This window comes from Topomyia yanbarensis, chromosome 1 (genome assembly GCF_030247195.1).
Source record: "Topomyia yanbarensis strain Yona2022 chromosome 1, ASM3024719v1, whole genome shotgun sequence".
NCBI classification, from domain to species: domain Eukaryota; kingdom Metazoa; phylum Arthropoda; class Insecta; order Diptera; family Culicidae; genus Topomyia; species Topomyia yanbarensis.
The window spans coordinates 189,721,441-189,793,529 of NC_080670.1; the positions used below are offsets into that span (position 1 = coordinate 189,721,441).

The window sequence follows — 72,089 nt, forward strand, 5'->3', positions numbered from 1 at the left end:
CTTATCTGATTCTAACGAAGCTTTTGCTATTTCTGCAAAAAGGTCATCAAACCGAAATTTTAGTGTTCTCTTGGTTTGTCATAGACGAATTTTATCACAATGAGACAATGATATTATGTATACCCCAATAGATCGTTGATGATCAGAGTCCGAAAAATCAAATCTGAAAAAGATAGTTTTACTAAGAACTGTGGGTGTGTCACTTATAAGTGAATGAATCCAATTAGCAGAACGTAGAACGCTTGAAAATCTTCTCTTATGAAATAAAATGACACTGGAGGTTGCAATGATGTGCGCAAGGATTATGTGGAAATACTCATATCAATAAATAATCCTATAGCATAAAATACTCTTATTTATAGTACTACGCTTTCGAACTTTCTTCCCCTCACTACATGATGAAGCAATAAAAAGCACATATTTGCATCATACATACTCACACTTTTTTAATCACGCATATATCTCATTTTTAATAAAGATAAAGATTTTAATAAAGTGGAGAGAAAATAAATTAAAGGGGTGTCGATCTTACCCCTATGGGGTGTCGGTTTTACCCGCAGTGCTTACAAAAAGTCACTTTGTTTTCCAAGTTTTACAACCAATATTTTTTTATGAAATTAATTTTTTGAAGCGCTGAAAAAATTAAGTCTTGTTAAGAATTTTCTGAAGAAGAATTCTGCATAAAAATTATAATTTTATTGGTTTTGTGGCAACTTAGAAAAAGTGTTAAGCTTAAGGTGTCGGTTTTAACCATAATTCCCCAACCCTAAATCTCTCTCTCGGGGAATGACGCGTTTGAGAATAAAAAATAATGAGGAATTGCGAAACATGTTTTACATATAGTAGAACCGATAATAACGCTGATAAGCTGAGATTGCAGTCGATCGGTTCCTATACTGTAAATTTTGTGTAGGGATTTGATGTAATCTTGAATATTTCAGCAAGTTCAATAATCGCATCGAATGTTCTGCACTGATTTTAACACTTGGGCTATTTTATGTTGATCGATCACATAAGGATTGGGCAGTAAATTATATTTTCGGTTATTTGATAACATATCGATATGGTTGTGAAAAATAGGTGTTTTGAACAAGCGAACGAATGAATCATGATATTTAAAATTGGGCTAAGCAATTAAAGTGTTTTCAATGAAAGCTTAAAATGTCAAAAAAGCGACCAAGACTTTGTAAATAATTATTTTTATGACCTTGAATTGGATATTTTCGAGCGATTACATGAGATTACGATGCGCAATGAAGCAACATGGTGAGTTTTTAGACGAAACTCAAAGACGAATATATTTTTAGATATTATTAAGTTTAAAAAATTAAAAGGTTCACAAATATCAGTTTCAACCATAAAAGTTTGACTTGATTATTAACACATGTTTAATGCTGTAATTTGTACAACATTTCAAATCGAATTAGGTGCGAAAGCTCCACAGAAACCATCGCTTCAACATACATTAATTATAGATTTTTTTTATTTGGATCGACTAAATATAGCAATTTAACTATTGTAACCTTTGCTTAAAATATCGACATTTCTGATTTGTTCCATTTATTTCGTGCCATTTCCAATCCAACCAGCAGAGGTTAAAAGTTATTCAGTTGCGCCAACCGCAACCGAACCTGGCATACCTCAATTTATGTATAATAAAAAGCTTCGAACATATTTTCATTACCATCAGCCATCCATTCCGCTCACCCGGCGGAATGGCACGTTCATTTAAAAATAAACCAGTCACTTGCGCGAAAGCCAATGAATAAAATCATAATTCAGTGCACTCAGCTCACGTTCCGTTGTGCATTGCATAGCTACCTACATACATGTGCACTCCTTTCGCGCCCATTAATTAAATTCGCATCGATACCAGCTCAATGCATTTGGATCGGTTTTCTTCTCTCACCGTGCGTTGTCTCCAACTCCGACAGTGGATAACATGACTCACGAGTTCGGTATCACCACCGTTCAATTCTGATAGCAATTTACATTTCCACGAGCCACACAATAGGGTCAGATACTCGAATATGCGTACCCTTGCTTTTTTTAACTCACATAATAAAGCAATGTTTGAAGTAGATGGAATTATTATACCCAATCTGATGAAAATAACACATTAAAATTCATTGTTTCATGACGCTTGACATTGACAAAAACACATCAGCATAATCGACACGAACCCTATGCAGCAAGGTTGACATCGGATGGCAAATACCCCCTTGCAAAAAAATATGAGCAAACTTTGTAAGCCAGTAATTATTACTTGTATTAATAATCAGCTTTTAATGTCAAATCGTTTTCGCCCACAAAGATCAAAATACTGCTCGATACGTGTATAGAGACATTTATGAGAAATTATTTAATGTCATAAGTCGAATCGAAGTTGGCCGGCCTGCTAGTTAGCCGAGTGCAGTGGAAAATCACGTGAACCTCTCTGAAACGGAAAAGCACATGACATTAACGATCGAACATGCCCCGTAAGGCAAATTTGCCGTTTAACATGACACTATATAAGTCAAGCCTGTTTTGGGTAAGTTGGGGTAAGAGTTGAATTTGTCACATTGTATCACTATGCGGTGGACCAACTGTCAAAATACACATGAGGGATTGTATGGACGTAGTCTTACTTGATAAGCAGAGCTGATAACAGTTTCACAGAAGAGAAAAGCTTCAAATTGTATTTAGACAGTGATCTTTCACATGCAGATCATCACGAAACTTTTACAGAAGCATTGGTTTCCCATTTGGAGGCAAGTGTTCAAAATATTATACACTTACAGATAGGCTGACACTTTTGCCTCACATTCTCCTCAAGTATTACAGCAGTAGTGGCGCCAGTCAATCATGCCTGCAGCCAGTTCGATCTCTATTCAAACAAAGTGATTGTAAGTGATCGACATGCATCTCGTGACACCGGACTCCATAGCTACCGGCGCTGGTTATATTGTTGCTGGGTTGACACACTAAGCACACCGATATCTTTTACGTCGACAGGGCCAGGGTCTCACCGGAGACCCTAAATGTCCAACGTTGCGTTGCAATAACATCAACCGAAAATGTTATGGGCTGTTCTATTTTACATCACCGACTAAAACAGATCGATCACAATGATGTTCTATTTTTCGAGCACTTTTTTGGATGAGATTTGGAACAGCTCGACTATTCTGATTTAAATTTTCCACAATTTGAAACAAGAATAGAACACTGTTTTAAATATTTTTCATTGGTATGTGACGATTGGCAGCAGAAGTCAAATAAGTGATAAACAATAACAAAATCGAAAAAAAAACATTGGAACAGGTGGCTAAATCATCGTATTAGGAACACCGTGTTCTAGATGTATTTTGACAGATCCAAATTATCCGACGGCTTGTCACCTTGAAACGAATTTACATCACAGCATTGTGACCCAGTTAAACTCATTCCGGAACCGGTTCGGATTTCTGAATGGAGTCATTATGGATTCCAAATCAAATGCAACAACCGATTCCGACTCAGAATCGGTTGTTGCATTTGATTTGGAATCCATACTGACTCCATTCAGGATTTCGAATCAAATTCCGAATGGTTGGACCGGGGAACAGCCTCAGGGGGAAACTGCATACACGAACCACCCCATTAACGTTCAAAAAAATTGTTTCAAAATCGTTCAACACGGGTCCAACGATGAACGTCTGTTGAACGGTTATTTGGACGTCATCCAACGTTGGTCCAACGAATGTCCTTCATTGAACGATTTTGAAACCAACCGTACTTAGAGGGAACCGATTTTAGTTAGAATCGGCTGTGTCACTGTAGCCGGAATACTAACTAGAACCAGCCAAAACTCTGGTTCATTTTCCGGCTGAATTTTACTGGGACTATGTGCAAATTCGAAGTAGATCTTGTTTCATGGGATGTACACACGATGATTTGCGATGTGCATACTCGATTCATTTGGGTTTGGATTGAATCCAACTTTCAATGTTTATTCATGGCACAGAGAACACACGTCCATCTTCAGCATTCAACTTGTGTAAAATCTCTAACGGTTTCGAAGGTAGTTGGGATATCCAAACCAGGTGCGCTACTGTCGTCATGTTTTTTTTTGTGGCTGAGTCGACAGAATTGACAGCGGTTATTCCTCTACCCAGTCAAGCTAGTCCGGAACCGGTTCGGACTTCCACCATGAATTCCAGCTCAAATGCATGAACCGACCCACTGAGACGTCCAAAAAATTGTTTCAAAATCGTTCAACACGGGTCCAACGGTGGACGTTTGTTGAACGGTTATTTGGACGTTGTTCGAATTGGTCCAACGAACGTCCTTCATTGGACAATTTTGAAACCAACCGTTCTTAGAGGGGATGGAGTCGGAATCGGTTGTTTTCTTTGAGCTAGATTCCATACTGAATCCATTCAGGATTTCAAGCCGGTTCCTGAATGGATTTGATGGATAGTTGGGATAGGTAGGTGTGGCGGCGCTAGTGTTTATCGTATATTAATTCAAATGATTACACACGTTTTTTAAATATTTTTGTTCGATCATGGATGTCTGTTCTCTATGTTTAAACCTTTGGAGCAAAAATATATTTTCACCGATCGAGCTAAAAATTTGCACAGTTGTTCTGGGAGCTAAATGGGACCCAAAAAGTTACTCGGAGCATAATTTTATTTTTTTCATATAATCATGTCCCACTCTACTATCCATAAAACCCATTCCGGAACCTCTTTAGAGTCCTGAATGGATTCAGTATGGATTCTAGCTCAAGGTAAACAAGCGATTCCGACTGAATCGGTTAATGCATTTGAGCTGGAATCCATACCGAATCCATTCAGAATTCCGAACCGGTTCCGGAATGGTTTGACTGCCCACTGAGAAGCCCACAAAATTGTTTCAAAATCGTTCAACACGAGTCCAACGAAGGACGTCTGTTGAACGGTTATTTGGACGTCGTCCAACGTTAATCCAACGAACGTCCTTCATTGGACGATTTTGATACTAATCGTTCTTAGGGGGTGGGTATATAGTTACTACCCTCTAAGAACAATCCGTCCAATGAAGGACGTTCGTTGGACCAATTTGGACAACGTACAAATAACCGTTCAACAAACGTCCTTCGTTGGACCCGTGTTGAACGATTTTGAAACAATATTTTGGGCTTCTCAGTGGGCAGTCAAACCATTCCGGAACCGGTTCGGAATTCTGAATGGATTTGGTATGGATTCCAGCTCAAAAATTGTAAAAATTGTTTCAAAATCGTTCAACCCCGGTCCAACGAAAGACGTCTGTTTAACAGTTATTTAGAAGTCGCCCAACGTTTGTCCAACGAACGTTCTTCATTGCACGATTTTGAAACCAACCGTTCTTAGGGGGTTGGACTACATTCAGGATTCTGAACCGCTTCTGGAGTGGGTTCGACGGGGTAGTTGGAATGGGCAGGACTGGCTGCACTAGTGTTTTAACGAATAATCATTCAAATGTTTACACAAGTTTTATTGATATATTTGTTTGATCATGGATGTGTGTTCTCTATACTATCACTGAGAACTGACATACAAGTAAAGTTTTCAACTTGTGTAAGAAATTAAACTGTTGCTTTGAAATGACAACAGCAAGTAGCAACTTGCCACTGGTTGGCGCTTCGATCGGCCTGCAATCGCTATACGGAACTTGTATGCAAACTTGGATACAACGGTGATTCACGCATGCGAACCTGTATGCGATGATTTTCAACGTATTTTCATTTAAATGTTTACACTGTTTTTTCGGGAAAGTTTGTTCTAGCTTATATGTCTGTTCTCTGTGGTACTATTGTGTAGGTATATGTATTACGAAGGTTATTTCCAATAAGTGCAACCGGAATTCTGACTGGCTCTAGTTAGTATCCGGCTCCCGTGACACAACCGGTTCTATTTTTGCGCACATACGTTTGATATTTCAAGTGATCAGTCGATATTTCTAAAGCACGGGCAGACTTAGATGGGTTTTTTCAATACAAATTTAAACCATTGAGCTCGCTGTTCATTTTCCGTCGAATCAGATTACCACAATTTAGTGGCCTAAAATCAACTCGGATGAAACCAAGATCAATGAAATTGTTCACCGCCAATTGCACATTGTTTAAAGTGTATGAGAAGTAGAGTTGTGGTAATTTTCCATGAAAATTTCTCATCGCAGACCTGCAATCAGGAATCAACAACTCGTACCGAAATTCAGTGGAACGGCGTCGTCGAGGCTTGTCACAGACCAGTATATTTAAGCGGATTTGGTATAGGAATTGGTGTGATAGAACAATGCGATCCCAGTACAGCTTGAAACGAGTATTTGCCTGTGCTTGACAGCAGATAATTGTAGTTCGGCACGATCTCTTCCAAAAGACCATGTTGCAGCGCCAATTGTTGTAGCAAAATCTTAGCAAGGCTGTTGTGATGCTCGGTGTAGGTTGCCTGAGCTAATACGCAACAGCGTTAGGGTGACCATACGTCCTGGTTTCCCAGGACATGTCCTGTTTTTTCAATGACTGTCCTGGCGTCCTGGTAAGTCAAGGAAAACGCTTGATTTGTCCTGGTTTTTGTCCTGTAAGCCTTAAATATTTTTCTTTGCCTGTACTACCGTGATAAGCATCAGGGCCGGCGGAAAGCGTGGGTAGTATGGGTAGTACTACCCACTCGAAATTTTGAACCATTTCAAAAAATTTAGATGCGCAACGCATGTATCTCGCACTACACACATTTGAAAACATCGATGTACTACAATTCCATTTGCATAAACGAACGTGATTTAATGTGAATTTAATGTAAGCGTGTGCATTGCGAAAAGGGGAAAAATCCTTACTAATGGATTTCTCACCCTATGCTTTTTACCCACTCGGGCGTAAAGTGTTTCGCCGCCCCTGATAAGCATAACAGTCCCATATGTATAGAAAATCGATAGTAAATGGGACTCTTATGCGTATCACGGCAGCGTGATCCATTTTCAAGGAAATTTTGGAAGCCGAACAAATCGAAATGGTTCCAGTTGTGGACCAATCTCTGGCCGATGATAACTAGAGTTTCTTCGCGGCTTAAATTGCCTTTCAATCCAGGATCCAAACATTTCCTTTTGGCGCCTCTGAGAATAGAAATAGAAGACGTTTTGGTGACTTTGCTTTTACTTGGGTTCTCTTTCCAGTGGCATTTTTTCGTCTTACTGGAAATCCGCGAACCCATGAAAAGGGAAATGACGAAACATCAATAACTATAGTGGGATAATTTCATTGAGTGCTTTCTCTAGCTGATGATTATGGAACCACTTCAGGGTCAATGTTAGCAGTACCTAGACCACGATTGACATGGCTTCACTGGACGCTGAGCAGCGACTATCCTGCCGAGTCTAGCATCCTACATAACAGGGAGTATGAAAGTCGCGCTCAAACTGATATTATTTACACCAACCAATCCGCTATTTTTCATATAACAATTGATAAACTGGAGGAATTTCTAATCAATGGTAGTTTTTGCAGCTGTTTCGATCATAGTTCTCAGATCGAGAGATAATGATTGTCATTGGAGATTGCCAGCTACTTAACTTAAAATCAAGAATGATGTAGGGAAGTTACTTTCGACCGTTGATGTTTTTACTTTACTTTAATGACCCCTCGCCGGTGCTGCACAGATGATTTCAGAATATTTCGTATCATCCGCTAAATTTATGATAGCCGATGTATCCAACATCATGTTACCTTTGCTGATGGTAATGTAACAAGAACTGCGTGTGTATAAATCCGAAAAAAGAGCTAGGTGATCGAATTCTCATGCAAGACTTTTTGGCTGAGCTATGCCCGTAAGACCCCAGAATCGTTTTACTGCCGAATAGAACGTTTTAGCTGCCGAACACGTGAGGAGAAGGCACAATCGATTAAGAGGTGATGAAGGGTGGTAGTCCCTTTTGGACTGTCCTGGTTTTTCACTCGCTTGATATGGTCACCCTAAACAGCGTGCCATAATGAGGTCGATGGTCTCCCTCGGGCGAATGCCATATATCCGCGACATCTTGGACAAACATACCCCCTGCGATTCCTCGTCGGATGGCTATCCTGTCGGACTCGATTACCAAACAGAGTATACCTCATTTGAGTCACAGGTTCGATGCAGCCTTGTCGACGTACGGCTGCTCGAACTGATGGGGGCGGGTACTAGAATGCCTTGTAAACATTCGAATTTTTAAAAACTCAACCGGCCCATCCCTGAGCCGATGCCTAGTCCCATCAGCAGCCTCTGATCAAAATCGGACGAGTCTAGCTACTGGACCAACCTGTTCGAAGTTTGTGTGGGATTTTTCGACAATTTACATGGATGAAGTGTACTGACATTTTCACCGCTAGGTGGCACTGTATACATCATTTTACCACTGCAAGTGGAAATAAGAAAGATAATTTTATTACCTACAACATTGTCAAAGACTGCAAACCAATCTCAATTTCTCGCGAGGAATTGTTAAACTTCTAATGAAATGCTGTCTGAGTCAGTTTTGAATGGGGCCTAACAGCACATGGTGGTGAAGCACTAGATGATTCCCATGAACTTATTTTTTGCGAAATAATAGTTTGGTTTAAGTGAACAGTATGGTTGGAACTATTTTAGTACATGATATAAGTCATCTTTTGACTCCAAAATTTCAGTTCCATATTTCACCGAATAAAGGGCGCCAACACAAAATTAAAAAAGAGAAATAGAATATGGACATTAGAGTGGCTCGCGGTTGTATGGGAAAACTTCAAAATGATTTAAACTAGCGGGCACAGCACTTTTTGAGTTCATTTTGTGGTCCCAAATGCCTGTGCAAAATTTGGTAGCGGTTGGTTGCTTCCCGGGTTTGCGCGTTCAAAGTTTGTATGGGATTTTATATGGGGAAATCAATTATTTTGCATTTCCGTTAATAAAGATCGCTATTTCACTCAATATGAAAAACCAGCTTTATAAAACTATAGTTCAAACCTTGGTTAACAACTTTGTCGAAGACCGTAACTAGCTATGAGTTTTCAAAAAATAGTCATAACGATTTTAAAACTTATGGTAAAATCCAAATGCAGCAATTTATTATTTTTTCCAACACTGCCGGTGCACCACCGACATCGACATTAAAAACACAAATAACAGACATCCATGATCGAACAAAAATATTTAAAAAACATGTGTAAACATTTGAATTCATATACGATAAACACTAGCGCCGCCACACCAACCTATCCCAACTATCCGTCAAATCCATTCCGGAACCGGTTAGGAATCCTGAATGGATTCAGTATGGAATCTTGCTCAAAGAAAACAATCGATTCCGACCTAATCGGTTGATGCATTTGTACTGGAATTCATGCTGGAGATCCAAACCGGTTCTGGACTAGTTTGACTGGGTAGAGGAATAACTGCTGTCAATTCTGTCGAACTCAGCCACAAAGAAACATGGCGACAGTAGCGCACCTGGTTTGGATATCCCAACTACCTTTGAAACCGTTAGATTTTACACAAGTTGAATGCTGAAGATGGACATCTGTTCTGTGCTGAATCCATTGAGGATTTTGAACCGGTTCCGGAATGGATTTGACGGATAGTTGGGATAGGTTGGTATGGCGGCGCTAGCGTTTATCGTATATTAATTCAAATGTTTACACACGTTTTTTAAATATTTTTGTTCGATTATGGATATCTGTTCTCTGTGGCATACCGTTGGAAAGATCATTTCTTCTTCTCTCCAAAACACTCCAAGAATTTAAAATCGGTTGAAAAAAGGCTGCGATTTTTTTTAGTGTTTTAAGTTCCGAAGAATCGTTTTTTTTCTGTAAATCAAGATTTTGAGGGTATATTAAATTGATCAAGCGTGGTTTTGTGTTGTATTTGACCTGATCTACAACCTTTACTATATCACTTTTACATTCAATTATTCTTATTTTGTAGCACCGTGGAATCCATACTTAATCCATTCATGATTTCGAAACGGTTTCGGAATGGGTTTCACAGGTAGATGAGATAGGTCGGTTTGATGTTGCTGATGTTTTAACGTATATGGTATATTCTTTCAAATGTTTACACAAATTTTATTAATATATTTGTTCGATTATGTATGTCTGTTCCGTGTGCAAATAGTATTTCTATATTCTAGTTCAAAACAGGTAGAAATATTATTGCTTTTAAAGATCTAAGGTCTTTGAGCAGCAGGATGGCAATCGGCCTGCCAAAATTACCAGTTCCGCAAGCACAGATGTTTCAATTTCTGATGAGGTCATAATGGAATGGAAATATGATTTGGCCGGCAAGCCAATGCAACTTGCTATATTTCCCCTGGCAGAAATTTGAATTGATCATCCGAGAAGATTCGATACCTGCACTACACCTGCGCTGTACCCCGAGTTGTACTGTAGCATCGGGTAATCCGTTAGCGCTAATACAACTTCCTCCTTAGAGAAATATATCGGTTGCTTGTGTCCACAAATAAGTGTTTCTTTTTAGATTCAATGCCCATCTGTGTGGCCAAGTCAGCGGTCAGATACTGACGAGACAAAGCTGTTTAGCAGATCGCCTAGATAAATCTTGACAAATACTAATCTGGATAGGATAAATATTAATGTTTGTTCTCAGCGAGAATCTAAATACTTTAAAGCGAGAACCTAAATATTTTAAAATGAATTAGCTTTGTCTTTTCGTTTCGATTGGCTTTGCTTGGCATAAGTAAGTTTCAAATTTAATTATTAGTATCATACAAAAAGATAATCGAGTTAATTGTAGTTGGAACTTGTAATGCAAACTGCCGCAATTAATACATCACATGACTGGACTTCAAATGTGATTTCCCTTTCCCAGATGGGAATTCGCCCTCTAGCGCTTTGGCGATTGTTGCCGCAAGGTCTGAGTTGAACTCAACTATATTACACGTGAATTAAAACACCCTACCTACCTACTTATAGGCAGATCCGAATCAGTCGATCACGCTAAAGTGTGATTCGCTTGGATCTCACCTTTGCGTGTACAGCTCTGCATGTGATATAAATAAGCCATATTTTTCAACACAAATTGGATCTCATGGAAATTGAGGGCATGCGCCCATATGTACGTTTTGAACATAAAATCTCGTCTCTCTTCCCTTCCCGATAGGGCTTCCAACCATACAAAACTGAAGTTCTGCAATTGGTCGCAAGTCTATAACCTATCGTTGCCCTTTTCTTCGCCAAACACTAACTTCAACTTAGACTTCGTTTTTTTTATCGTCAATCTGTCGGCAAACATTGGGTAGTTGTGGACCGCCTTCGGCGTGTCGTATTTGTTTCCATACCGGCGGCTCCACTTACCGCAGTCTTGCCCGTTAAACCCACCGCTGCCGCCGTCGGGTCAAAACAACATTTTTTTTTGCTATGACGCGCTTCGCGGAACGCGTTTTACCCTGTCATCAGCTCCGTTTCAAGCAGTGCCTCGCCGGTCGTCTAGCTTTCAACAACACAGCTCGATCGAGGATCACCGTCGTTGTCGTTGTCGTCGGGTATGGCAGCGCGGAGAAAAGCATACCGCGAATCTCAGACACGCCTTTTATAATCGATTTCCTTATCAACAGTGCGATAAAGTTTAACTCTCAATCAAACCTGTATTGGATTACAAGCTTGTTTAGTGTGTAGCAAAAAAAATGTGATAATCAGATAATCATGCCCTCATTGCTGATTTTTACAATTAGACTGTGGTTGACACTGCGAAAGCAGGTTGTGAGTGTGACCTATGCGTTAGGCTAAGATAATTCAAGTTGGATCATTTACTGCAATTGTCTGAGTAATGTTTTTAGAGAAATTAAACTTCAAACTGCTTGACCTTGAAACTGTGTCTTGGAAAGAATAACTTTGAAGATTTGGATGATTACAGCCTCACAGGAACAAATGATCAAGACAAGATCACCTTTTCAAACCCAATAAGCATAGACCAACAATACCGTATCCGCTCGTCCTAATTTATTACCTTATTATTGTCATGGCTACAGTTCTCGTTATCTGTCAGCAGAGGTACCCTCACCTGTTCAGTATAGTTCTCTTTGGTCGAAGTAGCATACCGGTTTCATGTTGTATGTAGTTTAATGTGAAAAGCTGTGAGATTAATGCACTACTGGTTTAGCTCGATAGGAAGTGAGTACAGTATTTAGTGAGAACGGTGATTTGGCGGTTCAAATTTGACCGGATATGAACATGAGTAGCAGCAATGGCGGCAACAGCAGTGGTGGCAGCAAGAATTACAAGAAGAATTCGGTGACCTTCAGGTAATGATGCAGTATAATTTTCAATTGAAAATGCGACGTAATCAGTAAGCTCATAAATTCGTTGTTGTAGCCACTATTTAGTTTTCACAACTTTTAGGAGATTGACGATTCTTATTCCAGTATGTTTTCTATATTCAGAAAAGCGCACCATTCGGGCCATTATTTTCCAACCGAACGGTGTTCTATCCCACAACCATTGATATTTACTCATTAACACCTATCGCAATCGTACACAGTAATGAAAGATACTTAACCCATTATATCCTAGCGTATGAAATTTCATACGCAGAACTATCCATCGCTTAACGCGTATTTACTGCAGAATTTTGACATCTAACTGCTTTATAATTGCACTAATGGGATCATTACACCTCATATTTCATTGTGGAACAAGACAACTGCCATTTTTTATAAGTTTGTTTACATTTTGAACCGTGTATAGTTGGTGCAAAAGGCGGCTGAAAAGTAAGCAATACATTTAATTGAATTTTATTGTTGGAATTCGTGCTAATAATTCCATTATGTGACAAAACGTTCCTACAGGTGTAAAAGAAGTGTTGTCTATCAGAAAATCCGAAGAAATATGTCAAACAACTTAAAATTTGTTATTTTTATTTAAGCGCACGAAATTTTTTTTACGAGATATTTTCATTCTCAAAACCATTTTAAGCGGTGATTTTGTTTTTCCCATAATCTTTGATACATTTTTTGGTGGAATTGAAGATATCACTGCCTTTGGCTCACTTTTTGAAACCCCTGGGTTATAATGGGTTAAACATGAAACAAAATCTGGGAATGAAGCACCTAACGAAGTTGGGTAATTAAATAAAGAATAAAATTCCGCTTTCTTGTTAACATTTCCTTATACACCGCAACTACGTTATGATTACGATGATGTCATCTGTCCTGTTGTCAGATGGGACAAACGATTGGTTCGAAGTTCAGAAATGTCTGATTGTTAGCCACATAACATTTAAACATGGAAGAAAGAATATTATTGTTGTTGTTTCTCTTTGTCAGGCTTCTTATTTGCTCACACAATGAGCACAAAGAGCGAAAGACGCTGATGGAAAATAGAGCAGAAAATAAACACTGAGATGTGCAGATCACGCGCACAAAGAGAAACTCGAAAACGAAAAAGAGAGATCCAAGAGATGCACAATTTCGCACAGTCAGCCACTTTTTTGTGACTCCCCTCACTGGAAAACAGTTTGATCGGAAGAACGCTTTTAATGTTTTTCGGTTGCATTCCCTGCTTCCGTGCGCGTGGGACCAAGATTAACACTAAAGAGTCTCGTTATTTCTACTCCTTGATGCGTGCAGCCATGGAGTAGAATGCACACATGGGAGCAACATACATCGGAGTGAACAGGTTTATTGTAAAAGAAAAGAACGGTGGTTCGCACGAAAAGTGCAAAGAGCTGAGGTGCATTCCATCCCTACACTTGGTGCGGAGTAGGTCTAGGGGCAGATCGCTTGTGATGCAGTTTTAAAAATCAACGAAATTAAATGCACTTACTTCCCATCAACATTTTAAATGTATTTTGCGTTGCGTGTAAGACGTCTAAGCCCTGCAAGAAACTATCTCTACATCCAACAAAGCATCGAAGTAGATAAGCGTAAGACGTTTTTCGAACAGATTTTTCGACGAAAAAGTGCAAAGTTCGTGCAAAAAGGGTAATGAAATGCATTTTTTCGAATTGGAATGTAGGGTAATGAGCCCATTAGCGCCACGTTTCTATTATCACCCTACCCATTTGAAGCCGTTGGTTAGAGCAGTGTCTGCCATCTTTGTTCAACGATTTGAGTCAAATGGTAGCGCAACAATTGGGGCACTCGATTCGAGTTTTCGTTGCGCTCAAACACGAGAATTTTACTGTTTTCAGCGCATTTGTGTTATTATCTTGGTTCTTAACAACAAAGCAAAGCTGTTGATGTCAATTTTCACGCATTCCATTGATTGTAGGGTGAGAAATTAACGAATTATTGAGGCACCTTGCTTAGTATGGTGAAAATAGGCACTTTACCCTATAACGAATTAGCCCCTAGGAGTAGCTTCAATTTGACGGTCCATACCATTTATGGACAAAAATAATTGTGCAGATTTTTGGAGATTTCATACCTTCATGTACTGATATACTGATGTCTTTGTAGAGGCAGTTTGTAGAAGACTATATGAACCAAAGAATTCCGCTAGAACCGCTAAAAAGTGAATGACCATAATATCCCCCTAAGAACGATTGGTTTCAAAATCGCCCAATGAAGGACGTTCGTTAGACCAATGTTGGACGACGTCCAAAGAAGCAGACATCTATCGTCACGTATATGGCACCCCTACCCCATTTGTATTGAACTGACATAAGTCAACATATCATCGGGCACACACATTATGTGCCCCACTGACAGTTCAAATTGTTCTGCTCGTTTTGCTCGAAGCTCGATTTTTCACCAGTCAGATACCGTACGGCATGACTCAATTTTTAGACATTTGTTAAAAAGTGAAAATATTGGACAGCTAATTGAAGAAATATGTTGTTTTAGACATGTCAGTGAATAACAAAAACTTTACACCATGGTGCACCAACAAATTAAACGAACTCGACTATCACAAAATTGTGTCGAATGAAATCGATTCTGTTTATTGTGGATCGACCCTAACGCTACGTTTTAGATGTTGGTATAGAAATCATGGCGGCGTAGCTGATACCTGTCTATCGTTGAACGATTTTGCAACAATTTTTGGGATTTTCAGTGGGATCTGCCAAATCCCAGTAAAGTTCAGCCGGAAATGAACTGGAATTCTGGCTGGTTCCAGTTCGTATTCCGGCTCCAGTGACACAACCGATTCTAACTAGAATACGAACTGGAACCAGCCAGAATTCCAGTTCATTTCCGGCTGAACTTTACTGGGATGAAGCAGCAAGCTCAATTTCGGAACAATTCAAATAAAAATTTGCAACAGACTGTTGAAAAATCAATCGACCCTGAAAAACCACGATATAAATAGTGGAAAAAGATACAAGAATGCAGAGTAAAATCATTGAATTCGTAAGAAACACTGGTTATGCTACCTATGCCACGCGGCTAACCTCTTTGAAAACTTTCCGCGAACTGCTTCAATTCGCCTGTAGTGTATTTTTTCTCTTGTACACATCCATAACACAATCCTTCACTCACCTGGTAAAAAAATCCAACCTTTCCCTTCATCCGGGTAGTAGAGTCGGGTGGGACTCGGCGGCTTGATGGTTATTTTTCCTTTATTTGTTCAACGGTAGAACTAAAACTGAATGTAAATTGAGGAAAATGCAATGGAAATTGAGTACACAATCGATTAAAAATGTTCTTCTGTAATAATTATAACAATAATGACAATGCATAACAAACATACAAAAAAATCAAACAAAACAGCACCCACTTGATGAAAAAACCGGCAGCATCCAGGCCCAGTTAAAACCATCCGAAAATCTAAACGGAATTCTGGCTGGTTTTCGCAGGGATTCCGGCTCAAATGATTCACTCGATTCCAAGATTCTTATGAATGTCTTGATCAGCAATGTTCGTTCCATCCCACTGAGACGTCCAAAAAATTGTTTCAAAATCGTTCAACACGGGTCCAACGCTGGACGTTCGTTGAACGGTTATTTGGACGTCGTCCAAATTTGTCCAACGAACGTCCTTCATTGGACGATTTTGAAACCAACCGTTCTTAGAGGGCCTCTAAGAACGGTTGGTTTCAAAATCGTCCAATGAAGGACATTCGTTGGACCAATTTGGACAACGTCCAAATAACCGTTCAACAAACGTCCATCGTTGGACCCGTGTTGAACGATTTTGAAACAATTTTTTGGACGTCTCAGTGGGTTAGAGCACTCTAGTTCCCAGTTAAACTCATTCCGGAACCGGTTCGGGTTTCTGAATGGAGTCATTATAGATTCCAAATCAAATGCAAAACCGATTCCGACTCAGAATCGGTTGTTGCATTTGATTTGGAATCCATACTGACTCCATTCAGGATTCCGAATCAAATTCCGAATGGTTTGACCGGGTTAGAGTGCGGCCAAGACGCGTTTGACGTATCCAAACGAGCAGAAATCTGACGTATTTCTATTGTGAATACGTCAAATTTCATGTTCGTTTGGATACGTCATGGCCTCTTGGCCACACTCTAACTAGAGTGCTCTATGTTCCATTCAATAAAAAGTCACCTTTGGTGAGCATTTTGGCTGAATTATTGGTGTATAAATCGGTATGGCTTTAAATAACACTTTTTCTCGATTTCGTTTTTTTTTTCAAAAATTATGCTTGAATTGTTTTCCATTGTATCCCAGTAAAGAAAAAGGCGGCTAGGCGCCCACTGAGAGGTCCAAAAAATGTTTCAAAATCGCACAGAGAACAGACGTCCATCTACAGCATTCAACTTGTGTAAAATCTCTAACGGTTTTCGAAGGTAGTTGGAATATCCAACCCTCTAAGAACGGTTGGTTTCAAAATCGTCCAATGAAGGACGTTCGTGGGACCAATTTAGACAACGTCCAAATAACTGTTCAACGAACGTCCATCGATGGACCCGTGTTGAACGAATTTGAAACAATTTTTTGGACGTCTCAGTGGGAAACCAGGTACGCTACTGTCGTCATGTTTTTCGTGGCTGAGTTCGACAGAATTGACAGCGGTTATTCCTCTACCCACCCACTGAGACGTCCAAAAAATTATTTCAAAATCGTTCAACACGAGTCCAACGATGGACGTTTGTTGAGCGGTTATTTGGACGTTGACCAAATTGGTCCAACGAACGTCCTTTATTGGACTATTTTGAAACCAACCGTTCTTAGAGGGCAGTCAAACTAGTCCGGAACCGGTTCGGACTTCCAGCATGAATTCCAGCTCAAATGCATCAACCGACAGAGTCGGAATCGCTTGTTTTCTTTGAGCAAGATTCCATACGGAATCCATTCAGGATTTCGAACCGGTTCCGGAATGAATTTGACGGATAGTTGGGATAGGTTGGTGTGGCGGCGCTAGTGTTTATTGTATATTATTTCAAATGTTCGCACACGTTTTTTAAATATTTTTGTTCGATCATGGATGTCTGTACTCTGTGAAAATCGTTCAACACGGGTCCAACGATGGATGTTTCGTTGAACGGTTATTTGGACGTTGTCCAAATTGATCCAACGAACGTCCTTCATTGGACAATTTTGAAACCAACCGTTCTTAGAGGGCGGTTTTAAACTAGAAAATCTCTAGTACCCAGTAAACTTCAGCCGAAAATGAACTGGAATTCTGGCTGTTTCCAGTTCGTATTCCGGTTGTGTCACTGGAGCCGGAATACGAACTGGAACCAGCCAGAATTCCGGTTCATTTCCGGCTGAGCTTAACTGGGTAAGAGAACTGCGGGGAGAAAAACATTTTGGCATCTTAAGTGGAACTGTCAAAGTTTTATTTGCAAAAGGTAACTTGTGACAATATTTCTTTGTAGTAAAAATCGGCGCGCAGACCTCGACACCTACCGGTCGGCTCGTTGAGGATGCTAGATCTACAACAGAGGACTACAACTAGTAAATCGCGGCGAAGCGGGGAGCTACCTGACTCCTGGTATCGTGACAAAACTGGGAACTTTTTGGTTCACGAAATGGACATCGGTACCGAGAGAAATTCCGCCACATTCGTAGTTCTTGACTGACGGCGTACATGGACTGGAGAGTGTGCGAGAACTATCCCCATAGCGACCACCAGGCGATTCGCTACCACATCGGCCTATGGAACTCTGCTGCAGCATGGAGAAGGACAACCCGCAAGCTAAAGTGGAAGACGAAAGTCTTTAACAAAAACCTCTTTGTTGAGTCACTACAGCGAACAGCGGAACCAAGTACGTTGATGCGGCTGATCTAACAAGAAGGAGCGTGACGCCTTGTTACGTTACAATGCCGCGCAGTAGACGGCTCAGAGCCAGAAGGCAGGCTATGAGGGCATGATCGAAGAGTGAGAGAGGAGCGCAAGCGCGGTTTGGGAAGCTAGGACCGCTTTAAAAAGGGATATTAAGCTTAGCAAACCAGTTTTCCAGAAGGACCTGTGCTGAGAAGTAGACACCAATCCCTGAGGGACGCACGATCCAATTACCTGGTGACCGACACCGTAGGGCGTAGTAGAAGGAGCAAGCACAGCCGAGTGGCAAGCGACTAACGAAGAGCTCATAGAAGCGTCGATGTGACTAAAATAAAAAAAAAGCCCTCGGTCCGAATGGCATGTTCAGGACGCTACTGCGGAAGTTTTTAGATGATGGCAATTTCCCCGAAATGTGGAAGGTACAGAAGCTGATGTTGCTGGGAGTCAGGGATGTTACCGGTCCATCCAGCCTCGTATAGTTCAATGCCGCAGCGCTGCACAGAAGATTGAGACAGATCCTGAAGAGCTACTTCCAGAGTACAGTACTGCTGTATGGGAAGAACGAAGGGCAGAAGTCAATGCGAGTCACCGCGGGTGTTCCTCAGGGCTCCATTTTCGGTCCAACTCTATGGAACTGGATGTACGATGGGGTCTTAACACTGCGGCTACCAGCGAAAGTGAAAATCGTACGTTTCGCGGACAACGTGTTACTAACGGTGATGAGTAACACTTGGAAAAATGGAGTTGTCGGTGACGGAGACAATAGACGCGATCGAGTTCTGGAAGAATAGCTCACCATAAGACGGACGTGTTGTAGGTCAGCAACTGCAAAGTGGTTCAGCGGATACAGATCACCGTCGAAGGACACGTGATTGCATCGAAGCGTGCACTGAAGTAATTAGGAGACGACCGGTCGGCCTTTCACAACCACGTTGAGTACTTCTGCGAAAAGTCGGTCTGTTATCTAGTGGTTTGTCATCGATACTGCGATATGGGGTACCTTCCTAGCGTGCAGCGCTGAAAACCAACCGGAACCGCGAAAAACTGAACAGGATGTTCCGGTTGGTGGTCGTAGGAGTTGCGATTGCGTACAGTATCTTCCCTTAGAAAACGTTATAGGTCAATATAATAAAAAATTAAATTTACCCAAGCACAGTACCCATATAGGATCCGCCATTTTACATTTACCGCAATTTTACAGAATCAAAATCAGTGATCCCGAAAACCCCCTTGTAAGACGTTTTAGGCCAATATAAAAAATGAAATTTAGCCAAACACAGACGCCATAGTGGATCCGACATTTTGATTTTTACATTCTCGTCAGAATCAGAATTAGCGACCCCGAAAACCTATATAAAGCTAAAAATAATAGCATAAACAATGAAAAAATCGCGTTGCAAAGGGTTAACCAGACATCCATGATCGAACAAATATAATAATAAAACGCGTGTAAGCATTTGAATTAATATGCAATAAAACACTAGCGCCGCCACACCAACTTATCCCAACTATCCGTCAAACATATGCCGGAACTGGTTCGAAATCCTGAATGGATTCTGTATCCCACTGAGACGTCCAAAAAATTGTTTCAAAATCGTTCAACACGGGTCCAACGATGGACGTTTGTTGAACGGTTATTTGGACGTTGTCCAAATTCGTCCAACGAACGTCCTTTATTGGACGATTTTGAAACCAACCGTTCTTAGAGGGTATGGACTCCAAATCAAATGCAACAACCGATTCTGAGTCGGAATCGGTTGTTGCATTTGATTTCCCTCTAAGAACGGTTGGTTTCAAAATCGTCCAATGAAGGACGTTTGTTGGACCAATTTGGACAACGTCCAAATAACCGTTCAACGAACGTCCAGCGTTGGACCCGTGTTGAACGATTTTGAAACAATTTTTTGGACGTCTCAGTGGGTTGTGATCCATAATGACTCCATTCATCCGAACCGGTTCAGGAATGAGTTTAACTGTGGAACAGTTGTTTCAATATCGTCCAATCAAGGACGTTCGTCGGACCAACGTTGGACGACGTCCAAATAACCCTTCAACAGACGTTCATCGTTGGACCCGTGTTGAACGATTTTGAAACAGTTTTTTGGACTTCTCAGTGGGCAGCCACTAAAAACATGACGACAGTAGCGCACCTGGTAGAGATATCCCAACTACCTTCGAAAACGTTAGAGATTTTTACGCAAGTTGAATGTTAAAGATGCAAATCAGGATCAAATGCAAAGATCTTTGCATGGCCTCTACATGCTGTCCTCCTATAGTTTCCCTGCGTCGAGGCTATTCTTAGGATGCTTTACGATACGGCACAAGGTGGGTTTATGACGAAAATAGATTTTTAGACTACGATCTTTGTGACAGCTTAAAAATAAAAATTTTGAACACGGAGTATTACCCCACTAGCACTTCCAAGCGCATTACATTTATACATCTGCCCAACATCGCTGACTTTAGACGATGTACACAATTGCTTACGGCTTAATACCGCCATAAATAATCAATATTTCTAATGACCTCACACGAAACATTGATCAGAAGAGCTAAGCGATCGCTGTATCCTAGCTACAAAAGAGCTTCCTCCGGAGAAAGAATACACACTGCTTACTGGCTCGATTCTCGACAGTATGGTTAAAAATAGGGCGGAACGCGCTCCAGACGTAGGTGCTCCACGTAGTAGAACAAATAGTGCTCAAATTTTCACAGTTATAAACACTTCGAGAAGGTTGGAATGTTTGATAACTGTTTCTACGCAACAGTAGAAACGAGAAAGAAGAGTTTGATTAATGTCAAAAAAACGTGATTATTGGCACGGATTCGTCAACATGTTAACGAGAGAAACGACGATGAGCACTGTTTATTCGAAAAACTGGATATTCGATATCGCCGAAAAAAGCCTACCTGAGCTCTTTGGCAGGATAAAAGACGAACCGCGAACTAATCACTCTTTTGCCGGTGCACTTTTGGTCGTTAAGCTGTTTTCGGTGTTTTCCGTTGCAGTTAACACTAAAGATCTGTAGTCAAACTTCTTTTCCCAGTTGTACGTAAAATGATAATTTTTTTTTTTAAATCAATATTAATAGAGAGTCTCTATTAGAGACACATTTTTCATTCGATTCCTTTTTGCTGGGTTAAGTAACCGTAAGTAACCGAAAGTACCGATAATAACTTTTTGTGGCAATTATGCATCGCAAATATTAAAAAAAATCTGCTTCGTTAATTTACGGTTAATTACGCATTGAGCGGATTAAAATAATCTAATTACAAAAAAATCGATCGATCACTTTGCCAATAAAGTTTCTATCAAATATACCTACTACTATATGTAAAACAACCGAAACAGGGCACACGTACATAATCAAATCCGTATCGATCGATAACGCTCAACCATGACATTCGATAACGATTCCTTATCGGAAAATTCGCACAACTTCTCTCTCGCAAACCACCCACAGTTTAGCAACTCCACCTACCCGAACGAGCACATGTCATAATCTTCGGTTGCCGGCACTAACCGTTCACCATATAAAAGCCAGTTGCTTTTTCTCTTTCCCTCTTAGTATGCCCATAACCTCCCACCCGTAATGACCGCGTCGGAATTTTTAATCGAACCATCGGTGACCAGTGCGGTGATACCAGTTCAAGTACCATCTAGTCCTAGTTGTAGTCCCAGTGTCCCGACATTCACCGACGCCGCGCGCAATAAAAGCACTCCGTCTGAGCCACCGATAATCACGTGGTCTCTTGGCGCCGATTATGATGGTGCTGATGATGATCGTCGCCTGTATACAAATGCTTCGCGGTAATTGATATTTTTTAATTTAAATTTTTCAAGATAGCGAACGCCAACAAATTGATCGATTCACTAGTTGAACACACGACTCACGGCTCGTTAGAAAGGTGATAAACGGTCAATTAGCGCGCGCCGTTGAAATAAATCTTCGAACTATGTTGATAGTTGATACCTGCTGGTGTGGATCTTAGTAGGATGCAGTCTGGTGTAGATAGTAGACTTGTAAAGGTGGTTTGTCTATAATTGAATGTGCACCCTCGTAAACAACAAAGTTGGCATCAGAAAAAATAAATGTACCCCTTCATGAAGCTTAAACTAATCGAAGAAATTATCACGGACGGGTGCGTTTCAATACAGCTGCTAGGAGAAGAGAGGAAAATCTAGTTTCCCAGTGCACGATCGTTTATCTCTAACGTTCATTCGCTAACATGCATTAGGTTTTGAGCTATATTTAAACTTTTTTCGGTGACACGAAAAACTCTCCAGATTTGAAGGGTACTACTTTTCAAAGTTTCAAAAATATCCAACTTTTTAAAATTCACATTTTAAAGCGAAAATCTAAAAACGGAATTAAACAAAAAAGTGTCTCCAAGTGCTTTACGAAAGTTGAGTGTTTTTTTTGCTCAAAGTAGTTATAAAATTTAAATGTGGTTGAAATATGTGAATGGTTTAAGGAGTAACTATGCGTGTCGTTGAAAAATAGCAGTTTGAAAAAAATGGGAGTTTTTAATGAAAGCTATCAAATGTTCAACATCTTGATTAAGTGTATTTCAAAGCACAGAAAAAATATCTATTCCAGTTTTTAAGTGTAAAACCACAGAGAACAGACATCCATGATCGAACAAAAATATTTAAAAAACGTGTGTAAACATTTGAATTAATATACGAAAAACACTAGCGCCGCCACACCAACCTATCCCAACTATCCGTCAAATCTATTCCGGAACCGGTTCGAAATTCTGAAAGGATTCAGTATGGAATCTTGTTCAAAGAAAACAACCGATTCCGGCTCTATCGGTTGATGCATTTGGGCTGGAATTCATGCTGGAAATCCGAGCTGGTTCCGGACTAGTTTGATTGGGTAGAGGAATAACCGCTGTCAATTCTGTCGAACTCAGCCACAAAAAAACACGACGACAGTAGCGCACCTGGTTTGGATATCCCAACTACCTTCGAAACCGTTAGAGATTTTACACAAGTTGAATGCTGAAGATGGACGTCTGTTCTCTGTGCTTGCAGCTTCAGCTAAACTTCTGACGCCCTTATCACCTTTTGGAACTGTTCCACCCGCCGCACATTTGGTCTGAGTTTGTTTAAAATCAGTCGCAATGGTAATTCTCGCAGTAGAGACACGTTTCACTTCTGTAGTTTTCTGATTTCACTGCGCAGCCGCAAGAACGATACTGTGTTATTTGTGCAGTGGATAAGCAACAAAGCAGTAGTAATTAATTGTTTTCGAAAAGGCCATAAAATGGCTTGAAATTCACCATCTTAGTTAATAAACTTGGGTTGGCAGCAGAATTCGATTTTCTTGTCTTGAAAAATCAATATATGAGCGCATCAGAATCATTAGCAGCAAAAATTGCAGCAACTGTGGGGCAGTAAACTAAAAAAATTAACGTCAAATACGGCGAAATTTATTTCAATTCGGGTTCTTATCTCCACAGAGAACAGACGTTCATCTTCAGTATTCAACTTGTGTAAAATCTAACGGTTTCGAAGGTATTTGGGATATCCAAACCGCCCTCTAAGAACGGTTGGTTTCAAAATCGTCCAATGAAGGACATTCGTTGTACCAATTTGACCAACGTCTAAATAACCGTTCAACAAACGTCCATCGCTGGACCCGTGTTGAACGATTTTGAAACATTTTTTGGACGTCTCAGTGGGCAGGTGCGCTACTGCCCACTGAGACGTCCAAAAAATTGTTTCAAAATCGTTCAACACGAGTCCAACGATGGACGTTTGTTGAACGGTTATTTGGACGTTGTCCAGATTGGTCCAACGAACGTCCTTCATTGGACAATTTTGAAACCAACCGTTCTTATAGGGTGTCGTCATGTTTTTTTGTGGCTGAGTTCGACAGAATTGACAGCGGTTATTCCTCTACCCAGTCAAACTAGTCCGGAACCGGTTCGGACTTCCAGCGTGAATTCCAGCTCAAATGCATCAACCGATAGAGTCGGAATCGGTTGTTTTAGCAAGCCCACTGAGACGTCCAAAAAATTGTTTCAAAATCGTTCAACACGGGTCCAATGATGGACGTTCGTTGAACGGTTATTTGGACGTTGTCCAAATTGGTCTAACGAACGTCCTTCATTGGACGATTTTGAAACCAACCGTTCTTAGAGGGAGATTCCATACTGAATCCCAAGACGGATACAGGTGTGCACATTTTTTTCTTCGTGTGAGTGCGGTTGTCATTTTTCTTTGATGAAGCCGAAGAAACAAGAGGAAATGAAGAAGAAAAGCACAAACAGATGACGTAGTGGGCCTTTCTGTTGCCATAAGTTTTGTTTCGGTTCGGTCATAGTTAATTTAATCGGTTTTTTCGATGTAAAAAGTGTCCATAAGTGTTCTAATCGATAGATCCGCAGTGAAGCTCGGCCTTTTCTCACTTTTTATCGTGCGCCAAGAATCAGGATGCTCGCTCGGATGGAGGGCCCCGGCCGCCATGCTTAATTTTGCAAGTATAATACTAATACACTCAAAAGTGTCAAATGTTCCCACCTTTCTCTCCATCTTGACTGAATCCATTCAGGATTTCGAACCGGTTCCGGAATGGATTTGACGGATAGTTGGGATAGGTTGGTGTGGCGGCGCTAGTGTTTATCGTATATTAATGCAAATGTTTACACGCGTTTTTTAAATATTTTTGTTCGATCATGGCTGTCTGTTCTCTGTGAGACAACTCAAGCCGAAGGAAAGTCACCAAAACTTCGATTTGTCTTATCAAAGGCACCAAAAGGAATTCTTCGGGCTCCGGATTGAAAGACGATTTATGCCGGAAAGAAGCTCTGGTAATCATTGTTTCATAGCCTTCGAATACTAGATTGCATTCTGACAAACTGTAAACTGCGAAAATGACTACCCTGAGGAACACCAGAGCTAGCAGCAAAATATGCTGTGCAGTGTCCAATTTTCACTGTAATTTCACATTCGATCAGGTAAAAGTAGGGATGCCAGAGTTTTTGGCAGCTTTCAGACAAAAAGACAAACCTCGCATTCTGCCAGATTTTAAAGTTTTAGAAGCTGCTACGCACACATTTTGGAAATTTGGGTAAAAATGTCCCAAATTTTACAAAAATCCATTGATACAGGTTCTATGAAAACTAAAATGTATACCAAATTTCGATTACTTTGAGGTTGCTGTCAAGTGCCAGATTTTGCCAGACATTTTTAGTTGAACTGCCAGATTTTCTTTGAAAAATAGTGGCAACCCTAGGTACAAGTGTAGCCAGCTGTCAATAATAGCGTCTCTGTACAGCCAGCATCACTATTAGGTTACTAAGTGCTGATTTTCTGAATGATATGGTATCTAATCATCCCGAAAGATGCAAAACGTCGTGTGGAATGCTTCAATATTGCGCATAGCGCCGAACAAAATTCTTTGTTTGGGGCTTTATAGCTATAACGCCCCATATATGTAGGTCGCTGTCAAACTCCATGTGTTGGTATAGGGTTGCCAGGAGGCTGAGTGTAGCTATTCCAGAAAAGAGTAAATAAATACAAGTCTACTTAAGTTGAAGACGGTTATCTGGCGATTAATTTTATCAAAGGCCGCAGAGAAGTTGTGATATAATGCATCTTCCTATAGAAGCGCTTGCAAAGATTGACTGATGTAAGATGTTATGATTGTAGTAGTTTACGGTTTAGGCCTGAAGCCATGTTTGGCCGCTGATGTGTAGCTAGAACACCCCCTAGGAACGATGGGATTCAAAATTATCCAATGAAGCTCGTTCGTTCGATCAATGTTGGACGACGTCTAAATAACCGTTCAACAGACATCTATGGTTGGACCTCTGTTGAACAGGTTTGAAACAATCTTTTGGGCTTCTCAGTGGGCAATAATGAGTGATAAAATCCAGCACAATCAGTTCGAACAGCTTATACACAGAACACATTGCATTGCAGCTATTCCGCGACAGTTCGATATAATGCTTTTGTTCCATTTTTGAACACTTGCGAGATGTATGATTTTTTTCTGTAACTCAGGCAACTTCTAAACAGAGATATTAGGTCTGTTCCAGTACCAGGAGAAACTGGAAGTACTCCGGAGAAAATCGTTCCTGTACTCTCTTCTTCTCTTTTTTCTTCTTCTGGTAGCAAACCGGAGTAAAAAGGAGCAAAGATTTTTTGCTCCTGTTTACTCCGGAGTGACTTCCGTGTACTGGAACAAACCTATTGAACAACATTAATAACGAATATTGGAACAGAGATGCCAGATTTGCAGACAAGTTTGCAAATTCGCAGACTTTTAATTTAAGCTGCAGATTTTATCGATGACGCAGATATTTGCAGATTTTTCCGTTTGGTTGCAGATATTTGCAGATTTTTTAGTTTGGTTGCAGATATTTGCAGATTTTTGAATATAAAGGCTTTTGGTTACACTAGCTTGTCTCACATTTTTTGTTCTAAAATTATTATTGCAGACATTTGAAAAAAGTACCTGGCATCTCTGTATTGGAAACTATTTGAGCCGTTTTCTAGGACGACAGATGGAATACCATCGGGCTATGGACTGGACAATGCAGCTTAGACAATGTTTTGCAGATTCCTGGTCAAACCATTCGGAATTTAATTCGGAATCCTGAGTAGAGTCAGTATAGATTCCACCTCAAATGCAACAACTGCTTCCGAAACCGATTAAGTCAAAATCCGCAGCCAGAAATGAGCCGAAATAGCATTCCAGCTCTAATGCCACAACCGATTCCAACTAGAATCAGTTATATCAATGGAACGGGAATACGAATTAGAACCAACCAGCGGTCCTAGAAAAACTGTAGAAAGAGAACTACGGAGACTCCATTTTGGATCGATTGGATTCGCGTTTAGCTGTCAAAAAACGAATCCAATCGAACATTGCCTGTCCTTATAACACTGGACGTGTTGCCATATAATGCCGTGGCATACGTTGCCAAAAATGCTGTTTTTCTCTCCGCAGTTCGACTTAATTGACAGTGGTTTCCGGTCAAACCATTCGAAATTTGATTTGGAATCCTGAATGGAGACAGTATGGATTCCAACTTAAATGCAACAACCGATTCTGAAACCGATTGAGTCGGAATCGGTTGTTGCATTTGAGTTGGAATCCATACCCTCTAAGAACGGTTGGTTTCAAAATCGTCCAATGAAGGACGTTCGTTGGACCAATTTTGACAACGTCCAAATAACCGTTCAACGAACGTCCATCGTTGGACCCGTGTTGAACGATTTTGAAACAATTTTTTGGACGTCTCAGTGGGTACCCTCTAAGAACGGTTGGTTTCAAAATCGTCCAATGATGGACGTTCGTTGGACCAATTTGGACAACGTCCAAATAACCGATCAACAGATGCCCATCGTTGGACCCGTGTTGAACGATTTTGCAACAATTTTTTGCACGTCTTAGTGGGGGTTATAGCCGAGGTTATAGCTCTACCTACCCACTGAGACGTCCAAAAAATTGTTTCAAAATCGTTCAATACGGGTCCAACGATGGACGTCCGTTGAACGGTTATTTGGACGATGCCCAAATTGGTCCAACGAACGTCCTTCATTGGACAATTTTGAAACCAACCGTTCTTAGAGGGTAGTCAAACCATTCCGGAACCGGTTCGGACTTCTGAGTGGATTCAGTATGGATTCTAGCTCAAATGCATCAACCGATTGAATCGGAATCGGTTGTTCCTGTGAGCCAGAATCCATTCTGGATTTCGAACCGATTCCGAAATGGATTTGACGTATAGTTGGGATAAGTTGGTAAGGCGGCGCTAGTGTTTTAAAGTATATTCATTCAAAAGTTTACACAAATTTTATTAACATATTTGTTCGTTCATGGATGTCTGTTCTCTGTGAATACAGGGTCCGGCACTTGAACTATTGTAAGTTTTCTATCGTCATTACAATGTCATACATAAAAGACAATCGGGCCACCCTTCGTCGTTTTGTTTACTTCGATTATTAGTGTTTTGTTTTTGAAAACCATTTAAACTCTGGAAAATGGATCTAGTAGGAAAGCGTTGTGCACTGATTGCTTTGTTCACGGCAGGAAATTCGAACACAAAGATCGTTCGGGATATCATTTTAAGCTGTGCAAAAGTTTTGTGTACCGCACCATCAAAAGATACCATGAGACCGGTTCTACCAAGAATCCGTATGATGTTGGACGTGAAGCTACCGCAACATCATCTGCCAATTGCAAAAAAAATCCTCGCTATGACGCAAATAAATTGGCGAAAGATCTCAAAATATCCGAACCAAGTGTCCGACGAATACTGAAAAAAGCTCAATTCCAAGCCATACAAGATCCAAAAAGTACAGGAACTGACAGCACAGCAAAATCTGCAGAGAGTAAAAAGAATGAAGGCGTTGTTAACGAGGGCCGAGAATGAAATGCTAGAAATTGTTCTATTTACGGATGAAAAAATCTTCACTGTCCAACAGTTCGTAAATAAACAAAACGATAGGGTATGATTGACGGAAAAATCACTAAACAGTTCGGCTGAATTAGTGGCCGTGATGGTTTGGGCAGGAATTACCCACAACGGTCGAACTCCATTGGTTTTCGTTTCTGAGGGAGTGAAAATCAACCAACATATCTTCTTCAAATTGGTCTTGGAAGGTCTAGTGGAACCATGGGCCCAAGCTCACTTCGGTTTAACACCTCGAGTTTTCCAACAGGATTCAGCACATCGCCATAAGGCGAAACACATTCAGCAGTGGATTAAGGAGCACTTTCCAGGATTCGTTTCTAGACCCGAATGACCGCAAATTGACCAGATTTTAACCCGATGGAATACTCTGTATAAAGTGTGTTGGAAGCCAGGGTCTGATCCAAAAAACACGACAGCATGGAAGCTCTCAGAAAACATCTTGTGGTTGTATGGAATCAAATTTTTGAAGAATATCTGCGGGTAGCGTGCAATGCGTTCATAGGTCGTCTGAAGTAGGTCATTACAGTCAAATGCAGACAACTTGAAGCTGGTCGATGTACTTTTTTAAGTAAAATGGATTAAAAATCAGAAAAATATTTTTTTAAGACAGATTGTATCATCGCATTAGAAACACCGTGTTCTAGATCTATTTTTGACTGTAACCCTTCAATTTGAAAATGATTTACATCACAGTGAAAATTCGTTTGAATACAGGCATTAGTGAATATAGTGGCCAGTTGATCATTTTCGATTTGAGTAGCAATGATCCGGAAGACGGCAATGCACGAACAGGAATGTGTTTCTCCATTTGCTTCCAAAAGGAAATCTTTCAGCAGATAATCTTGAAAATCTGTTTTCGAATACAAATTTCAATCTTAATTCCCAAAATATTCATCCGGCCACCAAAAAATTAACCGAGGAGACGTCTTGTCTTTGTAGCATTCTTCCCATTCTTCTGCTCTTATCGCACAATTGGACACCGAAAAGGTGCACTTGATAACAGTGAATCGAGTCATTTAGATTAAATTTGATGACGAATGTGGTTTCTATAGCTATATCGTACCTGTCGCCGGAAAAAATAATGCTGGTACTGAAGTTCAATTCAGTAGTGAACCGGCTCGTGAGAGGATTAGGCCTATTTTTAAATGCTAAGCAATCGATGATTGAAGACCCGCTTAAGGTATCGTTATCGTGGGTGTTCGAGGAAGTTTCCGCACGCGGTGATATGAGTGCGATTAGAATGCAAATAAGTTCCGAGGTGCTAATTGATTGGTGTCACGTGACTGTATCACTGGCTTCAACAATCGAAGTGCAGTATTTACACAACCGGAACTCATCTGTCCAATAGGAGAATAATTCAATTTCTTGCCAGTTGGTCCTATAAGATGATTGTCGTCCGGATTGCATTGTGATTGATCCCTATCACCTATTTTTAGGTCTATGAGTGTCATTTAGATAACATCGGTGTTTTTTTTTCCTTTCACTGAAAGATACCCGGACTCGGACGACAACCCAGAACAGGGCTTCCTTTTATCAATCGCACGTGAAGATGCTTGTTTTGGCATACCACCGCATCATTTGAACCTAATTTTATTGTTATAGCGCAATCTTATCGGACTGTCGACTCTCACGTAGATTTTTCTTGTTGATGTTTACTATCTCGTCTACCTCAGCGAGTTACTGTCCGGTTATAAGGTGTATTTGATCATTCATTTAGCAGAGATTACGTCGGTTGCACTAAGCTAGGATGGTTCTTATACAGTCGCGGCTCGCTTTAATTAAGCTTTAAACGTGAAACCTTTGAGTTGCAATTAAATAATAAAATATTTATCAACGTTTCTTTTTTCAGCGAACAAATTGACATCGACTCCAAAAATCTTCACAACTACCTGCCTGTGCCCAGGTCAGATGGCGAGTCCAGTCAATTGATAACGAAAGCTGCCTCCATTGCAACGATGCCCGTAAAGTATAACCATCACGGATCAGCCACAATCCTTGATCAAATCCCAGAAGACGCTCAACCAACGAAAAAGAGCACTACAACAACCCACACGAACGGTGCAGCACCGCGAAGACCATCAGTCGTCGTGCAGGACATCCTATCGACACACAGACCTTCAGCAATTCTTACCGCACTACGGAGGGGGTCGCTAGCATGGCTTCCAGGGAGAAGAAAAAGTGTTCTCCAAACCCACGACACCGAATCCAACATGGGTAGCAAAGCATCTCTGAGCCAAATTCCGCATGGTTCCGGTGCCCACAGTGAACTAGCGATAGAGTCGCGCCGGAAGAACCGACGAATCGGAGAGTAGGTAACATCACCGAAATAGTACCAAGCAGTAGGCTAAACTCTCAACTTTCACTTCCAGCGATGCTCTCAGCACAGCTCTCTCTGCGCTGTACGCCAAGGTCATTGTGATTCTCGGAATAGCTCTACCCGTGACAGAGATTCTATCATCCCAGATACCGGCGAACGTTTATCAAGGTTTCTATCTCTATCTCTACATAACCAGTATATCGTTCGTTATCTTTGTGTATGCGTCCAACATGAGGCGAAGGGCAGTGATGACGCTGATCAAAACGTATCGTAAGTCGCGCATATCTTAACATCCAAATTAATCAAGCTAATTCGCAACACTTGCAGATGAAAAAACCAACAGCTATCCAATCAAGAAACGTATACCTCACTTTGGAAGTTTCTATCTGCGAGTAGGCGCGATCGCCTTCGGCATCGGTACAATGGTCTATTCAGGCCTTGAGTTCGGCCAATACTTTGAACTGCGCACGTCGGAAGAGTGTTCAAGTATTTTTATAGCAATGACACCAGCGGCCCGGATGATCCTTTCCATCGTCCAGATGCAGTTTATCTTCCTGAACACCTCGGAGTTGGACATGGCTCGCCATAAAGTTTTCGCACGTTTCGGTTTGATGCACATGGTAGCGACGAACCTGTGCGAGTGGCTGTACGTGCTAGTCGAGGAAACGAAACACGAGATTCATCATCTGGCACACATTGCTGGACATAGCAAGATCGGTAAGTTCGTAGGTTGAGTTAACGAGACACTAAATAAGCCTTTCTCGCTTTAGTTTCCAGCATCGTTGAAGTCACCACAACAACACTAGCTCCCTCCACGACAACCGAGGACACGTTCTTAAGAGATTCAACTGACAGCAATCACACGCTTGTCAAACGAGCAACCCAGAATGCCGTCGACTACGTAGACTGTCAGCGAACCAACATCATGGGTTCGCTGGTCCAGAATGCATCTCCCTTTTTGTTTCCATGCACTATCGAATATTCGTTGATTTGTGCCGTGATCCTGTACGAGATGTGGAAGAAAGTCAAAACCATTGCCGAAATTGATCGCACTCGACGAAATTCCAATAAAGTTCATAGCGCCTCCAGTACCAAGAGCGCTCATCACTTCTCCGTGGACTGTTCCCGGGCACATCGTGGAATGTTTGGTGGGATAATAATTACCGTCCTAACGATCATTTGTTTGATTATGTACTTCGTGTTGCATGATGAACCCGGGTACGAGTACTTTGCCCTCCAAGAGGTGACGATCGCTGAAACTTTGCTCTATGCGGTAACCGCAGCCGGAGTAGTGGCCGCTATGGTCAGAATGAGAGATTTAAAGTACTGCAAGAAAAACAACGACCCACACGCTGGATCCGTAAGTCTCGATTGTACGCTGCTCGTACTTGCCCAAACCGGTGTCTATGTGTACGGGATGTTCAGCATCATCGGAAGCTATTTTTCCATAAAGGAAGGAATTGTTGGATCACGGGAAGGATTGATCGCGGAAATATTCAGCTTGGTTCAGACGTCCATGCAAACTCTGTTCATCCTGAACGCCGTCTGGCGGAAGTGTCGAGGTGCTCAACAGAATCGGACCAAACCGGGTCGTGAAATTGTAACCTTTCTTCTCGTGGCAAACATGGCCATGTGGTTTATCAATACGCTGGTTAAAGGACGGGCAAGCTTCAGGCCCTCGCATCTGGACTTTTTCGGTACCTGGGCTTGGACCGTGATAACACACGTCTCGATGCCATTGGCAATCTTCTATCGGTTTCATTCGACCATTTGCCTGTTTGAGGTGTGGAAATCTACCTACAAGGTCAAGAGCGGGGATCATCATTAGCGAGTAGCGTTGGATTAGGCTTCGTAAGCTAGAAAGTGATCGAAAGCCATTAAATTTACCCGCTGAGAATTTTTGGTTGGTGGCATTGATGATTTTGGTTTAGTCTGAGAGAAAGACAGAGACCTGGCTCCTCCATGTACAAACAAATGAGATTCGATGGGCCTTTCGGGAGAACAGCCACAATCAAAACACTAGTAATGGGCAGCAGTAATTTATATTGAATGACAGTATTAAGCAACCAGTGATGTGTGTATTGGAGATTAATAAATATTTAATTAATAAGAATCTATTACAAATTGAACGGTGAATTTATTTCATTGTTTCCATGACAAGCTCTTGACTTTTGATTTTAACTGATTTGCCATATTAAACTAATTTGTCGGCGATGACATAAATTCTTATTTGAATCTAAACCGAATGATTTCGAATTAAGTTTCGATGTGGATCAATCGATATATTCTCACTAACGGTTGGTTTCAAAATCGTCCAATGAAGGACGTTCGTTGGACCAACATTGGACGATGTCCAAATAACCGTTCAACAGACGTTCATCGTTGGACCCGTGTTGAACGATTTTGAAACAATTTTGTGGCTTCTCAGTGGGATAGCTACCCACAGAGAAACTCAATAAATTGTTTCAAAATCGTTTAGCACGGGTCCAACGGCAACGAAAAGCTATTTGGACGTCTTCCAACGGTCCAACAAACCTCCTTCATTAGACAAAATTTACCCTTAACTGGCTGCATCTGAAAACCTCTAAGAAAAGGTATCAAAATCGTCCAATGAGCGTTCTTCGTTAGACCAACGTTGGACGACGTCCTAATAACCGTTCAACAATCGTCCATCGTTGGACCCGTGTTAAACGATTTTTTGGGCTTCTCAGTAGGATCTCCGCCATTATGACAAAATTCAAGCAAGCTTTGGCTACGCCACACCAGATGGTGCAAGTGGTCCCATAGATTTCAGTCAGAACGACCGGAAGCCTGAAAAAACAAAACTGAACGATCGCGGAATACGATAGGGGCATTCGAAATTGGGATAAAAGATTTTGATATCCAGGCTATTCGATAAGTGAGCAACAGACATATTTAGCGTGGAATTTTATTTATCCTTCAGAAATAGAAGCAACCAGCGATGCATCTATTCTGTTCAAGAGTCAATGTTTTACAAAGGTATTTTCCCTGCTGCCGACCTAAAAATGTTGCACCTCCGAACTGGAACCAATGCGCAAGGAAACCAACATAATTCTCCTTCGCAACACATCCCCGAAAACCTAATGGCCGTACTTCTGGAACTCCCATTCTCTGTTGTCCAACGGACATACCTGTCGGGTTTTAAGCCATCTCGAAATACAGTGGAAGTGGAATGCATGCTGTTGGGAAACAAAAATAATGATTAGTGAGTTTCGCTCGATTACCGCATTCTCGCGATGCGGGACTTACGTTGCATACACCCCATGCGACGGTACATTCTTCACTGGTCGCCGAAGCTTGATTCGCCTGACACTCGATGCACAGATCCATGATGTGATTACGGCAAATTGCGCAGTTGTCTACCACGATATCTGCGAGAAGCATAAAAAATTTTATCAAACTATCATGGATTCGTCATTGTTTCGGTCTAAGGTTTTAACCAGGGTCATTGTTTTTAAAGCAAATCGATGACCGCAAAGACTTACCCCAGGCCCACAATGCGACGGCATTCCACTGCAAAGAATTAAATATAATTTTAATAATAAAATTATGAAGCTAAAACAAAGGAAGGATACCTTTTTCACTTCAAATCGCTTCCGCTCTCCACGGCTGCTGCTAGATGTAGGTTGCTCGAACTCTTCCTCATCAATCTCCATTTTGAAAGTTTGTATTCGATTCCCGAAGAAAAGTCACAAGCTGAAAGGACAATGAAAAACGTATAGATGAACCAAATCTTCGTATTTCATAATAATTCAAGGCTAAAAACTTACGCAAAAAGGTATTTGAAGGAATGATGAGGATGCGTTCCTGCGTTCAATCAAGACTCGGCAGTAATACGAACGACGAATTTTGACAGCGGTAAAACTCCGACTTCAAATCCGACACCGAAAGTGACATGACAGATAAACACAGTAAAAAGAACCGTGAGTGCAATCATAGGGAAATTTTTCGAAAGGGCTCAACGGGTTTTATCTACTGCTGGATGCGAATACAATGTTCTGGACTCGATTTTATAATAACTGTCATATCAATCAATTCCTAAAGGAGAAGCAAAAAGAAATTGAAATTGGTGAGGTACAGTAAAGTATTGTGACCGAGTTCATACGTCTTCAAACAGAAGTGACGTGTGATAACTATGTTAGCTGCGAGGTGACAAGACGCGTCTCACGACTGTGAATAGACTTTTTGCGTAGTTAGGCGAAGACCCGTACACAACAGTATTACAGCATTTGGTATTGTTACATTACAACGAAAAACAATGTTATTAATCAGAAATGCTGGAAAATTTACAACGAAAATATAATCCTATTTCTTTCTACATTAACACGCAAAAGAATTGTGTATGTTTGATTTTATAAATTATCTCTTCATTTTTAATCGATAAAAATTCTTTGTTGTGAACCAAGGAATTTATTAAACCAAGCTTAATTTTTTGGTTAGATCAACCAAAATATCTCTTGAATCAATCAATTACAATTGTAAACCCGAGCCACAGAGAACAGACATCCATGATCGAACAAAAATATTTAAAAAACGTTTGTAAATATTTGAATTAATATACGATAAGCACTAGCGCCGCCGAACCAACTTATCCCAACTATCCGTCAAATCCATTCCGAAACCGGTTCGAAATCCTGAATGGATTCAGTTTGAATCTTGCTCAAAGAAAACAACCGATTCTGAGCCTATCGGTTCATGCATTTAAGCTGGGATTTATACTGGAAGTCCGAACCGATTCCGGACTAGTTTGACTGGGTAGAGGAATAACCGCTGTCAATTCAGTCGAACTCAGCCACAAAAAAACATGACGACAGTAGCGCACCTGGTTAGGATATCCCAACTACCTTCGAAACCGTTAGAGATTTTTACACAAGTTGAATGCTGAAGATGGACATCTGTTCTCTGTGCCCGAGCTTAAGGCTAGTTTACAGTTCGGAAAACGAAACGTGTCACGGGATTTGGGTCCCTGTGTATTTTAAATGGAGCTCGGGATTTCAAATCAGTCTACACAAAAATTACAGTTTTCCTGAAGTGTAAACCCAACCGCGGGAAACATTACGGGATTTTAAAACTCTCCACACAGAAATCCGGCCGGAAAATATTCAACCCAAATTGTTTCCGACGGGGAAAATAGTATTTTTATAAGGTTTGCAATTCGCTGCAAGTTTGATACTTTTTTTTTTTTCAAGAAGCAGCAGAGTATTTGGTTTGACAATTTGGAGAGATCTCGGCGGGAAATTTTCCCTGATCAAATCCCTATGCAAATCCCGTGACCCATTTCCCGAACTGTAAACTAGCTTATACAGGGTGCGTCAGCTAGATGTATCATTTTCAGAGTTTACAATTTTCGCATTCGTGAACAGAATAAGGCGATATTTCACCTAATTCGACCAGCAATAAAAAAGCAAACATATGATGTAACATTGTTTGCTCTCCAACTTTACTCGACAAGACAGCATTGGATCTCATCTCTTCGCGGTATAATATGAGATGATATTTTCGCGCCTAATGTAAAACTGCTGAATAACCAATGGTTACGCAAAAAATCACAAAAATGAGTAGATACAGATCCTTTGAATGAAAATACTGCCATAATGTGGGGAAATAAATTCTATAATGTAATACATTAATGGTTTTTCTTGAACTTAATTTATCACGAGGTTCGAAGCTTATCACGCTTCCATACTGCATTGTCAGCAAATTCTCGTAATTTTTTGAAAGGTGAAAATTTGGGTCTGTGCCCACTAAGGATGAAAATGCTGTGCGATAAACTGCTTGTCGTGAGAATGAGCGAATATTTTAATCTCTGATCATTTTTCAACATTAAACAATCCGACATTTTTCAGTCGATTTTCACAAGTAAGCAAGTTTTTTAAGGATATTTTATGCCATTTATTTTAAACCAGGTTTAGAATACAACGTCGATTAAATGACACCCCCATTTGATACACAAAAAGCAGCTCTTTTGTGAGTATTTTGTATGACATTGGATAGCATTTCGGGCTTAATCGCAATTTCAGCTCGTATATTAGCTTTGAGTTCGTCAAGGTCCTTAGGTTTGCTAGAATAAACTTTACTTTTCGAGTAACCCCACAAAAAAGTCTAATACCGTTAAATCCGAAGAACAAGGAGGCCATTCCAAATCACCATTTTTGAGACAACGCGTCAGGGGAATTAGCTCTGCAAGAACTTGATTGTAGCGGCTGCATTACGGCAAGATGCTCCGTCTCGTTAAAAATGGAAGTTTTTCAGACCTTTTTTCTGTATTTGTGGACAGACAAAGTGCGCCAAAATCCAGCGGTAGCGTGCGCCGTCGATGGTCTTTCTCTCTTTGAAAAAATTAGGACCGATGATTGTTTTGGAGCACACTCCGGTCCAAACATTTACTTTCTAGTTTCTGGTCGTGCATTGGTGTTTGATGTATAACGTGTAGGTTCTGTGTCTCCCGAATTCGACAATTTTGTTTATTTACTCCGCCGGATTATCTTGTTTGTAGGCGCCCAATGCCTGCCATATTTTTTACGATAAGCACGCCCAGTTTTCACTATTGAACGATTGTTTTCAATGTAATGCGCTATGATTTCAGCGCGTTTCTTTTGGTGTGAATCGATTCATAGCTAACATGGCACTGAATGACGTTTCAGAATTGTCAAAATCGGCTGGAAAATGGTGGAGTCGTTCAATATTGAAATAGGATACATCCAAATGGCGCACCCTATATTCTGTAGCTATGCCGGGCGATCCTTTTACTCGCTTGAAATCAATGTGAAAATCAACCCACTGGCGCCAGTTGATTTGTTCACTACACTGTATGTAAGAGAATCTCGATACGTTGTTTTGGTAGTCGTCACATCACCTGACGAGGTAGAAACTCGACGCGCCATAATTTGTACTGATGCTGCCGCGTTGGTAATATATCTGTGGCCGATTGTATGCCTATAGCTTGCTAATGCCTTATTTGTTACTGTTTTTTCAGAAGCTGCTGCTTAGCAGTTGTCACAATTTTGTCGCTAGATATGCCGTCCGTGAGAATTTGCAAGTTTGATAACCTGAAGTAGGAGCTTAGGTAGGTGCGAATCGAATCATATTGACACCCTTGAGTGAATAAAAAAAAACTTTCCAACACACCAAAATTTTGGGATAAAAATTCAGCAATAGACCTTTCTTGTCGGACCTAACCCCTATTTTTCTTAATTTTTATCAAAAGAGTTCACATTTTTAAGAACAAATCCGTTGAAAAGATATTTTTAAAACTTTTCCTGATTTTGTTATGATTTTTTAAAAATTAAAGAATACAAGAATGTTGAATATTTTTTTCACCAATGCAAGAATGGTGGGACACGAAATATTCGTTTCGGCAGCACTGTTTAACATATTTCAGATTAAGTTATCGGCAACACTGCAAATGAAGTGGTGAATTGCGGTATAACGTTCATTAATGAATTCAATGAAACTGAGTGAATTTCAACTGTCAAATTGTATAGAGCAATGCATGAAAATGCATTAACCTCACTTTTTTGACAGTTTAGAGAGCTTGTTTACACGGGCTTGGATTTTTCATTTGACCACGATGCGAGAAACTTGGTTCGAATCGCTTTTAAATGTTAATACCATGTAAACTGTAATTTTTCCTTCTATATCGTCGCGGTGCAGTATTCAATTATTGATTTTTTTTTCTAGTTTTCAGTTTTATTTTGAATATTTTGCGGGCGATTAATCAGTTCCCATAATTCGGCGACGTGCAGAACGGGAACTATTTGTCTCCTCCGCAAATGCTCACATGTCAAGTGGTGTAATTCCGGCAAATGCATTGCCTAAAGCCACGATTTCTTACCTTTCCAGATCGGACGCACCCTGTAACCATTTTTCAATCAAACCATTCAGAATATTATTCGGACTCCTGAATGGAGTCAGTACACCGAAAAAAATCCAAACGCTAATTCTATTTGCTTCAAACCACTTAAAATCTATATGAAGAAGAAATGCTAATGTTATCACGCGCACACATACCTTCTATGTGTCAACTGTATAAACTATGTATGCACACACCTAAGTTATATGTGCGTATTGTTATAGAATTGAGTTTTATGTGTCTTATAGTTATGAAATGTGAATATAAGATTAATATTTCCTGTAAATACACACATTAAATTTATGTGCCAGCAAATAGTGTCTATCTGCCTCCGTTAATTGCAAAAATCTATGTGTAAAATCAATAGGCATAACGTTTACATTTTTTTGAGTGCATGGATTCCAGTTCAAATGCAACAAACGATTATGAATCCGATTGAGTTGGAATTGGTTGTTGCATTTGAGCTGGAATCCATTCAGAATTCCGAACCGCTGTTCCTGAATAAACACTGTACACCAGCGGTTCTCAACCTTTTTCGTATCACGGACTCCTTAGAAATCACCCTGGGTTGCTGCGGACCCCTACGGATAAACATCGTATGCTATCAATATGTTATTTTCAGTTTGTTGGGAAACAAGACATCAAACTTTAATATGCACTTGGAAAATATATTTTTCTATCCGGACGCCCAACAACGACATAACGGCCCCCTAGGAGTCCGCGGACCTCACGTTGAGAATCACTGCTGTACACTATATCGAACCTCGATATGTATACATTGTTGAAGTATATTTTATACCCACAAAATTTTCATTTCTATGTACAGTTCCTTTGGGTACGTTGTCCGATATAGAGCAACACACATTCCGTCGTCGCTTTCGGTAGCCATCGAGACTTGGTAGATAATAATGTAAGTTTGATCGGTGTCACCGAGAAACGACAAAGCTTTGATTCGCTATTTAAAGTTATCCACGGCAAACTCAAACAATTCTTTGCACTAAATCCGACAACGGCAAATTTACGCAGCAGAATCTTACTTTATTTGTTTACACTTCGAGAGAATTTATCAGGACAAGACAAGGCGTAATATACAGAAGGTGGAAAGATTTCTCTACGCCTGAGTGCGGTTGTCATTTTTCGAATTATAAGGAAAATTAGTGAAAGGAAATACAGTCGTGATTCGTTGGTTGGGCCACAGCCTATGTCCAACTAACGAATTTAATTCGCTAGTTGGACGACTGAGAAATGTTAAAAACTCTCCAAAGAAGACATTAGTAGTGTAAAAGATTGTTAGATAGATTGTCAAAGTCAATTTGACATGAGATTTTGACGTTCAGATGCTTTTTGGTCCAACTAGAATCATATGACTGCATAATGATTTCTCGACAAACTTAAAAATTGCGACGTAAAAGCCAACTGTCAAAATTTGCTTTGAGCGGAAATTGTGGACAAACCATTACTCGCCAATCACAGAGGTTGGTAGTAAACAAAAGACAAAAGTTTTCTCTCATTAACTGCTATGAACAGTTGGCCCGGAATTTAATTTCAAGGAGAATTTTGACAGTGGGCTTTTACGCCGTAATCATACACTCAAAAAAAAGTAAACGTTATGCCTATTGATTTTACACATAGATTTTTGCAATTAACGGAGGTATATAGACACTATTTGCTGGCACATAAACCTAATGTGTGTATTTACAAGAAATATTAATCTTACATTCACATTTCATAACTATTAGCCACATAAAACCCCATTCTATAACAATATGCACATATAACTTATGTGTGTGCATACATAGTTTATACAGTTGACACATAGAAGGTATGTGTGCGCGTGATAACAATAGCATTTCTTCTTCATATGAATTTTAAGCGGTTTGAAGCAAATAGAATTAACGTTTGGATTTTTTTCAGTGTATGTTTGTCCAGATTTGTAGTACCCTGTCTCGTTATAGAACATTGCATGAAAATGTTTAATCTCGCCCTTTTAATAGATCAGAGAATTCATCTCACTCACATTCATCGAATAAATCCATGTAAACAAATGTTTACTAAAGGCCCTAGTATAAAGGTACGCAAAGAGCGTGCAGAAAGTGAAGCCGAAAAAGTCCACCTATCGAGCAAAATTAGAATCCAACTTTGCTGCAGAGGTATCAGAGATGGATTCCAATTGTGCTCGATAGGTAGACTTTTTTGATTTCACTCTTTGCGCAACTGTTCTCTATAGACTGTGATGTTTACCGCATGAGTTTATTTTATTGATGTTATACTCTGTTCTCAAAAGCAATCAAATACGACAAAATATTATGTTCACACCTTTCTTTTTCTACCTCTTTTTTCAATTTGACAGGGTTTGGATGAATTATTTTAGCATCAGGGATGCCAGGTCGATAAAAAGTAGTAGAAATCGAAAAAGTCTGCAGATTGTCACAAAAGTCTGTAATATATTTGACACAGAAAAGTGATGCGATGATATTTAAAATAATTAAAAAATGCTAAAGACTAGTTGAACTGGTTTTCTTCCGTGAAATATCCGTAATCTGCAAGAATCTGCAACTTATATGAAAAATCTTAAGTTTTACTGATATATTAACAGAGCTGGCATCCTTGCCACATTTCCCCACTCTGAATTCATTTTAATGGTGAGAAAAAATGGGGAATCGAAGCAAGATAGGTCATTAGCATATGGGGTTAAGTGCGCAGTTCGAAGTATATTTGATTTTTTCAATAGTTAGAGGCCCCAAATCATCGCCCCAATATGCAATATCGAATCACGGATAAAAAACCAAGCTTTTGGCAATATAAAATTTTTTTGCAAGAAAGGTCTATTCAAATTGTTGAAAATTAAACAATTTAATTTCAACCATTACACAGACAGACTTTCTTTTTGCTAATTTTTTTTCAATTCAGTTATCAAATTGATAGAACAATCACCGACTTTCCTGTATTCCAGCCCATATTACGGGAAAATCAGCGAATGTGCTGTCGTTTTGACATATCAATTGTGACTTTTCAGCAAAAAATCTGTCAAATGGTTTCAATTGAATTTCTGTCCGGAATTTCCCTTCAAAGAGAATTTTATCAGTTGGCTTTTACGCCGTAATCATATGTTTGTCGAGAAATATATAAAAATAAGAAATCTAATAATAAATTCTCCGGTAAATCCTCTGAAAACAATTCCTCAAAAACTGAAACTGCTGCAAAAACGACATAAAAGAAATCTACAACGGGACAACAATTCTATTCGTCGTTAGAATGTAGTCAGAATGTATTAGAAACGATCCATTTTTCATTGTTACATCCCTTAACAAATCCCTTTTTATATATTATTTTTTAATTATTACCAGACGAAAAAACATAATTTAACGTTAAAGCCGCCTCCTTTTTTCGACGGTTACTGGTACAACTTGCTGTTCCAGCGGATTCGGTTGGTCCACAACTATTCGGCAGTCTAGGACCTTATTCCGGCTACTTATATGCCATAACGGTAATCTTAGCTGAATCTGCCATTGGGTTCACCATAAAAGCTGTGGAAATTACCAAACTGAAATCACCATCACCACAATAACTTAAAAATCATTACCATTGTAGTAAAAATAAAATCACTATCGCAGAATATATGCTATTAAAATTTTATAAATTCTCGAAGTTTTGTGGAATTGCTCCACCGAGTGAACTTTTCATCAACCCTTCCACGCGAGACATACCCGAATATAGAAGTTCCCCCCAAAAAACGTCGATCCTACAATTTTGCCAGAACACTAGCTCCAACTTTCATTCACGGTCCCAAACACTCATTTACTGGTGGGTTACCCCTCAGGTTTGGGAGCAATTTTTCACTAGTGGTCTATCCCACATATGCTTGTTCATATGTCAGTGGCGCCATAATTTCAAATGTGGCCACAGTCCTAACTACAAATATATTTAAAATGATCGTTAAAGCGGGCGAAGCTTTGTTTTTAAGTGTTATGTCTGTTAGTCTGTGGTGTTCCTGCGGGAGAAATTGTATTTTTTTGACACCATCGAGGACACTTTATTCATGAAACACGATTCATCAGCTTGCAACCTACATTGAATCAAATACAAATTCGTATTTATTTTTAAGCTCTACATCAAAGCTTAAAAAAAGATATCCCTGCGTGAACTTGAAAGAAAACAATGCGATGAATGAAATGTATGGTTCGTCTCCTTCGTCATTCGTTCTCCCGACACAGCGCATTCAAGTTCGGAAATGTTCGGTTTCAGAGGCAAGCTGGATTTTGTTTCTATTCTACATACGAGAAGGTTTTTTCAACAAAAGTGCACATGAAATAGATTACGCAGTTCGCTTATGCTCGAAAATGTAAAAGATGCCAACTTCTGCCTTCAAACTATCCACATAATATCAAATGAATGCTTTGGTTGGTGAAGGAATTTTCGTTCCCTCTGCTCTCAAGCATTCAATTCTGCAAGAAATTGCAGTCATTTGGAGAGTGAATGAATGAGGGTGGTGTTGAATCTGAATGTCGGTTTCGGTAAATGCAAGCAGAAACAGGTAACTGATTTTGAAATTTCCAAGCACTGCTCTACATCCAATAAAATGTCAATTGAAAGACATTTGTTGCGAATTTCACTAGATGTGGAAATCAAACAACCATAATTTCTGAAAACTAAAAAGAAGAAGAATCTAGGGTCTTGTGATGCGTTTTTAAAAATCAGCGAAATTAAATGCATTGATTTCCATCAAAATAGAATTCGTAATGCATTTTTCGTTGCGTGTAAGACGTTAAAACCCTACACGCAAAAATAAAACAACCCACAGAATAAGTTCTTTTAACCTTAATTTAGGTACTTTTGAGTTGTGCGTCGCTTTCGCACTTATTAGTGTTGCCAACAGGGTGGCCAGATAGAATTCCTTAATATCGGTAAGGTCACTAAAAGTTTATCGGTAGGCCGGGTTGTTGTCCCAAAAACGTAGTATTGACATAGAATTGTAAAATACTGACAATACAGATCTCTGACCAAATCCAACCCAAAAAAATTAATGTTGAGTAGGATGTGTCCAAAATCAATAAAAATCGGTAGTTTTCGGTAGGAATAACAAAATATCGGTAGTTTTGCCTTGGTCGTCTGGGAATCGGTAGGGAAGACCAAAATCGGTAGGACTACCGATAAATCGGTAGGTCTGGCCACCCTGGTTGTCAAAAACAAAACGAGAGATTCGACTCAGTCGAGGTCTTCCGTGCAGAAAGGTACTTTTGAGTTGTTTGGGGTATACTCAAAATTAGGTAAATTCAACTTAAATTTAAGGAAATTAAACTCAAGGTTGAGTTATGATTTTTGCAGTAGTTAAATGGAAACTACTTTCAACACGATTTACCTAATTTTACCTTCCTGCACGATACCACGAGATTGAGTCAAAAGTACTCAATTTTAGGTAGTTTTTTGGTGGCTTGTACAAAAAACAGCCCTACATTCAACAAAACATCGAACAAAGTGGATCAGCGTAGGATGATTGTTAAATAATCTTTTCTGCGAGGAAGTGCAAAGTTGATGCAAAAAATGGAAATAAATGCATTTTTTCAAATTTGATGCAATTCTTTTATACATTCCTAGAGTGGTCTGCCCTTAGAGGAGAATGTTCCATAATTGTGGGACCGTCAATTTAGGTACATTAGAAATATATTACCGGCTGCAGTGGAAAATCAAAATACATATTAGCGCCTTTCGTTTTTCCCTGTATTCAACGTGAGCAACTAATTAATTATTCATAATTAACTAGGGGGGCCATATCAGACGAGTAAATACCCAGGACAGTCCAAAGGAGAGTTTCTCCCTCCATTACCTCTCGCTCGAACGTGCCTGGCGAAACTCTTCCCAGGAGTCTGGACATCTTTCGTGAGAGTTTGAACACCGAGCACTTCTTCAGATTAACACAAACGCGGTTCTTGCTACACTACAATAAGCCAAGATTTAAACATCAATTGAGTGGATGAAACGAAATATTTTAAAAATGGTCTGCGAATGACCGGCGACGAGTCTAGCACTAAATACACATCATTAAAATAATGTAGAAATATCAACGGCACCAAGTGGCTTCCTTGGGCTATTCCTAACGTAAAAGTAACTGTAGATGCCTGGCAATCTCCAGTGACAACCATTACCTCTTGATCTGTCGGCTAGGAAAGAAACAACTGCAAAAACGACCATTGATTCCAAATTTCGCCATTTTAGCGATTGTTATATCATGGTTCACTCTATCGAAAGCGGCAAATATGTTAGTGTAAATAATATTAGTCGGAGTCAGTATCTGTCAAGTAGATAGTTAGATACGCACCTTAGTCGCCGAAGTGGTTGCACTATCACCAATTCGAGACAGCGCGCAATGGAGTTATTCCACAATAGTTATTGATGTGCTGCTTATTTCTGTGGACCAGTGCGGCAGAATTATAACAGAATTCCGACAGCATCATGAAATTTTTGACAGCTGACGAAATCTTGATAGATATATATGATGGTATATTGGTAGACTAGAGTATTTATGGTTTTATTTCTCGTACTCTGCTTGAGATTCAGTTTATCTTGGAGTGTACGTTGCAGTTATGGTTACGGTCGGCCGCAACTGTGACCTGGAACATAGTAAATAAAGCGAAGACTCAATGAAAAAAAATATTTTAGGCTTACAGGAGAAAAACCAGGATAATTCAAGCGTTTTCCTCGACATCCCAGTCAGTTTAAACCAGGACATGTCCTGGGAAACCAGGACGTATGGTTATTAACTCCATCTTCCCACCATTTCGCAAATTATTACAAATTCTTTAATAATAATCACAAACGTGAAATATTTGATAGAATTTTAGGTTGCGTGTAAATTGAACGAAACTCCGACAAGACTTTGGCTATCCCTTTCATAGGGTGCACCCTGTGATTGCGGTGCCAAACAGAGATGCCAGATTTGCAGACAAGTCTGCAAATTTGCAGACTTTTAATTTAAGCTGCAGATTTTTTCGATGACGCAGATATTTGCAGATTTTTTAGTTTGGTTGCAGATATTTGCAGATTTTTTAGTTTGGTTGCAGATATTTGCAGATTTTTGAATATAAAGGCTTTTGGTTACACTAGCTTTCCTGACATTTTTTGTTCTTCCCAGACTTTTAAAATTATTATTGCAGACATTTGAAAAAAGTACCTGGCATCTCTGGTGCCAAAGAACTGTCAGAGAAAAATTTCGCTGTGGCATCGATCGGTTTTTCTCCAAAAAGAAGTTTGTTGTTTAAAGTTTTCAGAAAATATTACAAATTTGTGTTCAGAAGTCGACGAAAAGTGTTGCAACCGATTCCCGGCGTACGATTCCGACAAACTAGTGACCAGGGGTTAAGAACGCTACTGCATTACGGCGTTTATTTTCGGTTTCATTTTTCGCTTTTCCCCCACTCGGCGAGAGAAGTGCAAAATATGTGCGATTCACTGCGACGGGCGTCGAAAATAAGATGTCTACACCTGTAAAGCGTAAAATTACACTCGAGCTCAATCCAAACAAGAAAGTGCTTCCAAAGGATCGTCCTAGCGTGTTCCAGCGTCTCGGTACGAAGAAGTTTCCGCTTCCGGTGTCATCCACGGGTGGAATCGTACCCGGAAAGCAGCACCAAGAGCAGGAATCGGTGAGTGTTTCCTGAACTGTTACCAAGTTGTTTTTTTATATCGAAAAATGACTTTTCCTTCCATCAGGGTATCAACAAGGAGGAAATTGTTAAACGTATTGTTGGCTGTGACGAGCCAGAACCGGTCCCAGCGCCGAAGATCGTCCCGGAGAGTGTATCAGCACACGCCCGGTTAATCGAAGCTCAACTAGCGGCCAAACTTGGAAAAGTTATAGTCAGTCGAGGTGAAACTATCGGCGGGGTTGCTCCTGTTCCGCCCCCAGGGCCCGTCTCGAGCAAGCACGAAACGGAACGCGGTGGTCATAGTACCTCAACAGCCAGCGACCGTGGAGGTGGTGGTGGTGGTGTTGGAAATAATAATTCCGCACCATCTGCCAGCGCAGGAGGAGGAGGTTGGGATCAATCCACACTGGAGAATGCTGATCAAGACATCCTAGAGCGCAAACGCAAGGAACTGCAGCACGAACTAAAACTGGAGATGGATGCCAGCGGAGGTGGAAGCAGCCACCATCACCATCATCGTCACATGTCATCGTCGACGATGAAACAAAAGTCCGCCAAAGAGACGTTGGTGGTCAAAAAGATCCGAAAAGTACCGGCACCTCGACGATCGTCTTCTAGCTCGGACAGTTCGAGCAGCAGCGGATCGGATTCGTCTGATTCCGACTCGAGCTCTAGTTCAAGCAGCTCTAGCCGCGATTCTCGAAGGGTAAAGAAACGGGTCATACGACAACGGCGGGATTCTAGCTCCAGCTCAGATGGAGGAAAGAAAGTTATTAAGAAGCATACGAAAAAAGTAGCTCCGGACGGAACGAAGCGCATTTTGACTAAAAAAGTTGGCACACATTTAACTACGAAGATACGAGTTAAAAAAGTAACAAGTCCCGGTGGTACAAGCCACCTACGTAAGGTGGCTCGTGAAGTATCTCCCAGCGGAAAAACACCCACAAAATATTTGGTGAAGAAAAGTGTGGCCGTGAAGAAGGACAAACACGCTGTCGTTGATGCTCGTGAACGGGTTCGCGAAAAGGAACGTGAGCTCGCTCTTCGAGAGAAGGAACGGGAAAGGGAGAAAGAACGATTGCGTCTTCGTGAGCGAGAAAGGGAACGAGAGCACGTAAAAAGTCGTTCACCTCGTACGCTTATTCGATCCCGTTCTCCGCGCTCGCGTATTTCTCCCGCAGCAGTTTCGTCGTCTTCTCGTGGCAGGGAGATGGCAAAGAAGTCACCTGAACCATTGCGGTATCGTGAGCCACCTGCAACCATCGTAAGACGCCCCGAGCGTTCGCCGGAACGCATCGACGATCGAAGAAGACACGAGTCATTAAAGGATCGCGAACGTCGGGAACGACAAGAGAGGGAACTCGCTAGAAATAAGGAACGTGAGGAAGCACTGGCCCGTTGTCAAGAACGACAACGTGAACGTGAGAGGTTAGCAGCCGCTGCAAAGGAGAAAGCCCGTCGACCGGTTGAAAAAGATGTTGGATTGTCGAAAAGTGATGGTGGATTGGAGAAACCTGATCGCCACCGCCCGGTGGAACGTTTGTTGCCTCGTCCGGCTGAACGGGCACGAGCTTTAGCGGCTGCTAGATCGCCTGGAAAAATTGATCACGATCGTAGTCGAACTCCAAATTCTCCCAGAAGTCGTGACAGAATTGTTCCCCGAGAACGCTCGTATGACCGTGGTACCGTCGAAAGAGGTGAGTGGATTTGTCTGAAAATATTTTAATGAAACTGGCTTTTTTCTTCTTTCTAACACTTAGGAGGATACATTGATCATCATGATCGACGCAGTCGTTCCCGTGAGAGGGAATATGTTACACCGATAGTTAGAGGTGCACGATCACGGGATAGTCCATTTGAGCGACATGTACCTCCACCGATTCCAGCGCGCGAAGTCCGAGAATATCGAGAACCTGAGCCGCGGGTATTTGTGGAGAAAGATCGTCGTGTCCATGACTACGCCAGAACCGATTATCCTGATGATCCTCCACCCCGTCGCGAGCATGAAAGGGAGTGGGAACGTGATCGAGAACGCGAACCTGATCGTGGTCCGCCGCAACGTAGTTTTGATAGGCGTGGTGATGACCATGGAAGGGACTGGGATCGGGACCATAGCCAGCCATCGCATAGTCACAGCCAGGAACCTTATCAAGGAACATCCAGAAGCTGGGACGATGCACATTGGAAAGAAAGCGACGGGTGGGCTAAAGAAAAAGAACGCGGTGAATGGAAGTATCAACAAGAGCGCCAGTGGGAGCATGAAGATCATCCAGCAGTTGGACCACCCCCGCATGCGCATAACCATGGCGGTGGAGCTCGTCGATGGCAACAGAGTCACCCGGAACAGAATCAAGGCTCTACTTGGCATGCAAAACCAAAAGAGGAGATGGACTATGTCCCACGCCATAAATTAGCCGGAAGGCTTGGCGAACCACCAGGCGGTGGGAACGATCGGGGAATGTTCCGGCGTCATCATCCTGGACATCAACCAATATTTAATCCTGGTCGCAAAAGTCACATAGGAATGGGTCCAAGCCGCTTCGGCGGGAATCAAGGCAAATATAGTATTAATCGCACTATTGGTGGTCAACATCAACACCAACCAACGGGATCTGAAAATTTGCATCAACATTCTGGTCCGCACACACAACAGCCACCACTAGGAAACGAAAGTCGAGAAAGTCCTGCTATCATCGGACAAACCGCTCCGCGGTCAGAAGTAGGAAAGTTTATCTCTAAAACATCTGAAAGCCCTTTCGGGCAACCCGCGCCATCCAGTAACAAGCTAACGGATAGCGTTGCACCGGCTGCTGCCGTTGCCGAGTGGGATGATGAATTGGACGTAGTTCCAGCTCCCGTTGTTCCAGCCGTTGCAGCGGATGGCGTTGCTTCGACTACTGCTGTAGTCGGTACCGGGGCTGCTTCTGTTGCTGCGGAAGGTGTCACAATGGTTGCGCCTGTTGTCGAAAAGGTTCCAGAAACGGCTGTTCCCGACTTGCCGGCACTGGACGAGGATAATCTCAGTGAAATCAGTGACGATTTGGATGATATTTTGACAAGAGAAGAGGTACGTAAATTGTTTGTTGTGCAAATGTGACACCATGCTATATTTCTCCTTAGGAGAGAACTATTTTTTCTCCACTAAGGCGAGAATTGCTCAAAACCACCTTTGCGCGTTAAGGGCAGAAAATCTATAACTAAATTAGTTGTGGAATTTGCGTTTGGCCTTCGTCTCATCAGAATCCGACGCCGGATTGTTGCTAGCTCCAAAAAGGAAAATACGATTTGTGTTTTTGAGCAAACCCCTAGAGCTGTGTCATGTCCTGCCAGAAAAGGAGTTCAATTTTAAGCTGGTGAGAACTAGTGATATCGAAACATTTGGTTTGGCTTAGCAATTTGACACGGCTGCTGGCTGGTTGCATCGACTGAGTTTATTCTGGTACCAGAATCAATGCACGCGAAACTCGAAAATCAAAGTCTAGAAAGGGTCAATATATCCCACTCCTAGCTTGCTTTTCTTCCTTCAGCAATTATTCAAATTTTTCCACAGATAGACGGATCGAGATGTATCTGAAATTGATCATGAAGGTGAGCATAGTGCAATTGGTAAGTCGATTGTCTTGTACGCATCTCACTTGTAGCTGTACTTATAACCTACATTAGATTAGATTAGACAGGGTTCGGATTAACAAATCTTTTGGACTAGCTGCGAATGTAATAATATTTATGATTATAATGCAATCACTACTCGTAGCTAAACTGCCAACGGCTGTGCAGCCAAATTCTGCAACTGCACTAAAGAAATTAACTGCCACGGATATATTATAGACTTGTCAATTCATGAGCATAATTGACCGTCCATGTGAAAGTGTGTACTTTCATTATTTTTAAAATACCATATATCTTTTTGTTTTGTTACCAGAGGTTGTTGTCGTTAGAGTCACACCTTTCTTTCTTCGGGTTTGAAAAATGTTGAACCATATGTAGAAGAGTTGGAAACCGAACCCAGGTGAGCTGCGTACAAGCCAATCTATTTACCAACTATGCTATGTCCACACCTAAATATCTTATTATTTCTTCTTCTATTATACAATGCATGAAACTAAAATATGAATTGCAGCGAATGCAGCAATTTTTTGACCAATGCGTTTCTTTTGTAGCTTCCTGCCATCCTCTGCAATGCATTAAGGTTTTCTTCGAAAACTCTTCAACGAACCAGCGCCAACAACCGCATTTTTGGTATTTCTTCATTGTCGTTTTCCAAGCCTTGTTCCCCCCGGGAATTATCAGGCGTTCCGACCCTCAGAAAATGTTTAAATGCAGAGGTGTTTTCCGCGTATTCTTCGAGAAATCGTTAGTTTTTGTTACGCGTTTAGTCTGCGCTTGAATCGCGATGTCGAGAATCAAGCTAATCTCTGGGACATAACCGGAGAGATGTAGAATACCCGTACTAGAGTGACAAGAAAAAATGACCACCGAAATGAAGCGACCCGTGCAGAGGGATGAGTGATCGAGGGGGTGAAAAAGATGCTCGATCGTTAACGGAGCCTGTGGGGTACCTGGGCAACCCCCACAGTAAGCGTCCCTTACCACGTTAATGCGGAGCTCTGCCGTGGCGGACATTTATTCTCGCACTACTCGTGGGTTCAAACATGGAGATAAACAAAAATAAACAAACAGAGGTGCCAAACCCCTTTTGCTAGAGGTGGTTCTGCGAGGTCTCCCCCCGTGGGGAGAGTAGTGGAGCGACGAGTACTGCATCTGATAGCACCAGTGACCCCCCCAGTAGTGGTAGGAAATAGCCCTACCAACGCACTGGACGGGCCACTATCCGCGATGCGCAAAGTGGTGGAGCAGCTCGATTCAATAATCGAGTTCACTAGCGCAAAGCAAAACATAAGCAAGGAGTTAAATCAGAGCCTCCTGGAGCTCCGGAAAACTGTTCGTATCGCAAGACAGAAACAGCAGGCTTATGCCAAGAGGATGGAATGTCGGGAGTAGTCCGACAGAGAAACCCAGACAGTGGCCTCCAAGAGGAAGGGAAGAGAGAAGGTCGATACAGGCACTCAGACAGTGGCCTTCACCTTCTATGGAGCAGCCAAGTCGCTCGGAGCGGCGGCCGAGTTCCCCTCGAAGGGAGAAGGCAAGGGCAAGCGTAAGAGGGCGCCGAACGCGAAGCGCCCTAGGAAGTCGCCAGGCGAGGGTGCAAAACCGACACCACACGGCGTGTAACCGTTAAGGCCAGACGCCGTTTGGTCGAGGTAAGCGAGGGCGAGAGTGACCTCGCTGAGCAGAGCGTTGGTACCAGCAACCCGGCGCGACCGGGGCAGAAGGGCGTTAACCCCTGGACGCTGGTCACCAGGAAGAAGCCAGCACCGACACCGGAGGTCGTTGATCCGACGTCCGGTTCCGGAGTTACGGGTTGAAGAGTGTGATCAGACAGCAAATTCCCATATAAACTGGTAACACCATGATGTGTAAATGATGTAATACATATTAAAATAAGTGCAACATTCATTACTTGGATTTGCAAGTCTAGATCATTTATGACCAATCAAAGTAGCGTTGGCTTCATTGGCCACCTATGACGGTTCTTGATGCCCCCAGGGAACTCACAAAGTTCCTAAGCTAATATCACGCCTATTTCGCAGCGAATTCTCTAGCGATTTTTACAAACTTGATTTCAAATGAAAGATACAGTAATATGCTTGATTGCCGCTGAATTTTATTTGGTTCTGACTCTTGGTTCCGGAGTTATAGGTTAGTAAGGTCGCAATGGAGTATCCCATATAAACCGTTACAGTCGTAATACCTCATAGGCTAAAAATCTATTGAAATTATTACAAAATTACTTCGACTCGCAAGTCTAGATCACTGTTAGCCAGTCAAATATTCTTTAAATATATTGTCAACTATCGACAATTCCAGAAGTTCCGGATTCCGGGCGTATTCCACAATTAAAGTCACCTTGTTTCTTAGGTGATGACTGAACTGATTTTCTCAAACCAAGTCTCAAATGGAATATATAATATGCAGTTGGATGTAGCATCGTCCCCTCCCCCTTACCCTTACACCTTCCTCCTTCATCACCCTCCTCTTCTGGACCACACTTACACCTGCATTCCCTTCATGCACCTCGCATACCGAAATAAGATGAAGGGTTTCTTAGGCATCCTCCATTCTCAAGCCACTAAACCCAACCCCCTCCACTTACCCATTCCCCCAACATTTCGAAATCTGATCACATGAATATAACATAGAACTCAGCCTGATAAAGTCAATTAAAGTTTAAAGTGATTCGGCGTCAACTTTCGTGGTAGTAGTGGGATACGTGCTACGTATAATAAGAATGTAATAGACATTTTCACAATTATATTGAACAATCCCAGCTAATTAAAAAGGTACTGGAAGGCGTGAAATATTTTTCAATAGTACTCAAGGAAGAGCAAGGAGTTAAAGAATGAAAGTTCGGAAATGCGTGGGATAGGGTCATATGAGCAAGCCTAGAGTTTTCCGGCGATTTAACTTCTTGTCTTCTGCAACGCAGGGGTAAGGATATTTTGGCATTAAATGCGAATCACTTGAGTCTGCGGCATGCCCAGGCAAGCGTAAAGTCACTTAATGACTTATGCTGCCAGAACCGGGAAACTCTTAGCTTGCTCATATTCCAAGCTTTTCTAAACTTTCTTCCTTCAACTCCTCGCTCTTCCTTGAGTACTATTTAAAAATATTTCACACCTTCTAGTCCCTTGCTAATTAAATATCGTTACAATATAAATATGTGAAAAGAAAAAAAAACCTGTTTTCTACCTTCGTTGACCACCCTGTACCCTGTTCCTGATACAGTTACTGATATTCCGTTGTTGAAATTAATCCCATTTGCGAATGCCTCCCATCCCATTTATTGTGTTTCTCTTGATCATATTTGCTCAAGTCAATACTCTGTCTTAGCAAAAATGCAAACTATATTCCTAGACGTTACAAATCTCTTTAATCGTGAGTATGGGCTACTGTTATGACGACATTGCGTTGACTGAGACGTGGCTCAACAACCAAGTATTTGGTTCAGCATTCAATGTCTACCACCCCTCAACAGCCATAAGATATTAAGTGGTGGCGTACTTATCGCTGTTCGTCATGGTATAAAAGCTCGAGTGATCAACGATGACCGGTGAGCAAGTGTGACTTTTGGTGAAGCGTGTTGATCGCAATTTGTTCCTGTTTCGCGTATTTTCCTCCAGTATAATTCGTGAGTCCAGCTTGTTCGATGTACATCTTTCCTTCGTTTCTTCATCGTCACCGCGACTGATGAATTAGTTATTCTGGGCGATTTCAACTTCAGTTGGCAAGTAATTGATCTCATCGATTGGATACCGAAAAATCTGCACTTATCAACAACGCCAGCTATTCTTACACTAGCGTCACTCTTCGGCAAATGAATAATGTAATTGACGAAAACGGATGTACAATGGTTCTGTGTTTTGTGCGCTCCCTATTGTTCCACTGATCCGTCTCCTTTGGTCCAGCATGTGCCTCATTATCTCAGAATCAAGATACCCTCTTATATAGACGATGATAAGATAGATGTGCGTCTGTACGATATATCTCTGCGTACAGGCAATCAGCTCATTAGAACGATCATCTACGGAATACGGAGCATTCAGTTGGAAACCTGGAGAATTCTTTTTCCAAGAGTTTACAATGGCTTTCGTGTTATGAGAATGCAAGTGACGAAAGCTATTCCTTTTTAGCTAAACTTTCAATACGAAGGAGAAAGCGTTACCAACTCTCAAGTTACGCTGTGCACATATGAAGGACAGACATCTACGTGTCAGTTGTATAAAATGGACATACAAACACGGATATACGATCATGGTTCGTAGGTCCAAAAAAAGAATCCAAGGCAGTTAATTAGAAAAACCTATACAACATCAATAGAGAGGACAACATGGACAAAAACAATAAATCAAGAGAAAGTAAACAAGGTGACCCCCAAGCAAGCGATGCAGGATCTACAACAAGAAAGAAGATCTTTATGCGAAGTAACAAAATGTGTACACAAGATCGGATGGACATATAATTGAATTCGATTTGTGTATTTCTATTTACACGTTGTAAATATTGAAAGATCCAAGACTCAGTTAAGCTAACATTTTAAGCTGTGTCAAATAAACGAACTTCATCTTGTGCTCGCTTGTAACTTAGGAAGGAACTTCGAAGACGTCGCGAACTCTACCGCCGTCGTTTTCAAAAACGCTGACTACAACAGTGTCATTAGTAAGTACACTGTTGTGTATAAACCATATGCCCCTGTTGTGTATGTCATATGACAAAACGAATCATTAGCGTCAATCAATATCCTCCCTGGCAAATAACCATCCTTAGACAATAAAAAAACTGCCAAACGAAAGGCATTAAAAAGTTTCATTATGAAACCATTACTTTCAACTCAACCGAATACAAACAGCAAAGCATGCACCCTTTTTTCAGACACCTACGAAGCATTAAACGCCAATTGAAGTCTGAGTCTAAGTCGTTCTGCATGGATATTAATGAGCAGCGAATGTTTTTTTTTTTTTTTGAGAGTTGCCCTACTGGAGCAGTAGAGCTAGGGTCTCGGAAGGGCTCCCCATCAGAATCACTCACTACAATTGCAGATGAGACGGGAAATGTTACTCACTAAAACATTGCTCAACCCCAATTGCATCGGGCCGTGATGAATGTGATATACATTGTGCATGTGCGGGCGTTTGGACTTCACGATCGTGTGTATCAGCGCGAAGACTCGAGCGTTTGTACGTTAACGTGTTCGATCGCGTTGGTATTTGTATGTCGCGGGTACGCTACTTCGCGTGGATAAATTCAACTTTATAATGGGGTGGCCATTCGCGTGTGTTCTTGAATGATCGCGCGAACCGTGAATCTGATGCTCAATTTTCAGGGTACGGTTCAGGTACTATAAGAGAGTTTCCCCATATCAGTAGAGTTCCCGGTTGGCCCAACTGCAGGGGGGAAGCTACTAGGACCGAAGGCGTGAAGCTACTAGGACTTCCAGAGGCAACCGATGCATGATCGTTCGAGCGGTAGGTTAATGCTTGAGACCGCGTTTGTAAATTTATAGGTGTTAAGCCGTTCACTTAATTCCCGGGGTGTTCGTGTATAATTATTTGTGAATGATTGCAATTATATGTTCGCGTTTCTGATCAGGTTTTTTTATCGCGAAGGCCACGAGCGCTTGTAGGTTTGGAATGAGAGAGAGATTGAGAGTGTATATTAGTGAGTATGCAGTTTATTGTGGTAGTGTTAGTATGAACCTAATTTAAAATACAGCAATAAAAAATACTATCTGAGTGAAGAAAAAAAGATGCAATGAGATTAAGTCGAGCTTTATAAATTGACCGTTGTTATTTTTGGTATACATGAGTACTGGAAAAGCAAACTAATAGAAGTGCAACAAAAACAGACCAATGAAGCAGAAGAGAGGAACACATGTAACATGCAATCAACCCACTCGAACTCGTCTAAAAATACCAGCAAATGATAATTATTTACCATTAACAATTTCATTCTAGTAGAATTTTATCGTGCTATGCTGACCGAGAATGGATGATTCCGTACGTCGATAAATTATTCGTACCTTAATTTATCCAATCAGATCTTCCCGAATAAATTGAATCAAATGCCCGAATTGAACGCCGGAAACGAATCCTAGGAAGGAATCCACGTCGACCCGCCAGTCGGCCACGCCAGTGCGCATATGCTAATCGTTGATCGTTAGTTTGGGCAGGTGTAGAGTATGAAAAAACACAAAGCATAAAAAAGGCCAATAAGCCTTCTCGGTATCCTCGAGGCACCACTATCGAGGCGTAATGCAAGAACCATCTTAAACCAATTGTCTGTCACAGGTTTTTTAAAACTAATGCTGAATGTCAATTTGAAAAATTTCAGAATGTCTTCAAACTATATCTCGCGACTGAAATATTTCCTTCCTGTTCTCAAAAAGGGAAAGAAATCGAACATCGATAATTATCGTGTAATCGTCGTGTTTGATTACCGCATCAAAACTATTCAAATTGATTATTTTCTTGCAGACGACCTACATGGTTTAATGCCTAAACGATCGACAAACTACTCTCACTCACAACGTAAGCACTAGGTGGATTCGCCGATAGATTGCAAATCGAAGGTTCCGACAAAATCACCCACGAGATCGGTAGTCAAGCTAGACAAACTCGGTAGTCACGGTCTTCTTCACTGTTCCTCCAAATCAGCATTAAGGACTGTTTATCTGCACTTTTACTCGCTTCATCCGGCATCGCACAAGGAAGCCATCTCGGCCCAATAATAATTCTCTGCTATTTCAATGATGTTCATATCAACCACATACTTCATACATTATAGATAAGACATCAAGGTAGCTAGAGTTCATCTTCCGGACAACAAACTGCTTTATAAAATCTCTTTATTGCGCGTTGGTTTTCTCGACGATATAATATTGTTCTGCTGTTTGGAATCCGTGCTACTAGAACGGAGTTGACAGAATCGAGTCTATCCAATACAGGTGCATACACTTTGCTCTTCGACATCTTCTTCGATGCCCTCAGCATCCGAAGATACTGCTCTTGAGTCCTATACGTCTCGGACTTACTGTCTGCTAGAGTGGATTGCTCCACAATTCTCGAGTTCTGCAGCTACTTTTTAGGAGAACCAGCTATTGTCGCCAGAGCTTTGTTATTGGACTTCAACGTATTTTGAACAATATAGCTAAAAAACAAGATAAAATTAAATCCAATTCAGAAGCTGTGAATTTTTAGGAATATTTTCCTAACGATAACGTGGAAAGAACCTTTTTAAAGACGAAATAAAAATATACCGGTCTAATGTTTGTCAATAATGAACGATCCTACCAAAATATTACAAAATTTTGAGATCGCGGAATTGCTGCACTGCACGGTGTACATGCTTCTGTAACTCAAACCGAGTTTCGCACAGCTTTTGCTTGGGCTAGATGTTTGAAACGAAAACAAACATTGATAGCAAGTTTAAGTTTGACCGTGATCTCCAATTCAGATGATTCTTTATACTTATCTCATTCGTGAGAATGCAATGCAGAATCTTTAACTACTTCGATCTCCAGAATAAATTGTATTTAGTACGGTGTTAAATTATTTACAAAAAAGAAGTATTATTACAAAACGTATTCGTGTTTGGGCTACACCAGAGTTTGAATCAAGCGTTACATATTCCGTCCTATCCTTTAACTGCCGTGATCCGCATAACAGTCCCATTTGCTATGGGTTTCCTATGCAGGTGGGACTGTTATGCGTATCACGGCAGTTAAGTTGATGCGGTTGAACAGAGCGGTAGAAACCATATTTGCACCATAACTAGTTGAAGCTAATATCCTAATTAAACACCCTGTATTGCTATTGCTATATATTTCGCTACACGCTGCTTGGATTAGGACGACGAACTGAACGATTCTACACCGCATACGGTTCCAATTGGTCCGTCGGATACTACCGCATCAGCAGCACCCTCCAGTACAGCGACGGCGGCTCTAAACACGTCATCTTCGATGATGATTCCATCGCAGGTCTTGCAGCACAACCCGCACCCGAATCAGTTTCAGCAGCAACCATCCCGCCCAATCCCAAGGCGTCCTTTTTTATCTAAAGCTCGATACAAATCGTATGACGGTTGTATCGGAGGTCCAGGGACGGGACACCCGCCTGATCTCTATGCCAATGTTGATGATGGTGATAAAGCGTCTTTTCCGATCGTATGTACTGCTCTTCCTTCCGTTCATAACTTGTTTTGACGTTGTACGATTGTTTGATTTTGATGTTCTTTTTTATTTGTTTGACATGTGTTCCTTTAGAGTTGCAACGATTTATCCAAAACTGTCCACTATAAAATTATTAAGGGCGCGAAAAGAACGACCGGTAACTTCAGAAAGTATTCTTTTCTTGCCTAAAATATTTTGGCTGGTTTATTTGTGGACTTAATCGTTTATTTCCGCCTGAATATCGATTACGAACCCTTATCAGGTTTTTGTGAATTTTTCCCAAAACGATGCATTTGCGCAGACGAATGTGTTTTTTACCAAAGAGACTGTATTTTTGAGAAAACGTTAACCTCCAAATTTTCCGTAATCAACCCTTCCTAAAAGAAAAGAAAATGTTATATCTATAATCAGTGTTGCGTTAAAAATGTCGTTCTATGTGTAGAGCTGTTTTGGTTCATTGCAAGTACAAATTTTATTTCCCACGCACGTAATTTTCCTTTCCATTCACGACCCTCTTTCGAACTACGCCAAATGATACAGCTTTTTCTCTTCGCAAAGGACGTGACGAGTCAACCGAACGAATCGGCAAATGACGATAAGCGTCCATCAACTGAACACGACCCTCTCCTCAGTCAAGGCACCAGTTCGGAGAAGCCCCTGGCGGGCGAATCACAACAGCACACCTCGGCCACCAACCGCCCGGAAGGGTCCGGCTGTTCAGCCGTATCCGATCAGGATCTGAAGGATGCCAAGGAAGCAGGCAAGCTGCACGCCAATAAGGAGCTGAAGGAGGAGATGGACCTAGACTTCGAGGAAATTTCAGATGGCGAATTAGAGGAAGAGAATAAGGTTAAAGGTAATTTATTTGAATTTGGTCTGAGTTGGTACAATTCTAACCCATTCTTCATATTCAACAGGTCTTGGGGACGCTCTGGGTGTCGATTGGGCTAGCTTAGCACATGAAACGCGTGCCAAACTGAAACCAGAACAAACTATTCCCGTATCGGCACGCAATCGTTGGAAAGCTCATCACATTCTGCTGGATATTGGAATTTCGGTGCGTCTTGCTGGGGAAGCATACGCACAGCGCGTTCTTACAGAATCCAAGGAGAAGCTACGTGAAGAGATAGAAGAGTTTAAAGCTGCTGCCGCTGCAGTCGAACAGCAAAAGGTTGCCGCTGTGAAGAAAGAGCAAGAAGAGCAACTTTTCAACGGAATAAAAATCAAAAAGGAAGTTCTGGATGAGGACGAACAAGAAGCGCAAAAAGAGCTGGAGCGAAAACAGTCGACCATCAAAAGTGAAGAACCAGCAAAAGCTAGTGAAACTAGCGAGCAGGAAGCGAATTTAGCCGGAATAGATAAAATTCTACATCCCGTAGCATCCGTTCATGTAGCCATGCGTGATCGAGCACAGGCCCGTCGCAATCTTATATTGCGATCTTCGGGACCGCACAGCCGTGCGTTGAGTGCTCGTCGGGATTTGGAAATCCGACGTCAGCTGTGCGGTTTCCCGCCACAGGAATGTAACGAGCGCATCACCGAACACCAGTCGGTTCCTACCAATCCGGAATTGCACGAGACCGTAATGAAACTGTTCCAATCCACGATGCAACCGAAGAAGATAGAAGTGCAGTAGTTATTTTACGAATATTGTCATGATTTTAGCTTGCGATCAATGATACAACAGTTCACTTTAACGCTAATAGTTTCTAGGATTAAGCTGTTTACCTATGCATATATATTATTGAATGTTTCCCCTAGGCATCGGCGGGCACTACATAGGCGTTAGGAAGAATGCAGTACCCTTTGCTTTGCACCAATTTAACCTACTGATAGCGTATCGTGTTTGCAGCAGTTGTCTTCTTCTTCTCCGTTGTGTATCGAAACCTGATGTGTAGATCATGAATAAAGTGATGAAAATTTTATCATCCAATAGGGATCCAAAAGCGTGGCGTTTTAATTCGAGTATCACCGTTCTTTAGTGCAGCAATGTACTTGCATTAGCCACTGTGAAAATGTGTTAAATTAGTCCTATATTTTATAACAATTTAATCGAACTAAGTTAATTGCCTGAATTAATACCTGGAAACATCATTTTTCTGTAAACCGTTGCCGGCCAGTAGCAGTTGGGATGATTAACACACACACATGGAGCAGCAGGGAATGGAGAACAGAAGTTCAGGTGCTTAACGACCCCCCCCCCCTGCGAACGAGTTGGAGAGTCTTGCTAGAATATGGTGGGGCAAGGCAATATTGGGCTCTGCTAGACGTCTAGAAAAAGTCATTTAAATCCGAAAGCAGCTCCGTCAAAGCGAGTCAGTGCCGCTTCCGCTTAGGTTTTATCCAAGATTTTAGCATAAAGCTATCTCACCCAACTGTGGTGCCAACCGGCACATTACGATCGATACCAGTAGGATCCTAATTACAGCATATTGGCGACAGAACACGGATGTTAATAAGGATTTCATCGAAATTTATCCAAGGACCGACAGCCACGCCATTCCACTACCCTAGGGTGACACTTCCCCGAACGGCGAGTGGGCTAATGTTACTGGCTGTCCCCCGTCCCAATAAAACTTTGGTAGGTCTTAAAGTATGTTCGAAACTCGGCACCTTAGCCGGTGGAAGTAGGCTCAGTTAAAGACGCCTGACTAGCGCCGATCTGGCTTTGAACGCGGTACCCCATGAAGGACCGCGTCAACCCTTGCATGCGACACCATTGGTCGGCGGAATTGCACTGTAACGCGAAGAGTGAGGACTGGCGAAAGAAAGTGGAAAATAAGGATCTTTTTGTGGAAGCACTTCCTGCTGACAGCCTCGCTCCAATTTCGAATGCCGATGAGCTGTCGGAAACATCAGCGAGGGCGTGTGACGTAACAATTCCGAGGAAAATGGAGCCGAGGAACCTCCGGTATTCGACGTATTTGTACTACGGAACGCTTAACAGCCAGAAGACGCGTTCAAAGAGCAAGATCTGAGGCAACAAGAGCAAAGTGTAAGAGGACATTCCGGGTGGCTAGGTCTGCTTTTAAACGCGAGATCGTGCTTAGTAAGTCCGTCTGCTATAAAAAGCTGTGCAGAGAAGTAGACGCTAACCCCTGAAGCAACCGCTTACCGTGTCGTGATGGTCAAGATCAAGGATCCAACGACGCCAGCTGAAATGTGCTCTGTCAAATTGAAAGTTATCATGGAGTCTTCCCGAAGGACGACCGAAGGATGCAGACGGTGGAAATGCTAGTGACAATCGAGTCTCTAACGACGAGTTCCTTATAAAGGCGAAAAAAATTAAAGCAAAAAACGCCCCCGGTCCGGACAGTATCCCCAATGTGGCACTGAAGACCACGATCCTGACGTTTCCGGACATGTTCAGGATAGTTCTGCAGGAAGAAAGATCCAGAAGCTGGTGTTGCTGACAAAACCAGGAAAGCCACCAGGAGATCCAGCATCGTATCGGCCTATATGCATGCTGGATACTCTTGGTAAACTTCTGGAAAGGGTTATGCTCAACAAGCTGACGAACTACGCTGAAAGTGAGAACGGACTATTGAAGAGGCAGTTCGGATCCCGGAAAGGGATCTCGACGGTGGACGCCATCCGCACGGTCATCGCGAATGCGGAGAAAGCATTGAAGCAAAAGAGAAGAGGTAATCGCTACTGCGGCGTGGTTACGATCGACGTAAAGAACGCGTTCAACAAGACCAGCTGTGTGGCTATCTTCGTAGCACTACACAGAATGCGGGTTCCAGATTATTTGTGCAAGATTCTGAGAAGTTACCTTCAGAACCGAGTACTGGGGCCCTATTCTCACCGTCACCTCACCTCACCTCACTTGAGTCACCGTCACCTCACTTACCAGTCACCTCACCCACGAAGAGGTATTCCGAGACTCACTTTAGGTGAGGTGACTGTTGGGTGACCGTCATCACCCAGGTGACTCTCAGAATCGCAATTTTTGAAGTCCCCTCACGGAAATTGTAAAGTGACTGCTAGCATCACTCAATCACTGACCCGGATATTTCGAAAGTGCATTGTGTCGATTGATTGATTGGTTGGCATTTTGAAATCCAAGATGGCGCCATTTTGAAATCCAAGATGGCGGCTTCCGGTTACCATGAAACACTTAAAACCACTATCAATATGGGTGTCATTTGAAAGGTATTGATTAGTAGAATGCGAAAATTGACGATTGGCGCCATTTTGAAATCCAAGATGGCGGCTTCCGGTTACCATAAAACACTTAAAACCACCATCAATATGGGTGTCATTTGAAAGGTATTGATTAGTAGAATGCGAAAATTGACGATTGGCGCTATTTTGAAATCCAAGATGGCGGCTTCCGGTTACCACAAAACACTTAAAACCACCATCAATATGGGTGTCATTTGGAAGATATTGATTAGTAGAATGCGAAAATTAACGATTGGCGCCATTTCGAAATCCAAGATGGCGGCTTCCGGTTACCATAACACTTAAAACCACCATCAATATGGGTGTCATTTGGAAGGTATTGATTAATAGAAGGCGATAGTTGACGATTGGAGCCATTTTGAAATCCAAGATGGCGGCTTCCGGTTACCATAAAACACTTAAAACCACCATCAATATGGGTTTCATTTTTAAGGTATTGATTAGTAGAATGCAAAAATTGACGATTGGCGCCATTTTGAAATCCAAGATGGCGGCTTCCGGTTACCATAAAACACTTAAAATCACCATCAATATGGGTTTCATTTTTAAGGTATTGATTAGTAGAATGCAAAAATTGACGATTGGCGCCATTTTGAAATCCAAGATGGCGGCTTCCGGTTACCATAAAACACTTAAAATCACCATCAATATGGGTGTCATTTGAAAGGTATTGATTAGTAGCATGCGAAAATTGACGATTGGCGCCATTTTGAAATCCAAGATGGTGGCTTCCGGTTACCACAAAACACTTAAAACCACCATCAATATGGGTGTCATTTGGAAGATATTGATTAGTAGAATGCGAAAATTGACGATTGGCGCCATTTTGAAATCCAAGATGGCGGCTTCCGGTTACCATAAAACGTCTTAAACCACCATCAATATGGGTGTCATTTGGAAGGTATTGATTAATAGAAGGCGATAGTTGACGATTGGAGCCATTTTGAAATCCAAGATGGCGGCTTCCGGTTACCATAAAATACTTAAAACCACCATCAATATGGGTGTCATTTTTAAGGTATTGATTAGTAGAATGCGAAAATTGACAATTGGCGCCATTTTGAAATCCAAGATGGCTGATTCCGGTTACAATTAAACACTTAAAATCACCATCAATATGGGTGTCATTTGAGAGGTAATGATTACTACAAAGCAAAAATTGATGATTGGTGCCACTTTGAAATTCAAGACGAATTTGACTTGGTTCGTCTGCTAGAGCCAATCAACCAGATTTTCATGTGAGAGGTGACTGATAAGATAGGGTCTTCCCTGTATTTCGATGTTACCAATAAAAAACTGTTTATAACAATCCGTTTTGTGAAATCGGCATAATGATCCATTCGGCGAAACGGCATTCGGCAAAATGGTAATCGACGAACTTACCCGCCCGCTTTTTTTTAAAATAATTTGTTAATTGCTTTTAATAAGAGCGTTGAACTTAGAGGGAAAAACAAACGCTACGCACAAAGTGTAAATAATAGCGCTTGTCGTGAAGCAAGGAAACTTTCGACAGCCATAATCAATCAAGGTGTGAGATGTTTAAATAAACAAATTTCTTTTTGTGTGTCATTGAAGCAAGCGTTTACCGGCGCATGACGGGGAACGTGTAATTTAAGGCAATATATTCTGATTCCTGATTCTTTGGTTCCAGTACTTGAGTATGAAGCGCTGCTGAATAGATAACGAATGCTTGTTTATGTAAAATATATTTGAAGTGAATCCCAAAAGGTATTGCCGTTACCGGGATATCATTTCGAAACGTGTGAACGTGAATATTGTAACCCGTTCTAAAATTAAATTGAAGCTGAAGAATAGAATTGTATTGTTCAAAAATAAAACGAAATAGAATTTGTGAATAAAAAAAGAGAATTTGACAGTAGAGGCATGCTTATTTGATTTCTGAAGAATGTATGGAGAAGTTGCCAATTTAAATGAGTAAATAATCTAGCTCCATACAGTTTCGATAAATTTATTGAATAGGAAGTGTTCCAGTTTTTCTTTAAATATAAAAAAAAAACTTGCAAAGAAGCTTCAACTTATTTTATTTTCTAACAATCGAGCGTAATTTACGATTTTCTGCTCCAGTATTTATTCCATAAAAACATGTCACATTTTTTTTCTTGTGCTGTTTTTTTTTACTAAAATTCTGACGACTGGTTGAAAAATATATGTTTGCTCTTTCATTAGGCTTCATACCATGATTTTTTTAAATAATATTCTGACAAAAAACCGTTTAAATATGCAAGCATAAATTAATGCCGTTCTCGTCGGTTAAAAAATTAAGCGAGCGCAAAGAAATGGGCCCTTAGAGATGAATGTTAATATAAGCAATAAAAGTGATATTTCTAACCCGGATAGAAATTAACAATAATAATTACCCTACCAACAATCACAAAATAATTAATGTTATGCTTATTATTATGTTTCCACATTATTATGTGCAGAATTATTTCAGTAGATTTACAATGATACGTCATATAACATTTATTTTCATTCACCACAAAAAAAATGATGTAGTAAATTAGCATTAAATATTACTGTTTCTAAGGGCCGATTTCTTCACCCTCGCCTAACTTTCAAACCAGGTTCACCAGTACGTTTAAACTTAGCTCAAGCCTTGGTGATGGTGAAAAAATCGGCCCTAAGAAAAAATCCGGAAAATTGATTTCTTTAATGTTTAGGAATACAGTGAAGACCCGTTTTTATCAGAGCCTTGGTGAATTTAAGCCTGATAAAACGGGGATATTGACAAAATTGGGAGATACATTTTTTTTTTCAATAATCCGAAGTTCGTAAAATATTTGTCTTTAATCCATAGACATAGCCTCATAACCATTTCTGATTTTCTAGTTTAAATTTTCCTTACGGGAGTCAGCACATATTTTAAAAAATAGGGGAACCCGGGGCTATTCGGGACTACTTAAGCGAATCACCCTTTTAGATAAATAGATGTAAAAAAATTTACTGGCAAAGGTCCTAATTGTTAGTTTGAAACCACAGCTACATTTTGGTGCCATAAAAGGTTCATTTGCACCACTCAATGGCATCGCTAGGCGACGATTTGTAAACCTCTACGTGTTTCCATCCATTTTACAATGTAGGGGTAATTCGGACCTCCCTACGGGGCAATTCAGACCGTCATTTTTCTTTAATTTTTTGCAATGGAATTATGTTTACCTATGAAATATTAATAAGAGCCACTCCTTAAGCAAAAAAAAATTGCTTTACAAAAATTTAATCTAGTAAGTCACTGCGAGGGCTTGTAAACAACATAACGCAAATCGTGGTTTAATCATTTTATAGGGCATTCTTCAAAGCTTATGGGGAACCTATATCCTTCGAGACTTTACCTTATGTCCAATTACTCTTCTAACTTTTTACACTTCACTTTTGTAATTTTTCGCTTCTATAACTCCTATTTAACTAACTTGCCTGTTCAACACTTTCCGGGTAAGCAATCAGCTTTTGCAATGATTTGTTGCATGATGCGAGTAGAGCGGGTTGGGTCATTTTCCTTCTGCAAAGTTCATTGCCACCATCTGTGGTACGTAATGCAATGCAAACTACTCAAATTGATCGCCATCCCACCAATGTCTTCGCCTGCCACCACCCTCTATCAATCGTTGCCAGCTAGTGGTGCGTTTGAAAGGTATGCTGGGTGGGAGAGGGCATAGCATAGTTGGTAAGTCATTTGCCTTGTACGCAGCCTACCTGGGTTCGATTCCTAACCGCATATAGTTATAGATTTTCTTCATATTTTTATAACCCGAAGAGGCGAATAACCTTAGGGTTACAACGTTAGTGTGCTTCTTGAGGGTTTATCAACCGTGACTCTCATGGGAGGTCGGTTTACAACAAACACATCAAATATAAACATTTTCTGCTTATAATTTCGAAAAACAAATGTACGACAATAAAAAACACGATAATCCAAACAAACTTCAAGAATTCCGCCGCTTACAGGTCTTTGATTTTCATCAGTTATTTACTTGCCTGCTATCAAATTTCATTCGGATTTTTAGTATTTTGTGGTAACCGCAAGCTGCTACTTTGGATTTCAAAACGGCGCCAATAGTCAATTTTCGCCTTTTACTAATCACTACCTTTCAATTGACACCCATATTGATGGTGGTTTCAGATGTTTTATGGTAACCGGAAGCCGCCATCTTGGATTTCAAAATGGCGCCAGTCGTCAATTTTGGTCCTCTACTGGTCACTACCTTCCAAATGACACCCATATTGATGGTGGTTTTAAGAATTTAAGGGTAATTGGAATCCGCCATCTTGGATTTTGAAATGGCGCCAATCGTCAATTTTCGCATTCTATTAATCAATACCTTGCAAATGACACCCATATTGATGGTGGTTTTAAGTGTTTTATGGTAACCGGAAGACGCCATCTTGGATTTCAAAATGGCGCCAATCGTCGATTTTCGCATTCTACTAATTAATACCTTTCAAATGACACTCATATTGATAGTGGTTTAAGACATTTTATGGTAACCGGAAGCCGCCATCTTGGATTTTAAAATGGCGCCAATCGTCAATTTTCGCATTCTACTAATCAATATCCTCCAAATGACACCCATATTGATGGTGGTTTTAAGTGTTTTGTGGTAACCGGAAGCCGCCATCTTGGATTTCAAAATGGCGCCAATCGTCAATTTTCGCATTCTACTAATCAATACCTTCCAAATGACACCAATATTGATAATAGTTTTAAGTGTACTGTGGTAACCGGAAGCCGCCATCTTGGATTTCAAAATGGCGCCAATTGTCAATTTTCGCATTCTACTAATCAATACCTTTCAAATGACACCCATATTGATGGTGGTTTCAGATGTTTTATGGTAACCGGAAGCCGCCATCTTGGACTTCAAAATGGCGCCAGTCGTCAATTTTGGTCCTCTACTGGTCACTACCTTCCAAATGACACCCATATTGATGGTGGTTTTAAGAATTTAAGGGTAATTGGAATCCGCCATCTTGGATTTCAAAATGGCGTCAATCGTGAATTTTCGCATTCTATTGATCAATACCTTTCAAATGACACCCATATTGATGGTGGTTTTAAGTGTTTTATGGTAACCGGAAGCCGCCATCTTGGATTTCAAAATGGCACCAATCGTCAATTTTCGCATTCTACTAATTAATACCTTTCAAATGACACTCATATTGATGGTGGTTTAAGATGTTTTATAGTAACCGGAAGCCGCCATCTTGGATTTCAAAATGGCGTCAATCGTGAATTTTCGCATTCTATTAATCAATACCTTTCAAATGACACCCATATTGATGGTGGTTTTAAGTGTTTTATGGTAACCGGAAGCCGCCATCTTGGATTTCAAAATGGCACCAATCGTCAATTTTCGCATTCTACTAATTAATACCTTTCAAATGACACTCATATTGATGGTGGTTTAAGATGTTTTATGGTAACCGGAAGCCGCCATCTTGGATTTCAAAATGGCGCAATCGTCAATTTTCGCATTCTACTAATCAATATCTTCCAAATGACACCCATATTGATGGTGGTTTTAAGTGTTTTATGGTAACCGGAAGCCGCCATCTTGGATTTCAAAATGGCGCCAATCGTCAATTTTCGCATTCTACTAATCAATACCTTTCAAATGACACCCATATTGATGGTGGTTTTAAGTGTATAATGGTAACCGGAAGCCGCCATCTTGGATTTCAAAATGGCGTCAACGTCAATTTTCGCATTCTACTAATCAATACCTTTCAAATGACACTCATAATGATAGTGGTTTTAAGTGTATTATGGTAACCGGAAGCCGCCATTTTGGATTTCAAAATTCCGCCAATCGTCAATTTTCGCCCTCTACTAGTCATTACCTTTCAAATGACACCCATATTGATGGTAGTTTTAAGTGTATTATGGTAACCGGAAGCCGCCATCTTGGATTTCAAAATGGCGCCAATCGTCAATTTTCGCATTCTACTAGTCAATACCTTTGAAATGACACCCATATTGATGGTGGTTTTAAGTGTTTTATGGTAGCCGGAAGCCGTCATCTTGGATTTCAAAATGGCGCCAGTCATCAATTTTCGCCATTCAAAAACTTCCCAGCTGCCATTGGCCAAAAGAAAAAGTTACCCGAAAATTCTAAAAAAAATCTAAAAATAAACGCAACACTTTTTGGTTCTAGTCACCTAATTTTTTTAGGTGAGAATTTAGTCACTTTTTTTCCTTCTCGCGGTGACCGTCGTCACTCAAAATGACTCTGGGAATCGCTCTGCCAGGTGACTTCTGTCACCTTGGGTGACTATAGTCACCTAGGTGACTGCGGTGATCGCTTTTTTCGCTCTCACCTCACCCAACTAGGTGAGGTGACGGTGAGAATAGGGCCCCTGGTCTAAGAGACGAACATGGGGCAGATGTCGATTAAGGTCACGATGGGAGTACCTCAGGGCTCCATACTCGGCCCAACGCTCTTGAATATGATGTACAACGGAGTGTTCACCCTGCAACTGCCTAGGGGAGTCGAGATCGTCGGCTTTGCAGATGATGTTGTTCTGGCGAAAACCGGCGGGGAAGTGGAGATGTTGACGGCAGAGATAATAGGCATCGTGGAAACCTGGATGGTTGATGTCAAGTTGCAGCTGGCTCACAAGACGGAGGTAGTGCTGGTCAGCAATCGAAGAAAAAATCCAGCGTGTCAGAATCACGTCAGCGGACACTCAATTCCAACGATGCGTGCGCTAAGGCAGCTGGATTTGAAGGTCAACGATCGGTTAAATTACAACAACCATGTCGACTATGTATGTGAGCACATCTCCTGGCGGGTGTCACACCCTCAATACTTTGATATGGCGTACCGGCCTGTCCTGCTGCACTGAACTCAAAGCGAAACCGTACGAAGTTGACAAGCACGTTTCGCCTAATGGCTGTTTGTGTCGCGAGTGCGTACAGAACGATATCGTCGGGGGCGGTATGCGTCATTGCCAAGATGATTCCCCTCTGCATCACTCTGGCTGAGGACATGAAATGCTACCAAAAGGAGTAATACACGAAAGTACCTGGTCAAAGTAAACTCGTTGACTAAGTGGCTGCAAAAGTGCGACATCGCGGAGAAAGAATGGTGGACTCATCGACTCATCTCAAATGTGTCGGTGTGGGTGCATAGGAAGCTTGGCGAGGTGAATTTCCATTGGACTCAGTTTTTGTCCGAGCACTGATGCTTCCGGAAGTACTTGCATCGCTTTGGACATGCTTCGTCGCCCCTTTACCCGTAGTGCGAATCTCCTAGGTTCGAAGAAGCCTGCTGTGACATCTGATAATGTCATCGGTGAGATGTGCCACGACGACCATATCTGGGATGCTGCCAACAGAGTGGTTACGAGTATACTATCCGAGCTGCAGAGAAAGTGGCGACGGGACCAACAAAGTAGCGCCGTCGACTAGAAAGCCGCCGTGAAACCGCAAACCAGATTTCGTGAGAAATTCAGCCGCCGGGGAACTCTCCATCGGTGAAGACTAGGTCCACCGCCGGGGACCAGTTCAGTAGTACGCAACGTAGCACCGGGTTCGAGTCGTCGGGGCGCCAGTGAACTGGACGTCAGGCTTCACCAGAATCGCCGGACCGACCTCGACACCGTACTGGGTAGCTCGTGAGAGATGCACAGCCTGAGATTAGAGCGAGTAGATGGCGTCGAATAGCTATCAGTGAGTTGTTGGGGCACCAGTGAACCGTAAGCTACGCTCCAGCCGGAATCGTTGGACAGACCCCAGTACCTACTGGCCGACCCGTTGAGTAGACTAGGTCGGGGACTTGGATTTGGACGAAAGCTAAATGGCTCACGGAAACGAACATCGGTATCAAGAGAAATCTACCGCCGGGGAATTCACAGTAGAGTAGATTCACCACCGTGGACTATCCGATTATATTACAACAAAAATGGGAACTAATTGGCTCACGAAACAAACATCGCTACCGAGAGAAACTCCGCTGCAGGAAACTCTTAGTCGGAGTAGGGTAGCTTACCCGCCGGATAATATCCGAGTAGATCTTGATAATGCTGTGAGCTAAATGACTCAAGTAAGCGAGTATCGATGTCGGGAGAAATTCCTCCGTCGAAAAACTTTCAGTCGGAGTAGTGTGAGTTCACCGCCATAGTCTCAAGTAGATTGTGGTAAGGCTGGGAGCTGAATTGTGGTAAGGCTGGGAGCTGAATAACTCACCGAAACAAAATGACTTATCGATCAGCCTCTAAACTGCGCACTGGAACGAGAGCTAAATAGTGACGTAATAGGTGGAGATGAGAAGCGAGAGAAGAGTCGAGAGATTAATAACAGCTCAAAACTCTAGCCATTTCATGGACCAAGTGAGGCTACAAAATAGACCAGAAGAAAGAGGTGCGACGAAAGCGCGACGAGCCCCCACCCCCACGAAGAAATACTTCAATGTAGTTCCATGAGGAACTAGGAAGGAAAAAAAGTAAGGAATTTTTTCCTTTTTAATTTAGACTAATATGTAGTCACATTTTCTTTTTTTTGCTTTTTAACGACATTCAATTGGGTCATTAAACCATACACTGTGATTGATTTTTTCCGATGCAGCTGACGTTAAAGATACGTAAAGAAGTAACAAAAAAATTAAAAAAACAGTAAGGAATGTTTTAGTGGTTGGGCACGAACGTGAGTCGTGAGTCCCGCACAGTGCCAATACACTACAGGCCCAAGCTATTGAAGCTTCTTAAAGCTTACCATTAAACAAAAATATTTAATCATCACAAACAATCTCAACACAAATTAGGGCGTTGCGCTCAATTAGGCTTGATAATCACGCTCCGTTCATTTTGAGAAAAATATGGGAGTGCCTAATTAAATTAACAAACAGATCTTATCAATTTACCTCAGTGAGGATTCCCGCTCATTGGTTCATACCGGATAAGTGGTACACTGGACAGTGACATATATGAAAGACGCATTGCTTTCAATGCGTTTATAGAGCTTCTCGTCAGAGGACGCTTACTAGTTGGAAAACATCATGAGACAGTGGATATCTGAGATGGTGGCTGCATTCAATAATCCCTAAAGTGTCAACAAAGGCATGGTTCAAAGGGTTGGATGTAAATCGAAACTTCATTCGTGTGATGTCCAGGCTCATATTCAATCATTATACGATGGATGCGCATCTCTGCCGTATTGGGCTCGTAATATATAATCATAGTGCTTGCAGAGAGGTTTGCTAACACATTGAACATGTTGTTTGGTCTTGCACTGAACATGGTGAAGCCAGATGGCAATTAGTAGATTCCTTACGAACCCGAAGAACACCACCCCATGTTCTTATCCGTGATATCCACGCTTTTCGCGATCTTACATACATGGACCGTATCTCTAATTTCCTAAAAAAAAAATGTGTTCAAATATTATTATTTTTATTCCTTGCTACTCACAAGCAAATTAGATTCCCTTGCAGTTATTTAAGTTAGATCAAACAATATAAATAAAGAAAATAAAATAAACGAAAATAAACTAAAACTACAGGAGAACAATTAATAGGAATACAATGAAATTGAAGAAAATACAATGTAAATAACAAATTCAAAATGATTATTATTAGTGTTAGTATTAAGAAGTGAATTTTTATTATAACGTTATAGTCTTAAAAACTTTTTATAAGGGAGTGGGCGTAGCGTATTGGTAAATCGATTGCCTTGTACGCAGCGCACCTGGGT

At 41.1% G+C, this 72,089-nt stretch overlaps 3 protein-coding genes across 6 annotated transcripts; 2 read left to right on the forward strand and 1 right to left on the reverse strand.

Annotated features, from left to right (window-relative positions):
* The first annotated feature begins 11,177 nt into the window (after window positions 1–11,177).
* Window positions 11,178–33,016, forward strand: LOC131684800 (proton channel OtopLc-like). Of its 3 annotated transcripts, none has more exons than XM_058967955.1 (5): window positions 11,178–12,252; window positions 30,425–30,883; window positions 30,945–31,162; window positions 31,220–31,609; window positions 31,663–33,016. In XM_058967955.1, the coding sequence occupies exons 1-5, from the start codon at window positions 12,176–12,178 to the stop codon at window positions 32,718–32,720; spliced, it is 2,202 nt and encodes a 733-aa protein (XP_058823938.1). In that variant the 5' UTR covers window positions 11,178–12,175; the 3' UTR covers window positions 32,721–33,016. The 3 variants fall into 3 exon arrangements, with proteins under 3 accessions (XP_058823938.1, XP_058823947.1, XP_058823957.1); XM_058967964.1 differs by lacking the exon at window positions 11,178–12,252 and adding an exon at window positions 22,156–22,281; XM_058967974.1 differs by lacking the exon at window positions 11,178–12,252 and adding an exon at window positions 30,111–30,366.
* A 767-nt stretch (window positions 33,017–33,783) lies between these two features.
* Window positions 33,784–34,839, reverse strand: LOC131684812 (RING-box protein 1A). The gene is made up of 5 exons (XM_058967987.1): window positions 34,684–34,839; window positions 34,489–34,609; window positions 34,399–34,426; window positions 34,163–34,284; window positions 33,784–34,092 (listed from the first exon to the last, which is right to left on the reverse strand). Exons 2-5 carry the CDS (start codon window positions 34,567–34,569, stop codon window positions 33,994–33,996), a joined length of 330 nt encoding a protein of 109 aa, XP_058823970.1. The 5' UTR covers window positions 34,570–34,609; window positions 34,684–34,839; the 3' UTR covers window positions 33,784–33,993.
* Window positions 34,840–45,972: 11,133 nt separating this feature from the next.
* On the forward strand, window positions 45,973–60,142 carry LOC131684817 (fl(2)d-associated complex component-like). 2 transcript variants are annotated; one of them, XM_058968000.1, is made up of 6 exons: window positions 45,973–46,405; window positions 46,473–48,105; window positions 48,169–49,475; window positions 57,873–58,190; window positions 58,755–59,052; window positions 59,114–60,142. In XM_058968000.1, exons 1-6 carry the CDS (start codon window positions 46,235–46,237, stop codon window positions 59,830–59,832), a joined length of 4,446 nt encoding a protein of 1,481 aa, XP_058823983.1. In that variant the 5' UTR covers window positions 45,973–46,234; the 3' UTR covers window positions 59,833–60,142. The 2 variants fall into 2 exon arrangements, with proteins under 2 accessions (XP_058823983.1, XP_058823994.1); XM_058968011.1 differs by lacking the exon at window positions 57,873–58,190.
* Window positions 60,143–72,089: the final 11,947 nt, after the last annotated feature.

What these genes read in the sequence shown, in the direction of transcription:
- LOC131684800 (XM_058967955.1), top strand. Translation starts at nt 12,176, where the DNA reads ATGAACATGAGTAGCAGCAATGGCGGCAACAGCAGTGGTGGCAGCAAG. An exon ending in AAGAACCGACGAATCGGAGA is followed by an intron (nt 30,884 to 30,944) that starts GTAGGTAACATC and finishes TTTCACTTCCAG; the next exon opens with CGATGCTCTCAGCACAGCTC. An exon ending in TGCTGGACATAGCAAGATCG is followed by an intron (nt 31,610 to 31,662) that starts GTAAGTTCGTAG and finishes TTCTCGCTTTAG; the next exon opens with TTTCCAGCATCGTTGAAGTC.
- LOC131684812 (XM_058967987.1), bottom strand. Translation starts at nt 34,569, where the DNA reads ATGGAGATTGATGAGGAAGAGTTCGAGCAACCTACATCTAGCAGCAGC. An exon ending in CGTCGCATTGTGGGCCTGGG is followed by an intron (nt 34,285 to 34,398) that starts GTAAGTCTTTGC and finishes TGCTTCTCGCAG; the next exon opens with ATATCGTGGTAGACAACTGC. An exon ending in TCGCATGGGGTGTATGCAAC is followed by an intron (nt 34,093 to 34,162) that starts GTAAGTCCCGCA and finishes GTTTCCCAACAG; the next exon opens with CATGCATTCCACTTCCACTG.
- LOC131684817 (XM_058968000.1), top strand. Translation starts at nt 46,235, where the DNA reads ATGTCTACACCTGTAAAGCGTAAAATTACACTCGAGCTCAATCCAAAC. An exon ending in AGCACCAAGAGCAGGAATCG is followed by an intron (nt 46,406 to 46,472) that starts GTGAGTGTTTCC and finishes TCCTTCCATCAG; the next exon opens with GGTATCAACAAGGAGGAAAT. An exon ending in ATAAAGCGTCTTTTCCGATC is followed by an intron (nt 58,191 to 58,754) that starts GTATGTACTGCT and finishes CTCTTCGCAAAG; the next exon opens with GACGTGACGAGTCAACCGAA.